Source organism: Paramormyrops kingsleyae, chromosome 22 (assembly GCF_048594095.1).
Source record: "Paramormyrops kingsleyae isolate MSU_618 chromosome 22, PKINGS_0.4, whole genome shotgun sequence".
Lineage (NCBI taxonomy): Eukaryota > Metazoa > Chordata > Actinopteri > Osteoglossiformes > Mormyridae > Paramormyrops > Paramormyrops kingsleyae.
The window spans coordinates 22,570,931-22,622,874 of record NC_132818.1 but is presented as its reverse complement, the minus strand read 5'-3'; the positions used below and the strand labels follow the sequence as shown (position 1 = coordinate 22,622,874).

The 51,944-nt window shown below is 44.6% G+C and overlaps 3 protein-coding genes across 12 annotated transcripts; all 3 read right to left on the bottom strand.

Annotated features, from left to right (window-relative positions):
• Positions 1 to 18,978: 18,978 nt before the first annotated feature.
• On the bottom strand, positions 18,979 to 25,640 carry LOC140581709 (ADAMTS-like protein 2). Its single transcript, XM_072705243.1, has 10 exons — positions 25,604 to 25,640; positions 22,593 to 22,775; positions 21,817 to 22,049; positions 21,267 to 21,418; positions 20,851 to 21,067; positions 20,628 to 20,717; positions 20,197 to 20,286; positions 19,726 to 19,870; positions 19,354 to 19,383; positions 18,979 to 19,281 (listed from the first exon to the last, which is right to left on the bottom strand). Exons 1-10 carry the CDS (start codon positions 25,638 to 25,640, stop codon positions 19,160 to 19,162), a joined length of 1,299 nt encoding a protein of 432 aa, XP_072561344.1. The 3' UTR covers positions 18,979 to 19,159.
• A 3,829-nt stretch (positions 25,641 to 29,469) lies between these two features.
• Positions 29,470 to 43,770, bottom strand: LOC140581661 (uncharacterized). 10 transcript variants are annotated; one of them, XM_072705093.1, is made up of 18 exons: positions 43,546 to 43,770; positions 39,076 to 39,148; positions 38,878 to 38,979; positions 34,623 to 34,786; positions 33,824 to 34,028; positions 33,589 to 33,714; positions 33,467 to 33,493; positions 33,272 to 33,346; positions 33,118 to 33,192; positions 32,275 to 32,316; positions 32,137 to 32,185; positions 31,654 to 31,973; positions 31,421 to 31,576; positions 31,166 to 31,213; positions 30,703 to 30,863; positions 30,294 to 30,358; positions 29,915 to 30,016; positions 29,470 to 29,666 (listed from the first exon to the last, which is right to left on the bottom strand). In XM_072705093.1, the coding sequence occupies exons 4-17, from the start codon at positions 34,731 to 34,733 to the stop codon at positions 29,983 to 29,985; spliced, it is 1,494 nt and encodes a 497-aa protein (XP_072561194.1). In that variant the 5' UTR covers positions 34,734 to 34,786; positions 38,878 to 38,979; positions 39,076 to 39,148; positions 43,546 to 43,770; the 3' UTR covers positions 29,470 to 29,666; positions 29,915 to 29,982. The 10 variants fall into 10 exon arrangements, with proteins under 10 accessions (XP_072561194.1, XP_072561198.1, XP_072561199.1 ...); XM_072705097.1 differs by lacking the exon at positions 43,546 to 43,770 and adding an exon at positions 43,512 to 43,530 and having other exon boundaries at positions 39,076 to 39,163; XM_072705098.1 differs by lacking the exon at positions 43,546 to 43,770 and adding an exon at positions 40,318 to 40,517.
• Positions 43,771 to 46,135: 2,365 nt separating this feature from the next.
• LOC140581708 (zinc finger protein basonuclin-2-like) lies at positions 46,136 to 51,442 on the bottom strand. Its single transcript, XM_072705242.1, is given in 6 exon segments — positions 46,136 to 46,165; positions 47,048 to 47,225; positions 49,378 to 49,568; positions 49,609 to 50,939; positions 50,942 to 50,996; positions 51,395 to 51,442. Coding segments are annotated over 6 exon segments (1,833 nt in total).
• Positions 51,443 to 51,944: the final 502 nt, after the last annotated feature.

The window sequence follows — 51,944 nt, the reverse complement described above, 5'->3', positions numbered from 1 at the left end:
CACCCACTCAGAAATGCGGGAGTAAAGAGCTAACCAAAATACTCGGCTCCCTCGCACACAAACTCCTAGCCAGGCTGAAGATGAATGAAGAGGGAATGTCCCGTCTCCAGCAAAGGGTGCAAGCACTCCAACAGCAGGAGGAAAACACCCAACGACTACTGGCAGAGGCACAGAGAGATACTGCCCAGGCCCAGCATCACATTGGGAATCTGGAGCAAGAACTCCAAAAGAGAAACTCTCCACCCCATGAGGAGGAGGAGACGGAAGAAGGTGAAATGCCTCACACCAGCAAAAAGCTTCAACACACCCTGGAAGAGCTCAGAGCTGAAGCTGACCAGCAAAAACAGCAAGCCAGAGCCACCAGAAAAAACCTTGAAGCCAGACTGGACCAGGCCGACACCCTGCTGGACAGAGCCCACACGGAGCTCAAGAACAAGGATGGTCGGATCCAGGCCCTGGAAAACCATCTGGCCGAGGCACAGAGACGTCTGCACAAGATGAATCACCAACTGATCAGCTCCCAGGAACAGCTCACCGATGCCAGAATGAAACATCGGGCTGACGCAGAAGAGATTGACCGGGTGAGACAGGAATTGAAGCAAGCATATGAGATGAAGTTGGAATTCAAGGCACCCTACGAATCAGCGATGGGACCGACGTCATCTCTAACAGTGCAGTCGCTCTCAAGGCACATAGGGATCTCTCATCGGGACAAGGTAATTCCCTGCCCATCACCAGACCTTGAGGAACCAAGAACCCAGAAGGTCTCTCTCAGAGAAGACACCACAGATGGAACAGGCCTACCAAAGCGAACGTTACACCAGCACCGGGTTACCACAAAGGAGCTTGATAAAGTAGCTCGGAATATCAACACGTTCACCCCGAATCCCAGAGGAGGCCACGACATTCATGCCTACCTCCAAGACATTGACTTCCACCTCCAAAGACTGGACAATGTGACCAATGAGGACAGAGTCTACCTCATCAGGATCACATCTAGCCTGGAGGTCCGCAGCTTCTTGGATCGACAACCTAGTGAAATCAAAGCCAACGCCATGCTGCTACACGAAGCACTGACTCGGGAGTTTGCTGATCCTGAGTCAGAACAAGGTATCGCCGTCGCCATTGATGTTAAACAGAGCAGAAGAAGATGCAAACTTCAAGGCTCTCTTCCTTCGGAACCTCCACCCAACCATTAATCACTACCTGGGGCTCATGGCTTGTCCCCGCACCATGACAAGTCAACAACTGCGAGACCTGGCGATCAAAGCGTACCACAAACAAAGAGCAGCAAGCCACAGTGAGCGTTACCCTGGTGTGCCCCCACAGCAGTCAAAGACTCAGCCAGACTGGTGGGAGACACGGCGCTATCCTAACAAGGGTAAGCTAAGACCAATGGAGCCATGGAACAAGTGGAGAGACCGACAGGGAAACCAGTTTCCTAAGCCAAGCTCTCCCCCAAGTTCCCGACGGAATCCACCACGGAACTGGCAAGACAGAAGTAGAGGTTACGATCCAGACTCGAGGCCTGGACGAACCAAGGAAGAAGAGGAGTCTAATCTACTACAGTTGCTGCGTGATTTCTTTACTCAGCATCCCCTCAAGAGTCAAGAGGACTTTCGGAAGAAAGATCCAAAATGACTAGGACGGAAGCACAAATCACGCAGGACCCCACAACCCTCACCTGAACCCACACCAGACAATGCCTACAAACTCCCTCAGAGGTCAGCCCCAAATGACACTCAACAGTCATCGGCCTTCCCTACCAGAGATATTGGAACAACTGAAGAAGTCCCACCTCAATTAGAAAGTGCTACTTACTCATGCCCAGTAAGAGCACCTGATGTTGCCGTCATCAACACAGAGCTTGATCAAGGGGATGAGCCCCCGCCGGTGCCCGGCAGCACTGTCCTGGTTGTGTGCCTTGACTGAGAGCACCAATCCGACTGTGGCGACGCCTCACCAATTCCTGGCCAGGCCCCTGTGCCACAGCTTCTGGGTGACCTGATGGAAAGGGGGGTAGCCAAGAAATTCTACCTCTCCATTACCCTGGAAGATGTTTTCACCCTCGAGGCCCTCATCGACACTGCAGCAGACATCACCCTCATGTCAGCCAGTCACTTCTACCAGGTGCAGCACCTAGCCGCCCAGAACAACAAAACCCTCCAGCCGAGGAAATGCTCTTTGGACATGCAGGCATATTCACCAGTGGGCACCAGGATGGATCACATGATCCCCCTCAATTTGTCCATCGGCCCCATGAATGTAATGCACCCTGTATACATTTCCCAACTTGAGTCCATTCCATTCCTCATTGGGAAAGATTTGCTGAACCGGTTCGAGCCATTGTTAGACTTCCAACGTCAGAAAATTTGGGCTCTAGTTAGAGAACCGCTGCCATTGTGGACACCTGACACAGCCACATGGGAATGTCAAACCCTGGCTGTCTCCTCAGACCTCACTCCACACCATGGAGAGAACGCAGCTGGAGATCAGTGTCTTGACGCAAGAGACCCATGCCAGCATCATGACTCCTTCCTGTGCAGGCTGGACCCTACCCCGGGATCCTTCTGCCCCAAGATCGGGAAATGTATGTGGCTCCAAGGCATGGAAGTCACAGATGTGGTCATGACCATGGAGGTAGAAGAGTCACCAGTGACAAAAGAGACTGTATGTCACATGGAGCTTGCTGATGACCAACACCTGATAATCCATGCCATAACTGCCCAGCCTGACACAGTACAGTCACCCAGCTGCCACAGCTATTCTCAGGAGGGACCAGCAGCACCCAACATTGTGGACACGCCCACACCAATGGAACCGTCGCAACACCACTACTTTGATGAAAATGTCTGTCAAGACATGATCACCATTTATGTAGATGGATGCTCATTCAAACATCAGGGGACCCAGAAAGCCGGAGCTGGCATTCTGTGGCTCAATGACGACCCTGTTCCACCACAACAGCTCAAGCTTGGTCCTCACACATCGCAGTACGCAGAGCTGGCAGCAATCTTAATCACCCTGGAGATGGCCTCCGAACGTGAAGTAAAGAACCTGCTGATCTGCAAAGACTTCAGCTATGCACATCTCAACTTCATGTGCCATCTCCCTCACTGGACACGGAATGGCTTCAAGACATCAGGGAACAAGCCAGTCAAACACCAAGACCTCCTGCACACGTGCGATGCTCTGATTACCGCACGAAACACGCAGATTTACTGGAAGAAGGTTTGTGGTCATTCCAGACTCCTAGGACTGGACAAGACATGCAATGACCACACGAATGCACTCGCCAAAGCAGGACCACTGGACGGTGACTCGTGGGAGGTTTGCTCCCTCCCACCCACCCATGCTGTCCAGGTCGTCACCCGCAGCCACAGCCGAGCACCTGCCTCGCCGCAAGCGGCCTCACTGCTGGAACTTTCCCTTCAGCTCTCCAACTCTGACATCATCTCTCTCCAGCCCACTGATGCTGTGCTCAACAAGGTCTGCGATCACCTCCGCGACCTCTCTGCTAACTCGATCTCCACAACTGATCAGGCATCCCTTCCCGACCTCCATCACCTGATGATGGCTTTACTCTTTCTTCATCTTGTCGAGGGCGTACCTCTTGATGTCCCTGATGCCCACACTTCACCACAGCTCGTGGTCCCTCAGGCACAAAGGGGGGTCATGCTACTGTACGCCCACGACGCACCCTGTGCAGGACACCGCAATGCCAAAACAACCTATGAGGCCAGTGGCGTGCACAGACATTTTGGGGGGCAAGTGCTCCAGGGGGAAAAAAGGGCACTTTTTGCATATGTGGAAAACCTTTTCTTTTTATAATAAAAAAAACGCACAGGTTAACTCTATGGAGGGCACCAGGGGCCCCTTGCATGGGGGGGCATTTCTTCCCTCTTTGGAATAATTACCTTATAACTTCAGATATAAAAGTCACAGACACATGCCTGATACCTAAAATCAGAGTTGACCCCTTTACAATTGATTGTAGGAAGTTCAATAACGAAATGAATAACCTGTGTATAATTTATGGACATGCGAATATAACAAAAACAGCTGGAAAAATACAAAAACCTGTCTTTGTGTCTTGGATTTTTGTAAATATTTCAAAAACTACATGATGGAATAGGTCCAATTTTAAAAATCTGGTTCCCAAACTTGTTTTCTACATGTGTGCCCAATTTCATATCATTTGATGCAGCCCAACAGGTTTTACGGAGGAAAGAGCAAATGGTGCAACTGGGAGCCTTTCCTATCCAAAACCTAACCTAAACTAATCTGAAACTTATCCAAAATGGCAATAGTGTAACTAGCAGTGTTTTTTGGGGTAGCAACTTTCTTTCTAAATGCATTACCACTTATAGGTCATAAGTAACAATTTGTCACACATCATCACCACACATTTGTAGGAAAATCTATATTTTATTCACACGACTTGTGCCAAACTTATCCAAAACCTATCCAAAACCTATCCAAACTGGCCACAGTGTAACTAGCAGTGTTTTTTGGGGTAGCGTCTTTCTTTCTAAATGCATTACCACTTATGGGTCATAAGTAACATTTTGTCACACAAAATCACCACACATTTGTAGGAAAATCTATATTTTATTCACACGACTTGTGCCAAACCTATCCAAAACCTATCCAAAATGGCCGCAGTGTAACTAGCAGTGTTTTGGGATAGCGTCTTTCTTTCTAAATGCATTACCACTTATGGGTCATAAGAAACATTTTGTTTCTAACCCTAACCCTGCATAACTGTGCCCAAACAAAGCCCGACAAGTGCCCCGCATAACTGTGCCCAAACAAAGCCCGACAAGTGCCCCGCCCGCATAACTGTGCCCAAACAAAGCCCGACAAGTGCCCCGCATAACTTTGCCCAAACAAAACCGACAAGTGCCCCGCATAACTTTGCCCAAACAAAGCCAACAAATACCGTACATAATGTTGCCCAAACAAAGCCGACAAGTACTGTACATAACTTTGCTCAAACAAGGCTGACAAGTGCCCCGCATAACTTTGCCCAAACAAAGCCCCGCGTAACTTTGCCCAAGTGAAAGCCAAAAGCGCTGCATTACTTTGCACACTTCAAAGCTTGACAAAGGCGATGCGGAACTTTTCCCAATGTACCACAATACAAGTGTTACCAAAGCAAATGTTAATTGTAATTTGCTGAATCACGGAATTATAAAAATCTATAGAATAAAAGAGTAAAATGTAAACTGTAAATAAATGTACTTATGTCGAGCGTTGCATCCTCTCCGCGCAAAAAAGCGTCCTCCTCCATCGAATCAATGGATAAAAGCGACACTTTCTTCCCCCGAACCACTCTTCAAAATCATCTTCTGTGCTTTCTCAACAGTGCAAGTCATCCGAGCCATTTTTCTTCAGTCAAAAAAGTTGTTGTCCGAAAATAACTGGGTAAACTCACGGAGACTACGTGCGCAATGCGTACTCGAGACACTCCCACAAAACTGCACCTGCAGAGAATAAGTTGCGCATTCATGTCCCTAGCGTGAAAAACAATGCCCAATCAGCACATCCCATACCATTTTGCAAACCTTAGACACACCTCTATTGGATGAAGCAAATGACACTGTAATTTGATGTTCATGTAAAAAGTTTATTATGGTGAAACATAACCATGGGCAAAAGTTCAGTGCGTAAAAAATAATGTGCTAGCAGGGAAGCAGAGCATATATCTGAAAAAATACTTGACAATGAAGGATTACAGTGATTGATTTATGTACATAAGAGATCAAGCTTTCAAACGAGGGTAACTTTGTCATTTTATTCATTGGTTTTCTTCTAAAACTCCGAAGATAAAAAACATTGCACGAATGTACAGAATGCCGACTGACATTTTTCCGCGATGAGTGAGCAAGCTATTTGAGAGCATTACAGTCATATTTATGGAAAAATGCGTGTTTTGTCTTAATACTGTGACGGTTTATGAAGTATTGGCCGTGAAAGAAATAGTTTGAAGTGCTTAGTTTTCATTTTATTAACACTTATATTTTACTTCCTGACACTCGACCCGTTTAAAGATGGCTACCATGGTCATTTTATTTTTACTTGTTACAAAAAAACCATGGCACAAAAATTGCGCAACTTTCTACAGATATTATCTGAAAGGTTTTTTGTAGTGTAACAAGCCGTTTTTGGTTGATTTGATACATTTGTTTCTTTTATTGAACGTCATTTTTTTTTGTTATTGAAAATTTGGACGTATGCGTCCGAACCACTAGGCGGCGACAGTGAAAGAGTTAAGTAATGTCTGTTAATTGCAATACTTACATTCGGCCAGGAGATGGCAGCAAGAAAATAGAAAAATAATTTTCCCACGGTTATTATGATAATTCACAAGGTAAATTTATTGTGTATGTGTGTGTTTTACTGCACTTTGGGGACAATTTTATCAAATGTGATCTATGCAAACCCACACACACACATAGTGCCCAGTTACAGCGTGCCCAGTGACACACACACACACACACACACACACACACAGCGCCTACTTAGAGCACGCACGCGCACACACACACACAGTGCCCAGTTACAGCGCAGACACACACAATGCCCACTTAGAGCACACACACCCACACACTGTGTGCCGATACAGCCCACACACACAGACACAGTGCCCTGTTACAGCACACACACACACAGCGCCCACTTAGAACACACACAGAGCCCCCTGTCAGAGCTCACACACATTCACACAGTTCCCTGTTACAGCACACACACGCACACACACACACACAGCTCCCGGCTAGAGCTCACACACACAGACACAGTGCCCTGTTACTGCACACACACATTTTATGCTGCCGTCTTGTGGCCAAAATTGAGTACTATCATTTAAAAACATTAAAATGATATTTTCTGGTAATTACAATACTTACATTCGGCCAGGAGATGGCAGCAAGAAAATAGAAAAATAATTTCCCCACGGTTATTATGATAATTCACAAGGTACATTTATTGTGTATGTGTGCATCTGTGTGTATGCGTGTGTGTTTTACTGCACGCACGCACACACACACACACACAGTGCAGTTACAGCGCAAACATACACAGTTCCCAGCTACAGCACACGCGCACACACACACACAGCGCCCCCGGTTAGAGCCCACACACACAGACACAGTGCCCTGTTACTGCACACACACACACATTTTATGCTGGTGTCTGGTGGCCAAAATTGAGTACTACCATTTAAAAACATTAAAATGATATTTTCTGGTAATTGCAATACTTACATTCAGCCAGGAGATGGCAGCAAGAAAATAGAAAAATAATTTTCCCACGGTTATTAGGATAATTCACAAGGTAAATTTATTGTGTATGTGTGTGTCTCTGTGTATGTGTGTGTTTTACTACACTTTGGGGACAATTTTATCAAATGTGCTCTATGCAAACTGAGGGAATAATTAATAAAATAAAGGGAATGATTCTATAATGCTGTAACTAATCAAAACGAGAACTGACTGGCGTGCCGGCAAGGCAAGGCTACCTAATCGGAACAGATAGGGAGGGCGACAGAGAATATCAGCGGCCCCTACTTATCTTTTAGCCTTCCAGAAGGCCAACTACTGTACGAGCCGGCTGGATTCACACGTGGTTGTCACGTACACGGAAGGTACTGAGAAGGGGGGCGGATGCCCAAAGGGCTTTAAAAGGGATACAGCTGATACATATGGTAGAGCCTCCTCCTGTACATGCTGAATGTATGTCAGACGGCCGCTCCCTGATTATAATCAGTCAAGAGAATAAACCGGTGATTTGCAACTTCTCCCCGTGTCAGCTGTGAATCTCTTCTCATCCACGGACCCGGTGGAGACGCCGTGCTCCAACAATTTGGTGGCTCGTCCGGGATCCCCAGGAGATTCGCAGGATTCGGCTAAGTGGTGACGCGGCCTACTTGGACACAGAGAACTGCGAGGTGCTGACTAGAAGAGGTAAGCAGAGCCTGTTATATCAAAATCTGCACATTGGATATATCAAATTGAGCAGTTTGAAGTGTCCAGTGGCCCGTCGGTAAAGTAAGACGGAGGAGAGGTTGCACGCACTGTGTTTATACAATATATTGTGTTGTCTATGTGTTGTGTATGCATTGTGTCCAGGTATCGTGCGCAGAGAGATAGAACCTTAAGGAGCAGAGGGTACGGGACCCACGCAGGGAAATAGAATTTTAAGGAGCGGAGGGTACGGGACCCCGCAGGGAAATAGAATTTTAAGGAGCGGAGGGTACGGGACCCCGCAGGGAAATAGAATTTTAAGGAGCGGAGGGTACGGGACCCCTGCATTGTCCTTGGTGGGGCAACCCCACTATTTGCTGACGAGCGGTAGAAAAGCTGGGTGGACCCGGGGAATTCAGGACCCCGAACTCTAGATTTGGAGGAGGGAATAAGGTCCCCCTCTATAAAAAAAAAAAAAAAGAAGGGGTGAATCAAAGCACCAGCTTGGGTGCAGTTGGACTGGTTTGTGTGTGAGCAGTGTTGTGGGTTCTTCCTGTTCTGGGTGCTTATCACTCACTCTCTGTTGGTTGAACTTGCCCGTGGCTCTGCTGTCACTGCTTGCGGTCTTACAGTTTGTCAGAACCGAAGGGGAGTTCTCACAGAACACCCCCTTCCAAGTTGACATTGCTAGGGATCGGGGGGGTTTCGGCTGGGAGCGGGCCTGTTTGACTGGGATTGAGCTTGTGGGACGTGCCCTGTTCAGGGGGGACACAACAGTGAGCTGCTCTGAATATAGTCTTATTATTTTAGAAGTTGTTGATTTACGTATTGGTGGTGTTTGTTGGTAGGACATTCGACTAAGATAAGGAGGTGTACTAAGTGTGGGTGGCTGAACCCACATCCGGAGGCAGAAGGGCTGTTAGACAAGGGATCAAAACAGTCAGGACTGATTAAAAATGGACCACGAGTTTGATCGGGAGCTAGATGACGGGGGATGGGCGCCCCCGGAAAAGGCAGTGTGGAAGCCACTAGGAAAGCAGATCCAGGTGGTGAAGGAAGCCATAGAAGGGGCAAGTGGTGAAGAAGATAAGGATAAGGAGGTAGCTGACGCCTGGGAGCGTATGTGTGCAGTGGTCCGGGGTGCTGGACAACAGATAGGAGACAGGCGCTCATTGGGAGAGCTATTGTGGAAAACGGAGAGAGAGCATGCTAGGCAGAGGGACGAAGCAGCACGCCAGAGAGCGAGCGCTAATTTAATGCAGAAGTGGGGAAAATAATTACGTACGCAGTTTTGGGCTAAATCGGGGGAAGCCCACGTATATGTTCAACAGATAAGTTGCAAGTAAAGATGTATAAAGCAGAAATAAGTACAAAATAGAAGAGATCAAGTTGGCAGGGGTCTGGATAGAGCATTTGTGCATTTCCATAAAACGTCATTGACAGTAGTGGAAGTGCGGGTTGGTAAATTTAGAACTTTGATAAATCTTAAAATAATGTAGTTGAATAAAATATTGTGATTAATAGATTTTATGGATTATAGAGACTAAGTTTAGAGATAAAGGGTATTAAAGCACATCTTTGTGAGAAAAATAACAGTTTACAGACAAGAGGTTTTAGTATATGTGTGCCCGTAGATAATTGGGTGCAGTGTTAGGGATTTTAGTTAGGAGAGGAAATAAGTAGAAAATAAATCATAATAATAATAATAATAATAATAATAATAATAATAATAAAAAATAATAAATAATTTAGAGCCACACATCAAGGTGAAGTAGCTACAGTCAGGGAGAGAATTAAAAATAATTAAAAAAAAAGAATAGAGCAAGGGTTGACTGTGAGGAACTCTGTTCATTTTTAGACAGGAAAACAGTTCAAGTGACAGTAGAGTGCAGAAAAGCATTAAAATGCAGGCCCCGGTAAAGGCAGCAGAAACACCAGTACAGCAGTTGGGGAGAGAGCACCCCCTGCTTAAAGCGAGGATAGAAAAGATGTCTAAAAAGTGGGGGAATAGAACAAAGGCCCTGGTAACTAAGTGGCCTAAAGGGGGCACATGGGATGTGGCGGCGTGTGAGGAGATGGAGACTCTGATAAAGTATCATAAGGCTAATAAGAACACAGAAAGGCGTAAAAAGAAAAGGAGTGAGGAACTGGAGGTACTGAGGTTATTTAAAGCAAAGGGAGAGGCCTGGAGAAGGGAGCAGAAAGCCATGAGAAAGGCACTAAATGAGAAGGGGGGTGAGAAAGAAGAGATGAGGCAGGAAGAAATATGGCCACTGTCATATCAAAGTCAGTGTCCGTTAGTGGAAGCCCCCCCTCCTTCATACAAGGGTCAGTTTCCAGTAATAGAGGGGAAGGTAGAATTCAGAGGTGAGGTGACACAGAAGGATGAAGGAAGTAGGGAGCAGAAAGGAACGGCAAGTTGTTTAGATGGATACAGGGAAGTGAGTGCATTGCTGCGGCAGGCAGTGCAGGAAGGACTGCGAGGGAGTGAGAGAAGAACAGAAGGCCAGGCATGTGGGCCTGAGAAACAAGGGAGTGAGATAAAGGTGGGGTACGGAGCAAGTGGTAGTAATGCAGAAGGGCTGGTGCATCTGCTGGACACCCCTAACCCTCTATCTAAAGGATGGAGTCAGTTTCAGGAGAAGGAGACAGAAACAGAGAGTGAGGAAGGAGTAGAGAAGGATAATGCAGATCATAGAATAGTGAGAAGCAGGAGGGCTGTGAAGCCCCCCACCGGGGACACTCCGATGCTTCCGCTGAGGGTGAACGGAGCACAGACACAGTATGTGCCGTGGGCAGGACAGGATCTGGAGGGCCTGATTCTCAGACTCCCACTTCTGGCAGAAGGGGCCGGAAAATGGATAAAAGCATTTGAGGAGGAAACTATGGGTCGGCTCCTGGTGGTAGGGGACATAAAGGTGGTTCTGGCTTGCGTTTTGGGGGTAGACGGAATGGAGAGACTGCTGCGAAGCAGTGGCCTGGCAGCGGCAACTGGGACTCCTGTGAATGAGGCATGTCACTTTGACGGTTACCGTGCTAACTGCTGGCATCAGCTGCGACTAATGTTTCCTCCACGGCTGAGTGTGGTTGAAATGAAGGTGGAGCCCATCAAGGAGGGGGAGAGCCCAGCTGCCTATCTGCAAGCTCAAGAAAAGCGGTGGCGCACTGAGAAGGAGCAGGACCTGCAGAATCCGGCATTCAGAGAGAGGAGGAGGACTTTGCTAAAGAGCGTGAGAGGGAACTGACAAAGAAATGGAATCAGATGCAGCTGGAGGAGCTGACCGCTAAAAAGAAAAAAGTCCAGGCACCAGTGGTCTCTCCAGACCCAAGCCCCGGGGGCAGCCTGTGGACAGCCGACAGTCTCCTGTCGCTGGGGCCCCCCATGATACTAATTGGCCTCAGGTCCCTAATTGGAACAGAGTGAGTAGATACAATGGATGGGGGTTTCCTCAAAGGGCACCCATTTACCCACAAATTTGATGATCCCAGACTCTGGAGAGATTGGGGAACAGGCTGGTTCAGCTGGTGTGCTGGAGCTGTGATCAGCCAGGACACACCTGTATGTTCCAAAATCTTGTTTAGTGGAAGTTCAGATAGGTTACAAACATGTAAATATGCCCATACTAATATTAGAGCATATCCCAGTGAATTTGTCAGGCAGAGATGCTTTGTGTCAGCTGCAGATAGACATAAAATGTACAGAGGGGGGCGTAGAGGTGCTCAGTAGACAGTACAGCCTTCTGCGACAAAATTTGTTGTTCAATAGGGGACAGAATAGTTCATACGGGATTGAAGATGTTACTGGTAAAGTTGGGGAAATTCTAGAACAGTGGGGCCCATTTATACAGCAACAATATAGCAATAGGCTGAATTGGACATAGAACAAACATACTTGTTTGTTGCGATGGAGAGATTTCAGTGTGAGGGAATGCAGGCTGCTACCGAAGGTGAGTTGGTGAGAGTCAGTGGAGTGAGCAGAGTATGTAGGAGACTTAAGAGGTTTGTGGCTGTGGAGCATGATAGGAGAGCAGTGTGAAGGGAAATAAAGTGTAGAGGAATGTTGGTAGGAGACAAAATGTGGAGGTTAGTTTATGATTTGTGTGCAGCGAAATAGTTAGTGGAGGATCAATCAGTGAAAGATCCCAGTCCTCACACCCTGCTAACAGATGTGCCACCCAGTGCAGAGTGGTTCACAGTTGTGGATTTGTAGATGGAATTTTTCAGGGTGTCCCTAACACAACAGTCACAGTTTTTGTTTGCGATCACCTATAGGGGTCAGCAGTTCATCCATGCGAGGATACTGTAAGGATGTGAACACATGCTTAGGGCAGATTTGGATGGATTGAATTTAAGAAGCATATTGCTACAGTATGTGGGTGATCTGCTCTGTGTTATATGCACAGGCACTGAAGCCGCCGTGCCTGAAGGTCTTAGCGAAAGGGGGGCTTGAGGTGCACAAAGCTAAGCTGCAATACTGATAAGAACAGGCTGCATGCTTGGGGTGTGAGTTCAGCCACGGGAGGGGGCCTTATGAGGCCTCTGTGTGGACACAAAGGGGATGCTAAGGACTCTGATGGTCTGTTTCACAACCGTGATGGATTTTTGATTGTGCCTTTGTCGTGTGGTTGACACCTTAATAATGCATGCGCATGGTCTTGACCATTGCACAAGGGGGGAGTGCTATGAAAGGAAAAAAACAAGGTTTATGAGTTGAAGCCCAGTCAGCCCAGAGAGCCGAGGTGATAGCGGTTATCGAGGCCCTGAAATTAGCAGAAGGGAAAGAAGTTACCATATACTCAGACTCAGCATATGCTGTAGGCGCAGTGCATGTGGAACTCAGCCAATGGCTGAGGGCAGGATTCTTGACCGCGGGAAACAAGCCAATAAAACACGAAGCAGAAATGAGGGAATTGGCAAAGGCCTTGATGCTTCCCAAAAGAGTGGCAGTGGTCAAGTGCAAGGGACATGAAGGGTCAGGAACAATGGTAGCGAAAGGAAATCAGACTGCAGATGAGGAAGCAAAGAGGGTCGCAGGGTACGTGGTGTCCAAACAGATGATCACGGTAGAGGAGGAAGTTCACCAGAATTACCGACTGACCCTAGAGAAAGTTAAGCACGAACAGGACAAGGCCTCCCCAGAGGAGAAAACGATGTGGAGAGAGAAAGGGGGGCACAAGAAGGAGGGGCTATGGCAGAGTAAAGAAGGGAAGCCAGCCCTTCCCCCAGGCCTTCGCCAGACAATCTTGGCAGAAGCCCACGGGGTGGGTCATGCAGGGTTGAGACAAATGTTAGAGAATCTGACAAGCTGGTGGCATCCATTTATGAAAGAGACGGTGGGGGGATATGTACGGAGTTGCGCTACCTGTACCCTGTATAACTCGCGACCCACAGTCAAGCCTGAGAAAGGACAGTTTCCAATGTGTACCAGGTCAGGGGAAGAAATCGTTATAGATTATACAGACATGGTGATTCCAGTGAGAGGGTTCAGATATGTGTTGATGTGTGTGGACGCATTCTCTGGGTGGCCAGAAGCATGGCCCACAAAGAAGGAGGATGGGGTACCCGTGATAAAGTTTCTGATTAATCAGTATATACCACAACTCGGGTTTCCCAACAGGATTCGGTCAGACAATGGGTCCCACTTTAAGAACGAGGACCTCCGGACGGTGGAGAAAGCGTTGGGATTGAGACATGCGTTCGGAACTGTGTATCATCCGCAGTCCCAGGGAAAAGTGGAGCGAATGAACCAAACAATAAAACAAAAATTGGCAAAAATCTGCGCGCAGACCAAAATGAATTGGGTTGACGCTTTAGCACTGGCAATGATGTCAGTGAGCTGTTCCATAAACAGGGGGACCGGGTTCACCCCCTTTGAGCTCCAGACAGGCAGGCAGTTCCCAGGACCCCAGAAAGGGTTAACCTGGACCCCCGACGAGAAGGGGGAGCAAAATCCGAGGGCATATTATGATTGTTTGCAAGGTCTCGTTGCAGATTTCTCTAAACAGATCCAGAAGGCGAGACCAGAGAACCAGCCAACCAAACCACACACGGCGGAGTGGGTCCTCCTGAAAGTCTTCAAACGGAAGTGGTCAGAGCCCAGGTGGACGGGCCCCTTCCAGGTCACTGAGAGGACGTCACACGCGGTTCGTCTAAAAGGCAAATGCGACACGTGGTTTCACTGGAGCCAGTGCGCGGCTGCGGAGGAGCCAGGGAGAACCACGGCAGAGATCCAGGAGGCCCTTAGGGAAGGAATCCAGAGCGTCAGTTCGGCCGAACTAGACGCAACTCAGGTCTCAACAGAAGGGGCAGAATAATCCCCTGACCTGAGCAACCAGAGCAGGGTAGTCCACCCCTGCTCCAACGACCAGAAAGAACAAAAGCACCTCATCCACCGCCAGACAACACTAGGACCAGGATGAAGATCAAGATAAAAAGGGGAATGTTGGAGGAAACAAGTGTGTTATGTGTGATGCTTAAAATGCTTAAAGTGTTAATGATTAGTGCTTTGTGAGCCATGCCAGCCATGGACCCCGAAGGGGGGCCGCGCCTGTGGCAGGCTGGGAGTGGAATTTCCCTGAAGCTCAGGGTTTTTGCCCTCCTTCCTAGGCTGGATGGACAGATTGTGTGTGGAACTCTTTGGAGTCCTAAAGGGGGGAGTGTGCGCTATGTTTGGGGAAGAATGCTGTACTTACATTCCTAATAACACAGCACCAGACGGCTCAGTGACCAGGGCACTCGAGGGTCTCCGGACCCTCTCCAAAACGATGCATACACACTCCGGGATCAATAACATCTGGGATGCTGCTCGGCGTTCGGACAGTGGAAAGGCTTAATGAGCTCGCTTTTATCATCCTTTGCTACTTTTGCTGCAATTTTAGTTACTTGCGGGAGTTGTTGTATTCCCTGCCTGCGCGCACTGTCAGTTCGTCTCATCACTACCGTGATAGAGAAGCGGGATGGCACCTATGCGCGGATGATGCCTCTCCTGCCTGTCGGGCCGGAGAGGGGCAAAGGTCATTTGGACAGCTTTGAACTACGACTCCCCCGCCAATAGGGTGATCTCCTTGGGAGACCAAAAGGGGGAATGCAAAATTTCAGAAATAAGGGAAAAAATTACTAATCAGCATAATCAGGGTGATCTCCTTGCGGAGATCAAAAGGGGGAATTGAGGGAATAATTAATAAAATAAAGGGAATGATTCTATAATGCTGTAACTAATCAAAACGAGAACTGACTGGCGTGCCGGCAAGGCAAGGCTACTGTTGGAAACTTTTTCCTTTGTCGAAGCAGAGACCAGGAGACGTTGGGATATCTTTCCGGCCGAAGTTCCTCTTTATTGAGAACTCGCCATGCGTTGCTGTAGTCATCCAAGTCTGACTAAAACTCAGCTCGGCAGAGTTTATACGTTTCAAGGGGGGAGGGATACACAGAGGTGGAGACAAACTAAACAAAGCATAGTATATTCCAGTTCCCCAGCCCTGATTTCATCAGCATAACAGTGCCTTTCAAATGCCTCTCCAGGTGCTAATCTAATTAGCCTGATAGTATCACCCAGACCTTCACATTATCATAGCGACAAAGGCACAGCCTGGCCTTGAGATTAGCATTCACCTTTACTTTGGGCCCCTACCCAGTGATCAGGAAGTTCATAAAGATGAAATGTTAATGTCTCAGACACCTGGGCCCCCAGACTTGATCTTATTAGAAGGTCACCATCTTTACCTCCAACTGCAAATCCAATGTGCCTATCTCTTTCAGTTCATATACTGTTATGTTGGAAGCTAGATTGAACAATTTATAAATTTGTAATCCTACACTACCTAATCGGAACAGATAGGGAGGGCGACAGAGAATATCAGCGGCCCCTACTTATCTTTTAGCCTTCCAGAAGGCCAACTACTGTACGAGCCGGCTGGAATCACACATGTGGTTGTCACGTACACGGAAGGTACCGAGAAGGGGGGGGGGATGCCCAAAGGGCTTTAAAAGGGATACAGCTGATACATATGGCAGAGCCTCCTCCTGTACATGCTGAATGTATGTCAGACGGCCGCTCCCTGATTATCATCAGTCAAGACAATAAACCGGTGATTTGCAACTTCTCCCCGTGTCAGCTGTGAATCTCTTCTCATCCACGGACCCGGTGGAGACGCCGTGCTCCAACAAAACCCACACACACACAGACAGTGCCCAGTTACAGCACGCACACAAACATATATAAACACACACTCACACAGTGCCCACTTAGAGCACACACACACACAGTGCCCTGTTACAGCACACACAAGAACACAGACACACAGTGCCGTTACAGCGCGCACACACACACCCACACAGTGCCCTGTTACAACACACACATGCACACACACACACACACAGTGCCCTGTTACAGCACACACAAGAACAGACACACAGTGCCGTTACAGCGCGCACACACACACCCACACAGTGCCCTGTTACAGCACACACAAGAACACAGACACACAGTGCCGTTACAGCGCGCACACACACACCCACACAGTGCCCTGTTACAACACACACATGCACACACACACACAGAGTGCCCACTTAGAGCACACACACAGTGCTCAGTTACAGCGCGCACACACACACACACACATACAGAGCCCCCAATTAGAGCACTAACACACAGAGCCCCCAGTTAGAGCTCACACACACTCACACAGTGCCCTGTTACAGCACACACACGTTTAATGTTGCCGTCTGGTGGCCAAAATTCAGTACTGCCATTTAAAAAAATTTAAATGATCTTTTCTGGTAATTGCAATACTTACAGGCCAGGAGATGGCAGCAAGAAAATAGAAAAATAATTTTCCCACGGTTATTAGTATAATTCACAATGTAAATTTATTGTGTATGTGTGTCTGTATGTGTTTTACTACACTTTGGGGACAAATCGAGTATGGAACACTGACATAAAGTAGTACACACAGTCGTGATTACTCCTAGGTTACCGTGATATTCAGCGAGCGACCGTCTCTTAATGACATTAATGTCACTGCAACGGACCTCAGCAGCTCCATTAGCAGTAACTGTAATGATAACTGATTGCTATTATTAGTTACCTTATTGTCATCCTCTGTTTCAGTGTAATCTAAATAGCCATGGTCAGGATCAGAATTGCTCTTGGTCTCTGATGGAAAATGGATGACATGTTACATGATGTTACTTAGTGCATGTTTGATTAGTTCCCTGTACATCATTGTCCTGAGCCTGGTAGCCTGGCGTTTAACTTTCCTTCTCTTTGATCTCTCTTCCTCTTCATTAACATTAACGGTTATGAGCGGTATACTGCAAAGTGAGTTTGCTGACTTTACTTATGAATTTTCCATGCTGTGGATCATAGCTCAGTTCTGAATAGAGTATATTACCACGGTCATTTACACTGCACACCTAGCCTGCTCAGAGTGGGTTTACTGGCTTTACTTATCAATAGAGATCAGACAGGACAATCCTGATCATAGCAGCTCCTATGACTGTGGGTGCTGCTTCCATGGTTTCAGTTAGTGGAAACAACCTTCTTACCCTCAGCATGAGCTCTTGGTTACCTGTCCATATTCTCAGTGGAGGGGGATTTTTGCCATCTGAGGAACTGTTGTAAGGGGAAAGGCCTAGGAAGCCCCTACAGCGGGTGAGACTTCTAGGATTTATGCTGCAAGTACCCAAAGAGGCACTGTAGTGGTGGTCTAATACATACAGTGGATGGTCATAAACAACCTCCTCAAAAGCCAGTTCGAGTTGGTATGGCCATAAATAACCTCCTCAAAAGCCAATTCGAGTTGGCATGATTCTGCAAACCCTCCTTTGCCAGCATTAGAACAGAGCAAGTCGGTCAGAGAGGATGAAATGTACTCCAGTGTCATGTAGGAGTCTAACTAGCCCACAATCAGGACTGTCCTGGTTAGGCACAATGACTGGATAACTGGAAAACAGGCTGTCCAAGGCAGGAACATTAAAGAAGTCCTCAGCCCGTAAGATGTAGGGTATTCCCGTTAACTTGTCAAAGTTTGTGACATATTTCAGACGTGAATACAGCTGCCCCACCAACTTCAGGCAGACATCTTTAATATGCTCTATATATTCATTTGCAGCATTTAACATTGCCAATTTTGGTCTCATGCTGTAAATCGCACACCACAATGACTCCACTCACTGGGTGCACAAACTTCAGGTTAAAATGGCAATGTGGAGAGCTGATGTATATTTGCACAAACCTCAATGGAATCTTGGCAAAGATGTCAAGAATTTGATGCTGAAGGTCAAAAAGGCGTCTGCATGTTTACAGTTTCATGCATCCCAAAACCACTGTACAAATTGCAAGAAAGGCCTACTAAGTTTGAAGTCCAAATCGGGACCACAGGAGGTGCATACTTTTATCCTTTGCATTAATGTCACAAGCAAAGCGCACAGACATTGAAGACACTTGGACTCTGTGAACAAAGTACAGATACAAGCAATGATCTTGTTTCTGTCCAAATCTTGATGTGCTCATCATGGGTATTGGCATGCGTAAAAGCACGCTGGACAAGGGCTAATATAAATTCAAGATCTTGCAATAAAACCTCGAATTTGGAAGTTTTGGCAGCCACTCACGGTCCTCAAGGTCCGAGAACCGCTGGTCTTCCAGCCTTCCTTTACCTGTGAGCCAGGTGTAAAGCCTCTGACCAATCAGAATCAGTAATTATTAAACTAACTACCTGGGAGAACTGAAAACAAGGCCTGGATTTGGAATAGTATGTATGTGATCACAAACAAGCCTCTGCTGATAACTGTCCAATGACGTTAAAAAACCAAAAAGAAAAAAGGCATAGTGGCCAAGGATGCAAGTTTCGCTTTGCAGAACACAAGGTTTCGTCGAGCATCGCGAAAATGACATGACCTTATTGCTTTTCACGAAAATTTCAAGTAAAAATATTAGTATGCAAAATAAACTGTACAGTAAATAAAATGGTTACAATGAGACAGTTATACTCTCCGCACCTGACTCTGCAAAGAGGAACGTTCCTTCACAGTAACTGCAGCAGTACTGTCCCGGCACAGCGCCATCCCACCCTTCTGGGTATCAACTCAGGAGCTGCTTATCAGACTGGGTTCACCCCCGGGTCCAGTGCAGTCCCTTCACCAGTGCGGACGTGCCGACACACAGAACAGCCCTCTCGTTCTCCAGTTCCCTACTGGGCCTTGCTCTTACATGACAGACAGCAGGCCTTCCTGTAATACCAGTGCGTGCAGAGCTTCACCTTCAGCACCAGGGCGCAGTTCGCCGTCGCCTTGTCCTGGCACTCCTCGTCCACTGCAGAGACAGGACAGTTAGTCTCAATATAAAGGAGGTACAATGGAGACCTCGGCAATAACGAGGCAGCACAGGAACTGGAGAACATGGATGCAGCCAAAGCTGAGGCAAGGAGCTTCAGCTGGACCCTTGAACAATTACCTCCAGCAGACGTACTGTTAACTGCTTCAAGACAAAATTTAGGGAACAAGAACTGATCATCAAAAGACACTTGTCTTCTTTATGGAAATATTTTGCATTCCAATGAGACGATACTGCGCAAAAGCAGATGATTTGACAAAACTGTAAATCTAGTTGATCAGCTCTGTTTGGCTACACTTTATTTCGGGTAAATTTCATAAATATCACACACACACACACACACACACACACACACACACACACACTACACCCTACTTCTCTCCCACTTAGGTGCCCAATTATCCAGCTCTGTGGGAAACATACCTGGTGCCTCCGTTGGGCAGGCCTGCACCTCACACGCCTGCCTGGCCTCGGGTTTGAGTGCCATGTCACAGCTGTGTCCCAGCTCCTCCCCCTGGTAACACTTCACCTCACACACCTTCACCCCGCTACCGCATGTCTTACTGCACTGGTGGGGTTGGGGGAACCAAAAAAAGTGAGCAGACCTTGCAGGACTATGCCAGCCTGGCCAAAACTCGCCCCACAGAGCAGAATACAAAAGCTAGGCAGGTAGTCTCACAGGTTATTCGTCCATGTAACTCAACACCTATAGCCCTGAATGCAAAAGAGATTCTATAATTAATATAACCCTGCATTAATTTCCCATTTCAAGTTTTGCATACAATGGACTATGTTTGGGATATTTCCGTAACTGGAGTACACCTCGCAAGGAACACTGCATGGTGTACTCTTTACAGCTAGACACACACACACACAAACACACACAGCGGTTACCTGGGACCACGACGTGGTGAACCATTTGGAACAGGGCCTCTCGAAGCAGGCCGAGCTCACCAGTGGTTTGCGCTGAGTGCTGCAAGCATGCTTAGGGAACTCAATTCAATTCAATTCAATTTTATTTATATAGCGCATTATCACAACATTACATTGTCTCAATGCGCTTTACATTTCTGCCTCGTAAGGACCCCCCATTGAGTAAGCCAAAGGCAACGGTGGCAAGGAAAAACTCCCTAAGAGGAAGAAACCTTGGGAGGAACCAGACCCAAAGGGGGAGCCCATCCTCCAGGGGCCGGCAGATGAGTCAAACAAACAAGATGAAATGACTAAGCTAATACAGATAAGATGAAATGACTAAGCTAATACAGGGGTTGAAATATATGTCTCAATGCAGCCATATGACCGAATATGGACAGGTAACCAAGAGCCAACTCCGGCAACTCCTTGAACACGCCGTTTTCCAAACCCGAGCAGACTACCTGCCACGTTTTTACACCCCGCCCACAGGTGGCGTTGCACTGAAGAGGACAAAAACGAAAAACAGTTACCACTCTCCGTCCTGCCACTAACGCTAAACTACAAACCACAAATGCTAACTCCACCAAAACCAGTCACCAGCCCTACATCCTGCTGGCGCCTGTATGCCCGCACCTGTTCCCACTCTTGTTCCACCCAGTGGGCGGGGCAGTTCTGTTCCCCACATGGGTACACCACCAGGGGCTTGAGGTCCAAGTCGCACTGCGCATCTGAAATGACGCTGCCACTGCTGTTCTTGCACACCACGGAGCGGGTCATCCTGCCCTCTCCACAGGGCCCCGAGCACTGGAAGCACAGGGGAAGGTACAGGCCGGGTTTACCGGCCCGGATCCTTGATCAGAGTCGGGTTTATGCGGCCAAGTATATTCACACACACAGGGAATGTATTGTCAGTGCTTGTAACAACACATTGTGTAATAACATCACATTATATAATATAATAACATGACTAAATGTAACAAAATTTCATCACATGATGCATAAATAAAGCATTGTCACACATTGTATAGCATTGCATTATATAGCAAAACCCCCAGTCTGACACGTTCCACCTGCGGTCACACGGCGGGCCCTCGTACTCCCTCTCTGCCTCCGGGTGGGCGGAGTCATTGCACAGCCACGCCTCCATGGAGCATCGCACCTCACGGATCTGCACCCCTCTCCCGCCGCAGCGAGCAGAGCACTGGAATGTTCCGGAGAGTGGCAAAGTGTTGGTCATCATCAGATAGACGAATAATATAACCAGAACACAGAATTCTTGTCCCACTTAAGCACTCCCCATATCTGACACGCAGACTAAGTGTGAATATCAAAAACTCTAAATTATGCGAACACTAAGCATCTAGAACTAAAACAGAAAAACATCTCTTACTAATCTTAAACCCTAATCCTCAAGATCACTGCTGCACTTTTACTACATTCCAGCTGTTAATTGCTTTAAAATTGTTAAGTATTAAGTCACTTTTCAAAAAGGGGTTATTTAATAAAACATTCTACCCAGTCCTATAGGACAAAATTGGGGGCACCAGGGTCAGCTGACCAAACATTAGCATCAGCTTTTAACAGCCATTGGTCTCTCACCTCAGACCAGGCGGAGACCTCCCACTGGGGACCGCAGGCCCGGTTCTGACACACCTTACGGCCCATGGGCTTGGGCAGCTCAGCGGCCCGGCACAAGTCGTCATAGACGGAGCTGTCGAAGCCGGGCGCCATCATCCGCCAGCAGCGCACCGAGCGGAACTGGTGGCCCTCACCGCAGGTGCGAGAGCACTCACTCCATTGGCTGGTCTCCCATCTGCAGGGCAGGGCAGGGCGGGGCAGGACAGGGGTACACGTCAATCGATGCTTTAAGAATTGCTGCACTATAGCCTGCCAGTCAGGAATGAATCTTTTCTTGATTTGTGGGGGGGGGGAATGTCACATTTCAATCAGGGTATCAACATAAGACAAGCTGAGACGTGACGGGAAGATGGTGGCCCAGGAGGTAGTGCTATCGTTCGGCAACTGGAAGGTTGCAGGTTCGAGCCCTGATTCTTCCTGACCCTATCAAAGTGTCCTTGAGCAAGACACTGAACCCCAAATTGCTCCCGGTGTGCAGGTTGGCGCCTTGCATGGCAGCCTCTGCCTCCGGTGTATGAATGTGAGTGTGGATGGTGAATGTGAGGCATAAATTGTAAAGCGCTTTGAGTACTCGTAAGAGTAGAAAAGCGCTATATAAATAAAAGCGCTATATAAAGTCCATTTACCTCAAGAGTACCCCCCCCCCTGCACGCACACCCCCCCACCGCCACATTACTAGCTAGCATTAACCCACGTAATGACCAGCACAAAAAAAGGTTTCACCTTGGTGGAATTCTCGGTGCAGAATTCATGCATTGGCTCCGGTCGTGTCATGGAATCGCAGTAGCTGTCATCGACTTCCTGTCCATCGTAGCGGACACACAGCGCATACGATGTGCTTATTCCTGCAGGGAACCACACCAACCCCCAGGTCAATGATATGCACCTCCATACCAACACCAGTATGTTGTACAACACTCCTGTTTATTGTCAAGAAAATGGTGCCAGTTTTAATTCTCTGCTTTCAATTTCCTAATTGAAATGCAGAGGCTGCTGGGATTGCTGCACTGTGAGGGAGTGGTGTAGATGCTGTGTGCACTTGTGTTGTATTGTGTGCCTGTTGAAGCAGTTGATTGGAATTATTTGGAAGTATATTTGAGTGTTTGTGTGGCAGTACGGTTATGTGGGTGGTTGTTACATTTTTTTTTTTCCGGTCCGTGTGAGTGCTTGTCTGTATTTGTTAATAAACAGCGTGAGTGTGAGTGGCGCTTCTGTCCGTGTACCTTCGCCACAAACACCCACAGGGTAATATCTAATATCAGTAACGTTAACTCGGAAAGGGCAGTTGCTCCTGAGCTTTGCTCGGTCGCCAGTTGGGGCTGGAAGGACATTTTTCACTTTTTTTTTCCCACTTAACCTGCTTTGAGATGTTTTTTTGTGGTTTTTCAGCCTCCCTAGAGCAACTTTGCTTTAGTTTAGCTAAACGTGGTTCAGCAGGAAGTTCTTACCAGGTAATTGTTCATTTGGATTTTTTAAAAGTTTAATTTCTAAGGTTGTTATCTCTGACCCTATCAGATTATTTAAAAAGATCAGTTTAAATGCAAGTCTTAATTTAGTGTTTTAGTGTACTCGGCACTTTGTTTTAACTATACGTTAATTAGATCAACTAAAAGTTTAAATAGGCTATATTAATATACTGGGCTGGGAGTAAAGGACAGGGTCATAGTGAGTTAGGTAATTATGGGGCCAGCTCAGTGTTGTGTTTGCAAGATGTTTGCCCTTCCGGATGTGTGCGTCCAGTCGGACTTTGTCTGCGAGTGATTCAAGTTCGTGGACTCACTCAAGGTCCAGGTTCGTGACCTCAAGGAGCATCTGGCTCTCATCCAACACAACAATGAGTTAAAGGAGAGAGCTATGTGTACTGTATGTGTAGAGTAGTTGAGGAATGTTTAAACTAGGGACTGGGGGGGCAGGGAGGTTAGTTATGAATATAGGTGGGGGGAGATGGAAAGGCCCTATTAATATTAAAAGTGGGCACTGTAAAAGGCCTACCCTTTGCAGTCTGTATTTAAACGCTAGGAGTATTAAAAACAAAATTCATGATTTAGAGGCTTTCATTACGACATTATACGAATAACTGAAACATGGATGAGTGACAATGATGGAGAAGAATATAATATTGATGGTTACACGTTGTTCCGTAGAGACCGGATTGGCAAGAAGGGAGGTGGTGTTGCAGTATACATAAAAGAAAACTTGCAGGCAAGAGAGCTCACTGATAAAAATAAAAGTACAGAACCTGTATGGGTAAAACTAGATGCTAAAAACTCAAATAGCCTAATTGTCGGTGTTTGTTATAGAGCAGGTAATGTAGCTGCGGAGGAAAGCAGAATGTTATATGACGATATCAAGATTATGAGCAATAAAAATGATGTTGTGGTTATGGGTGATTTTAATTTACCTGGGATACAGTGGGACATTGTCGCTGGCTCTTCTGCAAATGAACTTGAGATGGTGGAATTAGTACAGGATTGTTTTTTACTCAGTTTGTTAATTCCCCTACCAGGGGAGATGCCCTTCTAGATCTAGTTTTGTCTAACAACCAAAATAGGATTGGAAAATTAAAGGTTTTAGAACCACTGGATGGTAGTGATCACAACATGATTAAATGAGGTTTATTTTAGTGTCCGAAGAGCAAAGTCCAAATCAAAAGTATACAATGTGAGGAAGGCTAACTTTAATGGTACGAGACTGAAACTAGAAACTGTAAACTGGACGGAGTTAAACAGCAAAACTGTTGAAGAGGCTTTGTTGTTGTTGCAAGGTGCTTCATATCTGTTTCCAGCAAAACTAAATCTAGGAAACTGCAGCCAAGGTGGTTTACTACGGAAATTAAGAATAAAGTCAGGAGGAAAAGGGCTCTGTTCCACAAATGAAAATTAACTAACGATTTCAAAACAAAGCAGGAGTCTACAGGTTGAGCTAAAAAAAATAACATTAGACTCGCTAAGAGGAATGTAGAAAAGAAGATTGCATTGGAGGCTAAGGATGACGTTAAAAGTTTCTTCCAATATTTTAACTCCAAAAGAGCTCTAAAAGCTGAAATCACTAATCTGCAGAATAGTAAGGGTCGTATAATTGAAAATGAAATTGATATAGTAAATGAGTTTAATGATTATTTTACATGGGTGTTCACAGTAGAGAACACAAAGAACCTGCCACCATTTATGACCAATATATGTATAACTGAAGCTGATGAGGTACAAAGTCTAGCTAAGCTCAAAATAAATAAATCGCAGGGCCCTGATGGCATCTTACCTATAGTTTTAAAAGAGATGAGGGATATTATTAGCCAACCTTTAACATTACTGTTTCAAAAATCCTTATCTGAAGGTGTGGTACCTTCTGATTGGAAGCATGCCAACATAACGCCCATTTTCAAAAAAGGGGATAGAAGTAATTTGTCAAACTATAGGCCAATCAGTCTAATCTGTTGGAGTTTTTTGAGGAAGCTACTCAGGAAGTTGATGATAAGATGGCCTATGATGTCATCTACTTAGATTTCCAAAAGGCTTTTGATGTTGTCCCCCACAAGAGGCTCTTACTTAAACTCGAAGCGACAGGTATTTTAGGAACTGTAGCGACCTGGATTGATAACTGGTCAACGGATAGGAAGCAGCGAGTAGTTATAAGAGGCTCAATGTCACAGTGGGCCTGCGTTCATAGTGAGGTACCGCAGGGTTCAATTTTAGGACCACTATTGTTGTCTGCATCGCTGCTCCTCCATCTGCTCCTCTGGTCCACTTACCTGATGTCTTGAACTGTCCTGCATCCTTCTTCCCCATCACCCCTGGGAAAACAAAAATAAAAGGACCACAGTTAATATTTTACGCCCCAGTTGGGGAATACTGAGCCCTATACAAAATAAAAATAAAATCCTCTTCTTACCGGCTGCCTCTCCAGTCTCTGATGTTCTTCTGCGCAATCTCCCAGAACGGCAAAACAATCAAACATACAAGCCGGCTTCTTATACGCGTCTCCAAACTAAATAGTCTCACCTACTTCCTGCTACGTCGCATGCGTGACGTCACAAGCGATATCACACCCATTAGATCGTAACAGCCTATGTTGTTTGACTGAACAGTGCTGCTGCTGACCGTGTCCATCACCTTCATGACCGCAGCCTACCTGAGTGCTGCCGCTGACCATGTCCATCCCTTCATGACCGCAGCCTCCTTGAGTGCTGCCGCTGACCGTGTCCATCCCTTCATGACCGCAGCCTACCTGAGTGCTGCCGCTGACCGTGTCCATCACCTTCATGACCGCAGTCTACCTGAGTGCTGCCGCTGTCTGTGTCCATCCCTTTATGACCGCAGTCTACCTGAGTGCTGCCGCTGTCTGTGTCCACACCTTCATGACCGCAGCCTACCCGAGTGCTGCCGCTGTCCGTGTCCATCCCTTTATGACCACAGCCTACTTGAGTGCTGCCGCTGACCGTGTCCATCCCTTTATGACCGCAGCCTACTTGAGTGCTGCCGCTGACCGTGTCCATCACCTTCATGACCGCAGTCTACCCGAGTGCTGCCGCTGTCCGTGTCCATCCCTTTATGACCACAGCCTACTTGAGTGCTGCCGCTGTCCGTGTCCACCCCTTTATGACCGCAGCCTACTTGAGTGCTGCCGCTGACTGTGTCCAAAACTATCGTTCCCAGAACGTTCTGGGAACCATAAATTGTTAGCTGGGTTATAAGCTACCTTAAAATTACAATGTCAGCTTGCTTATCCCTTTACCTGCACTTTATAAATTCTTTCCACCAAGCTACATCAAACCATTTTCAATCATCAGTTGCTGCCTGCCTACTAAAACCTACTATTTAGCGATCTAAATCCATTATGAGACTCGTTAATGCTGCGGCTGAATGACAGTCTGCAACGCACACTTGATGTCATTGGATTTCACACACATGTAAAAGAAAAGCTAACTTTTATGCACAAGCTACGTTTGATACTTTTTCTCTATGTCTAAATGTTCACTCCTCGCAAATATCTAACTAACATTTTACAATGCAGGGACTGTAACTAGAGATATGCTAGTTATAAATACAGTAGTCATTACTTTATTTAGGTAGAATAAGTTCGTTGTGGTTTCCAAGCTCATTGATGTTAACGTTAGCGGTCTTCCACTGATAGTGGCATTAGCTAGCTTTGTGGTTAGGTAGTCTATGATGAGCCATAATTTAGCAATAGATAACGTCATACTGCAAATTGTAAAACATACATTTTCAATACAACAGGCCAAGGAGAGATGATACGTCTCACTGCTATAACTGTCACGCTATTAAAGAAATACTTCAGTCTCATTGTCAAAAGTTAAAAGGACAGTCAGTCAACTACACTGTAAAACGTAACGTAATTACTAGCTAATTCCGCTTCACTCTCGGCTTATTTAACAGCAGCAAAACTGGACATGGCAGTCACGAATTTTGTCATGCTTATTTGAGTTAAGAGAACTGATGAGGATGTTCTTTTAATTGTTATTCAAGCAATGTATGTCTCGTGACCAACTCACCATGAACACACTTCACCAATGATCTCTCGCAGATAACTGGTTCTCTCTGCCCGACTCTGGCTGGATCAGCAGGTTGCAGGATGTGTGGCGCGTTACGAGTGTTGCCAACAGGGACTGTGTAGAGTGCCCTCTGGTGGACAAACTATAAAACGCCAACACTCATGACATGGTTGAAGGGTGTTTCGTCCGTTTTTATTTTATTTTTGAAATATTCATTTATCGGCCATTATAAATGCCGATACCGAAAGTTTGGAAAATGCCTAATATCGGCCGATAATGTTGATAAATCAGTCGGGGTCTATTGTCGTTGCACCTTTTTACACTTGTTCCTCCTATTTTACACTTATTTTGCGCGTATAGCGCAAATTTTTATTGGATGAGCGCCAATGTCTGAATGTCATTGATTGGTTGCATTTGAAGGGCGCCAAAGGCGAAATAATAATAATGTTGCATTATCGAATCTTACGTTGTGTGTCATGGATACTATTCGCTCCAAATCTCCCGACCAATATGTCGATCTGAGACAGCAAGATCAAGACAGCATAAAAGACCGGTCTCGAGACATCAAACTCTAGCAAATGCACATACAAATATTCACATTACATATTAAATAAATTATTTCATTTTAATAGTTAAACACCTTCTAAAACAACATCCCGGTAGGAAGATAGTGATACACATTATATTCATATTACACAATAAATACCTTCCACCCGACACATGAGACACCTTCAACTCATCTTAAATTTCTGTATGCATCTCGCCGTTAACAACATACCTGCTTTTTTATACTACCAGTGTCCTTTCATATTTAAACCGGAGCAAAAATTGCCAACAATTACACCAAACCAAACTCATAATGCTGTCGCTCAACAACTTATACCTTAAGAGAACCGCTACAACCACCATAGTTAATCTGCAGTTATCAGCCACAACTGCAGATTTCACCGGTGCGGTGCGGAAAAATAGTGATTCCGCTGCTGAGTTATAAGTGAATTGCCTTCCTATTTCATGGTCCGAGATTGTTTCAGAAAGGTCCTATCATCAATAGAACCAGCGAGCTCCTTTTAAACACTAGTTGCAATATTCTTCAGCGTATCATACCTTTGGTTTTTGTTAATAAGCATTAGCATTAGTATACCGCTAACTCATCAAAACAACGAGACAGTCAGTAATTTTCACAGCAGCGGAGTCGGTGACCTCCAAAAAAGCCATGAAACCCACAATACAGTCGTGTTTATGTAATATGTTTTTTGTGCTTATTAAATTTAAGTGTTTCCAACACAACAGTAATAAAATAAAAGTCTTGCTTTAACATAAGTACTAAAATAGATCGCTTTAATCGCTATTACAGTTGGGTATGGGCACGTGGTCTTATTTAGAAAACATACAAAAAGAGACGCATATAATGTTTAATCAATAATTTGTCCGAGTAACAAAGCAAAGGAATGATAACCCACTGCGCAAAGTGACGTCGGAAATACGTCTTTTATATGTCGTTTTTGGACGTCCAATTTTGGTCCACTGAAGGGGTTGTTTTGTAACGCCAGGCGACGTCTTTTTTTTGACGTCTAATGAACGTCTAGTGTTGACGTCCATGGGACCTCCGTGTATGGACTATTTATAGTCCAAATGTGGTCACTGTGGCCGTTTTTTCAACGTCAAACTTAGACTCATTTTAGACATCGTTTTTATTCTGCTTCTATAGGCTCTGTTGTCCCATGTTTCCAGAGGGTGGAGGACATATTTTCTATAGGCCACCAGTTAATTGTTAGCTTTGTTTACACCTTTGTATGCGTCTCCAGTTCTGTGGCTGAGACAATCAAATGAACTTATTGGAAAATGATCTGGAACAGTCTGCCACCTTCTGAAATGGGACTAGATCATATTCCAATAACTTAATTTGACTGTCTCAGATAACTGGAGACGCATAGTTGTAGTGCATTTCCAGTTCAAACTACAGTAAAATTAACTGGTTCTGAAAACATGTCCTCCACCCTCTTGAAACATGGGTAAGTTATACACGTGATTTATTTGTAAACCTAACTCAATTCCCCATTTAAACCTCGATTAAAAAATACTAATAATAATAAAACAAACAGGGCTGCTGGTTATATATGTATATTTATTTCAGAAAGAACATGAGGAAAAACAATTCTTGTTCAAAGTCCTGTTTGTTGGGCTTATCAGTCCTGACTGAATCCTCCACCTCCATGTCTTTGAGGAGCATGTTTGAGGTGTTCTGAAACATTCATCTTAATGAATTCTTCAGTGGCGGCCTCATCAAATGTCATGACTCCTTCTGCACAAGCAGAAAAAGACAAATGATTTAGATATATGCAAAGGCGATCTGCATTCACACACACCCAACATTTGCGAAAATGTTTCCTGTTCATCAACTACCATTACTGAATTAATACAAAACCATCTCAGCAACTGATGATAGCCATGGTAGACAGTTGGCATAGTTTTTTTAAATATCAGCAGGGAAGGCAATATTTTGTGTAAAGTCATTATTTACAGATTGGTCAACATGAAACTTGGGCTGACCTTGTATAGCTCGATAAACTTTTGTTCCTTCCAAAGGCTTTTTGCCCCTTTTTCCCTTGCCCTTCATATTAAAACTTTGCCATCAGGCTGTTAGTGAAGAGCCTATAGAAAAACAAATTTCAATTAATGTGAAGGATATATGTAGGAATAAAATTACACATGTAATAAACCCTTTATAATAGTTAATCAGTGGGTGGTCCTCCTTTTATCCCTCTACTAATCCCCTTGTCAATCACAGCTGGTCTATAATCTCACAATGCATTTGGTTGTGAACTTGTCAGAATAGGTAAAAACTAAGTGAAAACACATGCTCAGAAAGAAGGCAAATGAAAACATGCAATCTAGTCCACACCCAGGAAAAAAAAATTGTTGTAGATACCTGTCCAACACTTTGTGGACACAGTCCTTGGTGTTCCGCCCACCGATTTTTGAAATTTGCCGCACCTGTTGGAATAAGTTCATAATAAAGTTGACTGACAATTCCCAGAGGAATGTCTTGATGCATGCTCAATCATTCAGGTAAGGAAATCCCAAAAAGTTGATTCTGTTCATCTGGATATGGCGTTCAGTGGGAGAAACGTGTCCTCACTCATTCAAGTGACTTCTTCAGTATCAGACTTCTTCAGTCTTCAGTCTCAGACTGGACGTAGCATTTCAGTGGGAGAAACCTTTTGTCAGATGAAGTGAATCAACTTTTTGGGATTCCCAGAGGAATTTAACAGTGTGCGAGTGCACTGCATTGTTTTATACTAGGCTATCCATTACTTTTAGACTTGTAAAATCTATACCAGGGTATTGAAGGCCTGTGCATCAGAGAGTTGTTGCTCCTGTAATTCAAAATCCTCCATGGTGTCAATCCTCCGAATATGGACAGCTGAAGAGGCAGGCTGTGTTTCCTTCAGGCGATGGCGAATGTCTACCAGTAAATTCAGGACCTTTTTTTGGTACACTGAAATAAACACATTTGTTGATGATTACAATGGTTACCTCTAATTAGAATAGCAAGGTTAGCTAGGTCACAAGTGTTTTTGTAATCAGATTCAGTGTTTGTTATTAGTACAGTAGTGTTGCAGGAAGAAACATAAAAGTCCAAACAAATGTCAGAAATGATGAAAAACAAGCCACAGCTATAATTAAAAAGCAGTTTCTGTGGACAGAGAGAACAGTGCAGTAAAAGAGAAGGTGGTACTATTAAGTCTCTCTCTTGCTCAGTGTCCGGTCATCTCACACTGCTAATAGATCAATACTTACCATCCCAAGGTAATGGGAAAGTCCATCTCCCACTCTCAGTCACTGCATCTGCACCACAGAAAATCTGTTTTAGAAGTTACCAAATGATAAAACTTTCAACAGATTTATTAGAAGAGAAATAATAAATCTGCAATACTGTAACGATTAGAGATACATCTGTAAAACTCACTGAATTGAAAAGTGCAAGTTAATATTATCACCTGAATAGCAAAATAATCCTGTTTGACTGTAGTGTGAACGCAGCCGACAACTCACCATGCGAAGGTCTGGCATATGGGGGGCTGCTAAGATCACTGTACCGTGATCTTTCACCATGTCTGGATCTGGCCAGGGGCCCGGAGACATCATTACTGAATTGGTCATCACATCTAGAGGCATCACTGTGGTATGACCTGTCATGTCCAGCCCTGACTGTACAAGATACAAGATATTTGTCACATACGGTTATACAAAGTAATACTGCAGTGATATGACTGTGTGCCTCAAACCTTCTCTGTGCCGTGACCCGTCATGTCTGGACCTGATGGTGTGGCTGGAACCATCACTGTGCCAGGACTTGGATTTGGACCTGGATCTGTTTCTGGAGATATTGGTGTGGCTGGAACCATCACTGTGGCAGGACTTGGACCTGGATCTGTTTCTGGAGATATTGGTGTGGCTGGAACCATCACTGTGGCAGGACTTGGACCTGGATCTGTTTCTGGAGATATTGGTGTGGCTGGAACCATCACTGTGGCAGGACTTGGACCTGGATCTGTTTCTGGAGATATCACTGTGTCTGGACCTGATGTTGGATCCCCTGCTGGACCTAGTATCATTTAAATTTAATCACTTGGCCATACCTTTATGACAGACAACATGCCATTTTAACACTGGAACAGTCTAACCCCTACTGGTTGGCCAAAAATAAGGGCTAGAGACCAACCAGTAGAATCCAGCCACGAATGATGCTGTGCCTTGTCCTTCTTTACCTGGAGCGATAGTCATCCCTCACACGACCTCTTGCTGCATGTTGAGATCCTGAAAAACAAAAAGAATGTTCTCACATTTCATAAGGCCTGATAAAATACAAAAGTGACTGTTTAAAGTGTGATGCGATGAATACTCACTGGGTGTTGATAGGTCTCTGCGCTGAGGTGATGTGCTTGCATCTGGAGATAAGAAAAAACAAAGAATATTCAGATGTACAACTGTTGAAATTAAACAAAACGGTAAGCACTGGCACACTGCTACTCTAAAGGCCCTTTCACATAGGACGGCATGCGCTGCGCTGACCGCTAGCTAGCGAAGGACCCAAAATTTGTGTTGCGCTGGCCGCTGCACTCTGCTTGTACATCTTTTTTTTTGCAGCCGCTCTACGTGTACTAGATGCTCCTGCTCCTTGTCATTTCAAAACATGCATCTCTCTGACTTTGTATTCTCTACGAGTGTGTTGTATTATGTTCAAATGTTTAATAAAAAAATGTATCACTCATTCATAAAGAAGAACGCTTTGCAACTATCCCGACTAATGAAGGGTGTGTCATTTCCACAACACTTTGCTTGGCGCAGCCGGAAACTGTTATTGGGCGGTGCAAGTAATAGAAATGAATGGGTTTCAGAGGGCAGCGATGTGCGTACTGCGTCCTATGTGGAAGGGCCTTAAGACAGACAAGTCTGAAACATTTGATTGAGCCTGTAACTATTGTCTTGTGTGTAAAAGAGATCATTACCAAACTTGATTCAAAAGCAGTGACTAACACTTTGTCTAGAATAGACTTTTGACCTTGTTGGTGCAATGGATAGAGTGAATACTCACTGGACATTTCCTGTCATGTGGCATATACTAAAATAATTAAACACTTGAGTCATTACTATGCTTATTTCACAACCAGTGAGAAACTACCTGTCTTGAACAAACTATGACTTTGTGTAGTGGGATGGTTGGTGCAAGGGGAGAATTAAATACTCACGAGGAGTGGACATTTCACCACCTTGGAGATTGTCCACATGCTCAGCTTGGACAGACATGGCTTCATTTTCAGAGGCTGAAACACATCAATCAGCCTGTGACTCATGTAGTACACAACACATTGCCATACTTCTTAAGTTGTCACCAGTACTCACAAGTATTGTGTAACATGTTGCTGTCAATGTGCTGCAGCTTCTTTGGTGCAGTAGGGAAGGTGGGTAGCTTGACGCCTATACAGAGGTAATACAGTAAAAATAAGTATATCCAGCTTCAAAAAAATTATCATAATCTTAAAGAATTTGATTTATTTTGAGACTGGAATTATAAACTTAGTAGAAAAAACCCATTACCCCTGACACCCTCCTCATCCGTTAATTCTGCAAAAAAACATTTATACATTTGAAATATAAAATCGGTTCACGATAATTTTAGACATTGATGTTTATAAAATATTTGACGATGAGAAACATACCATTTGTAACAAAACCCTCCGGAATTCCTTTTTTAGTGCGTTTCCTCGTCGATCTAATCACCTCCTCATTGTCCTCCTCCTCTGCCTGACTGGTCAGGTTGTAGGTGTCACATTCACGACGTTTATCTAGAAGTTAGACAATTCAGCTTAAAACAAAAACAAAGAAAAAAAAAAAATCAGTAATATTTTGACTTTGAAATACAGTGAATTTGTTGTTCATCCAAGCAAAACTTGCCTGAAGAAATTTTTATTTTGATTAAAGAGAATGTCATCCAGTCATCCTGGGGGTTCTCTTTGTCCCTTATAGCTTTTTCTGTTTTTGTGGTGCTCATTTTACGTGGCCATCTGACGGTTTTCTTTTTCCGGTTGATCCAATTGTCAGGAACTACACCCTCCTCCTCTCGGTCACCCTCCCTCCAAACAGCCCTCGTGTACATGACCTGGAAAGGACAGAATATGCATGTTACTTTAGGTTTTTAACATTTTAGTTTAGCTTGCGCATTGATTAGACCAGTGGTTCTCAAACTTTTTAAGTTCAAAGACTCTCATAACTCCGAATGTACAACTGGAACCAAGTGGACCACTTATGGTACCATTAGTACATTGTCAAAGTTACAAACCTGTAAGTATCCAATTTAGAACCCAATGCATTATGAGAGGACCTGGAACCCATTTTGAGTACCACTGTAGAGACAACACGGAGCTGGAGGTGACAGAAATGAATAAGCAAATGAATAAGTGAGTGACTAATGACTACATTAGAGAGGCAGCCCAGGTTAAGTTAATGGATAAAGCAAGAGAGGAGCGGTTAAGAGGGTTTGGACACGCAGAGAAGAGCAATGAGGGTTACACATTGGGAGAAGGATATTGTGGCAAGAGGAAAGAGAGAGAGGGGCCCGGGGAGGTTTACGAATGTAGTGAGAAAGGACATGCAGGAGTCACCACAAAAGATACAGAAAACAAACAGATGTAAACAAGTGATCTACTTTGATGATCCCTGGTGGAATCTAGCTAAAAGAATAAGATAATTCAACCTTAATATGCGTGTTCCAGACCATGGCGAAGAGGTATGAGGACAAAACCACCAGCTTCTTGTGGGAGGCAGGCGACCTTCCGGAAGAGATCCCTTTCTCGCAGTAGTGCATTTTTCATCCTGACATGACCATTTCCTATGCACACTATATTCAGAAGTCCAGAGCTACATGGTTGATAAAATAATGGTGAAGTGTGACACTGGCGCAGAATTTCACAAGCAAAAGTCCCATCTGCATTTTTCTGTCGAACAAAAGCAAAGCTGTTGTCTCTCAAAAGAAAACAACTGTCCCTTTCTTTAACAGAAACAAACACTTTCGGGTGTATTTGGCTGTTGTCCACTTCTGAATGTTCGATTTCAGTTAAACGCCTGGTTACTTGCTCCAGGGGACTTCTCCCACTCCTCACATATTTCTTTATTTGTTGCAGATAGTTTTCAAATGGGAAACAGGAAATGTCATTTAAGGAACAGTTGAAGTGGCTGGCATCCTCATGGAGATGAATTAGTCCATGTACATTGTATACAGGAAAGGTCTTGCCATACAGGTCTGCACAGCACATGACAAAATGTTTGATTAGTTCGTGAGCATATTGGAGATAGGCATTTCGAATCCGCTCATCTGACTCCAGCATTATCGATATGGATACAGTCAAGGACAAGAAATGTTTGTATCTTTCAGGGGACAACACAGTTTTCAATACCACAGGCCCTGTGTATAGCAAAAACTGCCGTAGTTCAGTGGCTTTCCACCTATCAATTTCATGTAAACCCCGCGGTTGTCGAGCAAATTCACTTGGCATTTTCCCTCTTAGTGCAATTAGTTCTTGAGAAATTGCATCCTTTTGCCTCACAGATAAACGACAGACTTTTGGGCCACGAGTCAAGTAAATTAACAAGCGCCTAACTACTCCCAAGCAGACGATATGCATATAATCTAAGACAAATGAGCTAACACAAGGAATTCCTGCAGCAATGAAGGGGCTGATACCAGTTTGGTGCTTACTGTACTCCACTCTGAAGAAACCCTCATCTGTTCGAGAAGTGCATTCCTGTTCACTGAAAACTATTCTTCCCTCAACACAATCACCTCTGATTGAACATCTTTCACAACTGTCATATGCAGTATGACCTTTAATACATTTCAGATATGCCCTTGCTGGTGCGTCACAGATCAGAGCATCAATATTGACAGTGTAAGTCTGGCCTTTATAAACTATACCATTGTCTTTGATATGTTTGTATTCAGTCACAAAGTCTTTTAAGTACTCCTCAAGAGGAATGGGCTTACTTTGTCCACTAAAAATGGCTACAATGAATGGATCAAAATGGCCACACTTCACCAGTATTGGCCAGAATTGGACACCACTACTTTTGAAAAGTGGGATGCCGTCAATGTTTACACTGAGGTAGGGCTGGACAATAATTCGATATCAATATATATCGCGATATAATTTTTTTCGATAACGGTGATACGATTTTTAAACACATTTCCGATATTTCGATATACATTTGAATATTATATATATTCACCGGCTTTTAAAAATGTATCACAAGTGCTAAACAGCGCGTATTCAAATCGCATTCGCATGGTAATTTGCTGAACAACGCAGCTGTGAAACGTGATCCAGGTAAAACTTTTTTAGACAGCATAAATAATATTGAAGCATTTGTTTTCAAGCAGACTGTTAAAAGCAAAAGCAACAAAGCATTTTAGACTTTGTAAAGAAACCATAGTAACCACGTGTATGATACTTTTCAGAGCTGCGTCAGAGTGAAATGACTCGTGAATTTAATTTTGACACTGGTTAGCTTTTTGTGAAAACGAACTACAGTACACCCCGCAGGTTTTTTGTGATTTTGTGAGCGATCTTTGTGTTTTCAATGTTGGAGAATATAATTAAAGGTTTGTATCAAGAAACGACGGTGGTTTTTATTGTATACTGGTAAATCTCTGCTGTTAGTTGGTGGTATGCCTTTTGTTAGCCAACATGTATGTCGGGGCCGGCTCTACGCTGGGGCAACGCCCCCTTAAGCAAACGTCCTGCCCCCTTAAATCAAACTTTTAGAAGTTGAGGAAGAAAATAATAATTACCCACAAACTGAATATGTACAAGATTTACTACAGTAGCTGAAAAAAGGCACAAACGAGATGATAAGTTTCACTTCTTGTTCGCTCTTTCCCTCCGCGTTCTGTTTGTGCGCGGGCTCACGCAGCACTCGGCAGATCCCCCACTCACCCTCTCCCCAGCTAAACATCCAATCACTGTTAGTATGCAAATGAGCCAGTTTCTCAGTAGGCAGGGCAAAGCGAAATGAGCTGCGTGATTGCGGAAGGTTTGGAGGAAACAGCAATCTCTCTCGTCAAAATCATAGTGACTAGTGAGATCATGGTTCGAATTATTTTTGTCTATTTGGGGGGGTCTTGATCGGGGGGTACTGTACCCCCCAGTACCCCCCGATCAAGACCCCCCCCAAATAGACAAAAATAGCAGTTTGGGGGGGGGGGGTATTAACATTTTTCTTGTTGTTTTTTTTTTTTTTAAGAAAGAACCTCACCTTGTAGGAAAATTTTATGTAAAACGATTTTAGACACCCCTAGTGTGGATCGTACCATTTGAACCACCTTGGCGCTAGAAGCAGCTTAGCCAGTCGGTTACGTCATTCATTCTCATTGAGCGACTTGTTCGTTGTGATTTCAAGATTCTTTATTCGTCACATACATAGTTATAACAAGTACAACACGTAGTGAAATGAACCCTGACCGATCCTATTTTTCAGTTTTATATTTCAAGACTCGGTGAATTGATTTTTTCTTTTTCATAACTTAGCCTACCCTTTTTAGTTTTGGTAATATTGGCAATAGTGAAAAGTGTTTTGTTGGGTTCAAATATGTTTGATATAGGCCATCCAATTAAGGTAAATGTCTTGTTTTTAATCTGATGAGGAATATTTTATTTTATTTTTTGTTTTACTTTTCAGTTTTCCCCCTGAGGGATTGCCACCTTACTGTGGTCAGGGGCTTTGCGTGCCTCAGTGACCCTAAGAGCTACACCAGCAGAAGCTTAGCCTTCAGGTGGGACACCCAAGTTGGACAGGTCTTAGGGCAGAGGCCTGACAAAGTGCAATCCAATTACATGACAAAAACAGTTATCCAGAGCACCACCCCACCCCTTTCCCGCCTTTGTCGCCACCATGTGCCCCCTTCACATTTCTGTCTGCCCCCTCATATATGCATGTCTAGAACCGGCCCCGATGTATGTACATATTTATAGCATGCCGATCGCGTCAAACAAATCGCGGCAATGCCAAAAACCCGTGCATGTACATTCTCAGTTATTAACGCACATAAATACATTTCAAGCACATGCTAATATATTGCTGCCATATTGGTTTTCGGTTATCTCGATCATCGGTTATCTCGACGCTTTTTGGCAACCCCCTAGGCCGGCGACATAACCGGGTTCGACTGTATATGAATAATCAGCCTGTTCTAGTTTAAATGGAAATATATTATTGTTAATAAGCTGAGTCTGAGAGTTTTATTTATTTGATATAGTTTATTTCACATTTCTTGTTTGTAAAGGCTAAATACAAAAAAAAGTGAACCTTTTTTTTTTGTACTGTTTTTATTAAAAAAAAAAATTATATAATTTTAATAGGAGGAGCCTGGAGGTATTATAGACTTTGCAAATTCAGTTTGCAGACAACCATTGTGCGTGTCCTCGGCAGTTTTTTCCTGAGGCTTTTTAATATTGTCCATATCGATATCGGAATTATATCGTATCGACCAAAATTAAGAAATATATCGTGATATAAATTTTTGCCATATCGTCCAGGCCTACACTGAGGTGCACATCATTACTCTCCATCTGACTTAAATAACGACAGATACCCTTTTCTAATCCGTAGTACTTGTAGTGCCCACCACATTTAGCCTCCATTGTGTTATGCTGTGGTGTAGCAAGGAGTGTCCGGCAATCCACAGGCAATAAGTGTCCTTGCTTTCTTAATATGGACAATAAACCATTAAGCGCTCTGTGTGTCAATTTGTGCTCTAAAGCCCACTGTCTCAGTTCGTCCTCAAAGCTGGTCACTTCAGCTTCATTTGGTTCCTGTTCTGAGTCAGTAGACCAATATTCAACATCAGTGCCAAAGTTAAAACCATCTGTCCCAACAGCACTGTCATTCACTAAATTATCTGGGGTCCCAGGCACATTGTCACTGCTATAACTACTCAGAGACCGAGGCGCACTGACATTATTTTCAGTGCCCTCTTGTTCATCATCACTGTCAGAAAGACGTAGCAGTTGATCCAGTTCTCTTTGGCGTTTTCGCCACTGTCTTACTCTCAAAGTCATCTGTAAACACAGGCGTTAATCCAAATTAGTTTAGCTTTACTGTTTATTTGACTTGGGCTTGTAAAAGGGGAAAGAGGATGAGATCACAACATGTACCTTGTTTAGGTGGTTTAGCTCCTAAATGGGAAGGACACCTCACTCAACGTCCAAAATGTAGAGTACACACCGCCTGACAAAGACAAAACTGGTTTAGAAAAACCCAGCTTTACAATACCCAAAACTCCATCACACAACGGTGTTTGCCATAAAGAGCAGATATGTTCTCTTGAACAAGCGACATTGAACTATGGATTATAGTTGTAAGACATACAAAATAATGTACATCATGTATGTGGCCCGCCAAAAAGAGTAACCTCTGGCCTAGAGCCTACAAGCACATTACCCACTATGAGTTTGTAGATGCTGTCATATGCTCGTATGTATTGTTCAACAAAAACATATCCTCTGCCATGTGGGATAGGCTTGCACCACCTAGAACAGGGTTTATGCAGGAATCCTAGAGTTGAATTTACTACCTTTTTTTCTACCTCCACAATATTTTTTACTACCACCAATCGGGCAGCGGCCTGATTGTCATCAAATATTATTTGTTTTATTGTAGTGTCAAGTTGAGTTTTGTTTGTCCTTTCCTTAACTCTAGTCCTTGGGTTATCCTAACCATAACCCTTAACCCCACCTAATAAAGTCAACTTGACACTTCTTAAAACAAATGACACTTGACAACAGCCATAAACATTAATACAATTTTATAAGTGTGTCATGTGACACACACACTAAGACAGACACACATTCTCATACACAAAGACTAAAGTAGTGAATTATTTCATCACGAGGTAACTTGTAACAATAACTTACACTGTGGATTGAAAAACTCCAAAGAGTCCATGGAATGGTAATAGTGGTAACCATTGGTATTTATTGGTTGATGCAACGTGAGATAAAAGTTTGAACATGTCCCAAAATAAATCTTAAGAGAAAAGTTTAACAATTTTACCTGTATATACAATACCTGTATTGTTTATAAGTAATTTCTTTAAAATGTGGCGCAATGCCGAACCGAATCATGTATGCAGTCTTATCCTTGCCACACGCGAAACTTTTAGCTGTATCAGAGTCGGTGAACATGCTTCCGAATAGTTCCCCAATACCCTCATTCGAATTGTATGAATGATGGCTAGCTTCGGTGTTCAGGCACCAGAGAACTTTGATCAGCTCTGAGAGCCGACGTTGGTGACAGTAATATAGGTCTGCTGTCTGTCTGCTGCAGCCGCTGTGGTGCTAGTCGCACTAGTTTGCTGCTGAGGTGGTGTGATGGCAATGTTTGTGCTCATAGCTGACCTTATGTTTGCATTTGCCCCGGTCTGTGTAGCATCACCGAACAACGAAATAGGGAACTGCTCCCCCGCACGCGAATCCGCTGCTGATGACTGGCGGATTCTCAATGAGATTTGATCGCAGTAACGCCGTTCCAGGTTTGATTTAGAGTTTATTTGCATATACTGCAGAATGCTTTCCGGTCATTCCCCATGACCGGCTTAAGCTAGTCTTTAAATGACGGGTTATCAAATCAACTTTTAGAAAACTTACATTTCCTCATTTCACCGGCAAGTGGCTACTAGCTAACTTAAGAGGCTTTCCTAATATCAACACGTTAGATCACCCTGGCACAACTGAGGTAAAAGGCGGAGAAATTGCTTCAGAGTCACTCTGATAGGCTATTAATTCCGACTCAGGTCCTGTTAGCACGTATATTATATTTTTTTTTAATTAGATGAAGTTAAAACATGTAGATAAATGGAAAACTCATTAAGGTGGAAGATGAAAAATTTACTACTAAGTCAAATTCCATTTACTACCTTTTAATACCTTTCAAGGGTCTTAATTTTGTCTGATTTCATTTACTACCCTTTACTCCTGCGCGGATACCCTGTAGAATTAATGTCAATGTAACCTGACCTTCAGTGGCACAGTAAAAAATCGACAAGAATAAACTAAGAGTTTCTGCCTTTGGGAAAAGCTTGTGCCCTGAGTCCTGACATAATGTACACTTTTTTCATATTTTCTGACAGTATTCATAGTGAATGCGTTGGAAAAAGCTCCTAGAACATCCAAAATGAGCTAACAACGTGCAACCTTCATGTGTTCGCTTGTTGTATCAGTGGGGTGTGATTAGAGACAAAACACCTCTCATGGTTTACAATAAAACTTATGTTCATTTAATGAATGATACGTCACTTAGGGTAACATCAATCAACCTTGCATCCTCCGTGAACATAGTCTACGGACGCTAGCTGGTTAACCACGAGCCAGAACTCCTTGTCATGCTGCTAGCTAGCTTTCGACCTATCCTGTTGTGAACCCTAAGGCCATGGGAATGAAAGTTATAGATTTGTGTCCAGGCAATCCGAAAAAGTGATGCGGCTTTTTTTCCATTATTCATTATTTTAGAGTTTTCATTATTATACTTAGAATTTAGATTTTACCTCAAGTTTTGCCCCCTTGTGTACTGGTATCATAAAATCCTATGTAAAATAGAAAAAAAATAAAGAACTATGAACCACAGATATTCAATTAAAGTATTATTTATTTGGTCTCTTGAATAAACATTGGCACTTAAGCCCTCTTCCTAACGTAAGGTAGGCCTAGGGCACTGCATCCATCGCAATTAAGCTAATTAATTAATCCATCCACTGCATTAAGCCTAAATCAGTGACAAGAGTAGACATGTCGTGAAAAGCCTCATACAGCATCATTTTTAATGGGAAAGACATTTTGTGTAACAGTTTGATTTTTTTTGTGGAAATAATGAACATTTTTGCCAATAATGAAATTTTTTAGCGGCGGCTGTCAAGACATGCGGGTGGTGGACGCAAATCTATAACTTTCATTCCCATGGCCTAATAGTCAAATGAATTCACAATTTGCAAGCTACAAACAGTTTACATTTATATGGAGGGAAATCCCAGACATTTTTCAAAAGGAATTGCAAATTGCATTATCTTGCTAACGTAAGATGCCTGCGGGCAACTACAAGGTTTACACACCAAAAGTTTATATCAGCGTGATAAATTTATGATAACGACAGTCCGTTATGAAAGCTGCTGGCAACAGGTATAATGGTAAGGGCACCAGCAACTGACTCATACCTTGATGTAATTTGTATAAATAGTGCATTATAACTATTAATTATGTAAGAAAACAAATGTTTAGCACGATATTATATACTGATGACGATATGAATGTTCATAAACAGGACGCGGTTTCATCTTAATTCACAGTCTTTTCCTTAATTAATTAGGCATATCATACTTTCAAAGTGCATTAAGGTCCCTTCTGGTATCATCGCCGACATCACGGACCTATCAGTCCCCAAGTCGACTACTATCCCCCTGCCCCCCTTAATTGGAAGCTAGCAAAGTGCTATTAAGGTCCCTTCTGGTTTCATCGCCGACCTGTTAGTCCCCAAATCGACTACTATCCCATCCCAACTACCTAGCTGGCCAGCTTGCAGCTTGTAGTTGCCCGCAGGCATCTTACGTTAGCAAGATAAGTTTGGTGATAATTAATACAGCTAGCGAATTACTTACATAAAAACCTATTAGTTGGGGGGCGCAATAAGTTATCGTAGATAACTATATCGAAGAGAACTCTATCGGCAGTCTATCGCTCATTCTGCTAGTCCCCGATCTAGAGGATTGAATTTCGGACCGTATTTTAAACCACTGAAATTGTGGCAGCGTATTTGAAACAGCGAAAATAACAGGACTGAATATTGTAAAGCAGAAATAAGAGGACTGAATGCTACTGCTTGAATAATAAAGATGCTAATAAAACACATGGAATATTTTCAACTGAATTTGTTCTTTTGAAATTTATTTTGAGGCGAAATTAAATTAACTGAATTCATGTGGTTGAATTATAAACATGCACTTTAAAATACGTATATTTTGGAACTTAATTTTGGATTATTCGATAAGTGTAATTCAACGTGTTTTTTTCATCAACGACTTTTGTCATTAATTTACTTCCACACCCCTCTTGGTCGTCGACTGCGAGTGACGTCACCCCCCATACAATCACGCCCCACAGTATAGACCCATCCCTGACCCCTGTAAGATATGGGTAATGCAATTGCAAATGAACTTTGCCTTTTCATTTGAAATGTGGCAGTGTTCGTTCGCGAAAGCGAAAAAGCAAACGGTAATGCAAAATTTGCAATTGCATTTGAATTATGTCACACTTTATGCGTCCACATATGGAAAACACAATTGCAAATGCAATTTGCAATTCCTTTTGAAAAATGTACGGGATTTCACTATACATTTACATTAAACGACATGCTCTCTCGTGGACAATCAAAATACCATTGAAACTGAAGCAAAAGTGTACATAGCAGCAAGCTAAAGCAAAACAAAAAAATCTGTGCCGTTAAGACATGTTAACTTTGGGAATTTAAGATAATAACGCTAAACTAACTAACACTATACGTACAAATGGACATAGAATTTACTATATAGGCTCACCAAACTTACCTTCAGTTTACAATAAAACGATGTGTGGACTCACCTTAGGGATTGATTTACAGTAGGTAGTGTGCGGCCGTTAGCATTGCCTTGAATCGCGCCAAAATGTCTGGCTTGTTGTTTCAGCCAATCAGAGTGGCGTTGACTGCTTGAATCCTTTGGTTGGTCCTTGACTGTCATGGCGTCACTTTTTAGGGTGGATATCGGCTATCATGAAATTATTTTCGGAACTCTATAATTTCCCACAAATTGCATTTCCTAATAAATAATCAAGTATATGGATAAATACATATATGCATAAACAAATAAGTTGATTCATTTAAATAAATAAACCAGTTAAAAAAAAACAGGAACAAAAAAATCCCGTACTGAATAAATCAATAGGCTAAAACATAATAAATCATGTTTGTTTATAAATAATCTGTATTCACATTTATTATGTTGATAACAACAACGTTGATATTTGTAAATAAAACTATATTTCCTGCACCTGTCATAGTCGTCCACATGACGTCCAAAAGAATTACGTTCAAATGTTGAATGTCATATTGACGTACAAGTTGGGTCATGGATGGACGTTCAAATTGTGGACCTATTTTGGACGTTGTATAGATATCCAGAATTAGTCATGGACTGACGGACCCAATATAGACATGATCTGCACGTCTATCCGACATCCAATGTTTAGTGGGAAGCTGCTTCAGTCGAAAACTGAATTTTACCTCTCATTTAAAATAAAATGCAGGGTCGGCAACTTTGGTCAGCTGCATGGAGTGAGATTTTCTGTTCTCTGTTCTGCACACACATTTACATGTATGTAAGTTGTATTACCTTGTAAATAGTCTGTAGGGATTGCAAACTGCCATAACGTTTTTGATGCAGCTAATTTTAAGTTCAGAATGGAATATACATTTGCCGTAAGATTTCTTGCGTGAGAGTCTGAAAGAGTTTGCAACCATGAACACGTACATTTTCTGTTTCACCTGAATTGATTTGTATAGAAAATAACCGTATACAGTTGTCAAAAAGCGGAAACTTCGACCAACATGAAATCACCAATAAACGACTTCTATTTATTCAACATTTTATAAAATGCATACTACGTTTTAAAATTTCCAGCTTTACGGTTTCAGGACAGAACAGCCACTCTGTTGTGAACATTACGGGTTTTTCAGTGTTATTAGTGTTATTACAAAAGGGCTGCATACACCGAAGTAGTTCTTGCTTGTTCATTGGCGTGGGAAAAGGCGGTTCTAGTGTTATTAGGAGGGTAATAAGCGTTACCTGCAAGATCGCTATTTTTTTTTTTAAATTGCCAACAATTACACCAAACCAAACTCATAATGCTGTCGCTCAACTTATGCCTTAAGAGAACCGCTACAACCACCAGTTATCAGCCACAACTGCAGATTTCACCGGCAGCAACAGTAAACCTCACAATATAAAAATAAAATCCTCTTCTTACCGTCTGCCTTTCCAGTCTCTGATGTTGTTCTTCTGCACAATCTCCCAGAACGGCGAAACAGTCAAACATACAAGCCGGCTTCTTATACGGGTCTCCAAACTCCAATTAGGTGAGAACCTACTTCCTGCTACGTCGCATGCGTGACGTCACAAGCGATACCACACCCATTAGATCGTAACAGCTTACGTTGTTTGACTGAACAGTGCTGCTGCTGACCATGTCCATCCCTTTATGACCACAGCCTACCTGAGTGCTGCTGCTGACCATGTCCATCACATTATGACCGCAGTCTACCTGAGTGCTGCTGCTGACCATGTCCATCACTTTATGACCACAGCCTACCTCAGTGCTGCTGCTGACCGTGTCCATCCCTTTATGACCACGGTCTACCTCAGTGCTGCTGCTGACCGTGTCCATCCCTTTATGACCTCGGTCTACCTCAGTGCTGCTGCTGACCGTGTCCATCCCTTTATGACCACGGTCTACCTCAGTGCTGCTGCTGACCGTGTCCATCCCTTTATGACCTCGGACTACCTCAGTGCTGCTGCTGACCGTGTCCATCCCTTTATGACCACGGTCTACCTCAGTGCTGCTGCTGACCGTGTCCATCCCTTTATGACCACAGCCTACCTCAGTGCTGCTGCTGACCGTGTCCATCCCTTTATGACCACGGTCTACCTGAGTGCTGCTGCTGATCGTGTCCATCCCTTTATGACCACAGTCTACCTGAGTGCTTGTCAAGTTGTCCCTTTTTCTTTTGTGCAATTTCCCAAACTTGAAAGGAATAACAGCACCACTTGGAGGTATAACTGGATTCCACTCGACAGACTTGGCAAACCCGCTATTTCTTTTATCCTTATTTTCCTTTTATTTGGATCTCAGCAAGGTAACCAATGTTGCCACCAGATAAAATTGTCAGGTAGAAAACCTTTAAGCAAAGAAGAAAAGAAATAGACCCCAAACTATTACATACATGTTAAGTCGCGGGCAGTGGAGGAGGCCCTTTAGGCCACACATGACCGATTACAACAAGAGTTTGCTGGGAACAATCCAGTCCTCTATCTGACTCTGGCTGATGAGTCCAATCACTGAGGTTTCACTACAGTTCATTTGCTAGTAGGCGTGAAGAGTACAGGTGAGGGATGGGTTTGTTTGGCCCAGGTAATTATCACATGGGCTGCTGATAGAGCATGGGAGGCTGAGGACCCATCGGACACACATGTGAGGGCGAAGGGGAAGACCCTGCCTGAGGATGGCTTGGCTGTCATCCCTGTGAATGAAACTGTGTGTTTCCGTCTGTTTAATTCGGCCCAGTCGCTAACCCCTTCCTCCCCACCTCTGCACTGTAGGGCTTATGTCAACTTCTCTGTCCTTGGTGATGTCTTGCTAGTGGCACCACCACGTTCTGCGTTTATCTGTGGCCACACAGACTCTCTTAAGGGTTACATTGTGTTGTCTCTTTTGGCGGCGGAGGTTGATTGGTATTATCTGGCTTATCTTGTTCCTCCTATTCGCGTGGTGCCCAAGGAGCAGATGTCTTTGGCTATGCGTGCATATTCACGCAGCAGACGGTCGCTTAGTCGGACTGAACAATGGTTTGGGGTGTTTATTCCATCCCTTGGAGTGTCAGACCTTCAGACTGAGGTGGCTGCCCTGCAGACTGCCGTGGAGAAACTGGCCAATCAGACACTTGATACTATAAAGGCCGTTCAGGGTGAATTATCCGTGGTTAAGCAGGTGGCTCTGCAAAACCGTATGGCATTGGATATTCTATTGGCTGAGAAAGGCGGTGTTTGTGCTATAGTGGGGAGAGAATGTTGCACGTACATCCCTGATTCCTCTCAGGCTGTGCAGAATCTGGAGGACGTGGTGTACAAACGGATGTCTGCGATACATAAGGAGCATGGCCTGTTTGAGTACAGCTGGAACAATTGGTTCTCCTCACTGATTCCGGGTTTATCCGGGGTGTTTAAACCTTTAGTTTTTAGTATATTGATTTTGCTTGTAGTGTTGCTACTAATCATATTGCTGTTTAGGTGTTGTTCTAGTGTTCTGTCTTCCCAGGCGGGCTTCCCCTTACCCATATGGGGATGATCCTCTCCTTCCTGCCTGGCTCTATGAACCACAGCCCCAGGTTGTCATCAATATGACCAGCAACGTCCAACTCTGCTGGTGACTCGTGGCCAACCAACCGCCGCCAGCGCCCATCGCCCCGCTGCGCTTTTGTCTGGAGTATTACTACGCTGTGGACTCTGATTCTGTGAGAACAGTGCGGATTTCGCGTGTTCAAAAGGGGGGAGTGTGGAAGTAAAATTGGACATTAGTAGGCCTGGGAGGGGAGGCATATTGGGTCTGTTATGTTTTAGGCCTTAGGCAAGAAGAGATTGTTTTGAATACTGTGTGACCTCGCTTTGTGATAGCTGCCTGCAGTTGGCTCTGCAGAAGCTCGGACCTTGGAGAGGCAGACAGTGGAGCAAAGGGGGGGAGAAACCACTTGCAGGAAGAGACTCGAAGCCGCCCCAACTGGTGCACAAAAAGTTATAGCTTAATAAAGTAGTTGTTGTTACGCAATTGATCGCATAAGTAATCATGTTAACCATACTAATCATATGTTAACCATGTATTTGCAGTGATTCAGGGACAATATGTCAATGTGTTATCAGAGAGGTTGATTTATAATTTTTCTACCACACTTAAACTTTAATTCGCTTACTTTAATTAAAGTAGAATCACTGTTGGTGTCCTCAATCCTTTAAATAAATATTTGACAGGGAGTCTAAGACAAGAGTATTACGTATGTGAGGTGGGCTGGGCTTCATTTCCACTTTGCACAGCTGCACTCATAACAACAGCGGGGACGTCACTACAGCAGTCTCATGCGGCACCTACACCTTCATACGCAGCAAGCAGGTGGCCATGATAATGACTGGCATTAAGTTACTGCTGCAGTCCTACACCAAAATTCATACAGATACAACGTACATCCAAACGCTGGTGATCTGGTGAAGTTTGTCTCCAGTGGCTACCCATACTTATGCACCACTAGTGATGGTACAGCACATCAGAACACTAAGTGAGGACCCAAAGTGACTTGTGGCCAGATTTTCTGGAGAGCAAACTTAAAACTCGTGCCTTATGCTTGTGTCCCCAGCCTGAAATATGAAAACACTTCATTTGTTTTTCGTCACAGTTAAGTTCAAATACATGCTTGATTTATGCAGTCTTCAGAAAGCACCTGGACCACCTTAAATGAAGCATTAAAATGTAAATAATATAGAGATACAGAAATCTCGTCAACTTCTGGAGGGAACATTAATGAAGTAACAACTAAGCTTGGATATCACACTCTGGATGATACCTCAGAGATCACTCCCTGGGAACACCTCAGATCTCTCTCTGAACAATTCCTTGAACAGCACTTGGGCTGCTCTTACGAGAGCTAAAAGCAGAGATTAATATTACTCTGCTTATCTGCTATTGCGCTAAGACTCAATGGTTGTTTCAAATGGAAAGCAGAAAATCATGTCATCAGCATTTTCTTAAAATGCCTTAGAGGCAGGTGACCTCAAGACACACAAAATATTACACATCCCCTTGTAGACTTGAAAAGTGCAAGACTGGGTCAACATACAAATGTGGCAACACAAAGAACAAATCATATGTTCAGAAGCCAAAAGCATGCAGGCCTTCTCTGCATTGGTACATTTATAAAATAATTTGAGCTGTTTTTTTTAGTCTGAAGTGTGCATCAAAGTGAAAATAAAGAAATCAAATGAGCTAGAGGCTACATTTTCCTTCAGTCTGAGAGCTGGAGGTGCCATGAAATGAAACAAGCATGGGCACTGACACCCTCAGTACATTTTTTACATGAAGAACCCTCTGGGATGTTATTTACAGATGAGGCTGTCATGCTCTGTTAATGGGTCATTTAAAAGCTATTATTACACTAATAATACACTGAGAAGGCTCTCTTCTTATTACTACCATTTCTGCGAGCAACAGTCACAAAAGAAGTGTCCGAACTGTTTCTTTGGAGATGGACGAGGGTTTCCATGGAAGTGACAGGACGTGTTGGGGCCACAGGGATGCAGCAGCAGCAGAGCTACCCATCCAAGCATCTCTAGAGACTTCCACAAGTACAGAGTGAAAGTAAGAGGCCTGGGGGTGGGGGGCAGTCATTCGGCCACGTGCCGGCGCAGGCTGGGGTTCTGGCTGGTTGCAGCTCCACGTCGAGGAGAATGTGAGGCTGCAGCCCGGAACCTTGCGGCGCTGCATCTGGTGCAGATGTACCATCTTGAAGCGAGTGCCCTTGCAGCTGTATGGTTTGTGGCACAGCATGCACAGGACAGCACTCGGGTCGACCCCCTGGCCCGGCAGCTCTGGGAACCCCTCCATGGCACCACCCCTCACCCAGTCTGCCCTGTTTGAGCCACCCTCCCCTTCGCTGGCCCCCTCCACCTCTCGCTGGTAGTCCGAGCTTCATCCTGCTCCAGCTGGAGAATGCTCCTCAGTGCCAGCCCAGGGCTCACCTCATCCCGGCTGGGAGATGCTTGGCTGCTGCCCCCACTGTGGTTGCTGTTGTTGTAAAGGTGGGAAATGTGGATGGTGACATCCCTGGGTGCTAGTCATTCCATTCAGGACCCTGCCCCCTTCCTCATCCTCCTCTTTGTCTTCGAACACATCAGCCACGCTGATGACCTCCTTCTCAATTTTCACTGGCATGCTGGATTTGCGGGGTGTGGGGTCAACAAGATGTTCCTGGATGCCAGTACCAGGCAGCTTTTGGCTGACAAGCCCTGCCTCGGCCACTAGAGGATTGTGGGAGCCAGGGGCCGAGGCCTGCTGCTCGATGAGAGACGTGTTGTTAGAGGCCGGAGGGAGTATGGAGCTGGTGGGCAGGGAGACCGGTGAACTGACAAGATCCCCAGGGGACAACAGCGCACGATAGAATGGGGGTATCGGTTGTACTGGCTGGACTGATTTCAAGGATAGGAAGATCAGAGAACTTTGCAGGGGAGACTGCAGCATGGGCTCGAGCAGTGGGGTAGTGAAGCCAAGAGGTGGCCGTCCCAGGCTGGTCAGAGTCAAACTGCTTTTGGTGCTGGAGATGACAGATGTGCCAGAGCCAACGCTGGAGCAGATGAGGTCCTTGTCACGGTTGTTCCTCAGCATGGGCATGTGTAGTCGGGGGTTAGGGTTGGCGCTGTGCCGGTTGCGGCTGCACAGGGAGCTGAACACCATGTTGCAGCCCTCGATAGTGCAGCGGTGCTTGATCTTCAGGTGCACAGCATTGTAGTGGATCCTCTGGGTGCCCTTGTCATAGAAGGTCTTGCCACATGCATTACGGCACACTCTGCCCTTGCGGGAGATAGGACCCATGCGCCGCATGCGGTGCATCTTGGAGGAGAAGGACGAGGTAACAATGCTCTTGGCTTGCTCACCCTTAACAAATGCATGTTGCTCACTCAGTCCAGCCGGCTGCTGCTGCTGCATTGGTGCTTGCTGCTGTTGAGGCTGCTGGGAGGTGGGGGTCGGGGAGATGGTTGTTTCGCTAGCAGGCTCAGGCTTAGGCTCGATCGCCACGGTGACACCGGTGCCCCCCAAGCTTGGGCTTTGCCCATTGCAGAATGGTGAGAGAGACACCTCCGACTCACTGCTCTCGTTGGGGTCACTCAGGTTTGGCAGACTGGACTCCCGTGGCCTGTGACCTGGCTGCTCCAGCATGAGTCCATTTGGGGGCAGACCCAGCATGGGGGCAGACACTGGGTTGATGTACTGGAAAGGAAGCAGGAAGGCCAGGCTGTTGGGGATGTTCTCAAAGTGGTGTATAGTAGAGAGACTGCTGTTCTCGAGGTGCGTCAGCAGGCTGGGGCTACGAGAGCGGTTGTTGCTCTCGATGAAAGTCCTGATGTCAGAGTCAGTTTTGGATGAGGGCACTGCGATGGCCTGGCCTTCTTTCTCCTAGGTGGCCAGATCTCCTCCTCCCGGGACATGATAGTCCAGCAGTCCAGAACCTTGCCTGCAGCATCCTGAAGGCCATATCAAGGGGAACAAAGGACACCACAAGAAGTCATTGATTCTGCATAACTGGCACAGCTGATTAAAGGTACACAGCTACCTGCCTGCAATGTCCAGGCCTCCTGGAGCAAAGACCTCGTAGATCTACCTGCCTGCAATGTCCAGGCCTCCTGGAGCAAAGACCTCGTAGATCTACCTGCCTGCAATGTCCAGGCCTCCTGGAGCAAAGACCTCGTAGATCTACCTGCCTGCAATGTCCAGGCCTCCTGGAGCAAAGACCTCGTAGATCTACCTGCCTGCAATGTCCAGGCCTCCTGGAGCAAAGACCTCGTAGATCTACCTGCCTGCAATGTCCAGGCCTCCTGGAGCAAAGACCTCGTAGATCTTAACAGAGCGACACCCCACACACTCTCCTTCTCCTAGCTTCCCTTTCAGTCTTCTTCTCCTGTGTCACCATGCTGGAAGTCATTACATTCATGGATAGAGAACAGGAACGTTTTCAATCATGTGAACCGTAAAAACAACCTAGGGCTTTGAGGCACTGCTATTAGTCAGTCTCTGCGATGAATGTCATTATAGAGAAGATGACCCACAGAAACACCTCAAAGTCTATTGTTTCTCAGCTGATCCATAGAAATGCCTCACAGAAATACAAATACAATGACTCCCACAACAGAGGAGGAAGACTGACCTTTGGAAGGGGTCACTGCTGTGATTTGTCAAATTCCTGCCATCCACAGAATATATTCATATAAACAATAGCATAAGAAAAGCTTAATGAAACTTTAAAAATATGATTAACTTATATACTAAAATGACACAGTGTTAAAAGAATAGGTGATAAAATCTTTGTGTAGCTTGACAGTCCACCCTGTGAATTGGCATTTTTTAAATAGGCGCTGTAGTCTTGTGGTCTATCTGTATAAATATTTAAAAATCTACTTTTAAATGTTTACCAA

Bases quoted from the DNA above. Each gene is read 5' to 3' on its own strand.
- LOC140581661 (XM_072705093.1), bottom strand. From the start codon at position 34,733: ATGCACTACTGCGAGAAAGGGATCTCTTCCGGAAGGTCGCCTGCCTCC. The intron at 33,347-33,466 runs GTAATGGGTTTT...ACCTCTGTATAG, and splicing joins GGATGAGGAGGGTGTCAGGG to GCGTCAAGCTACCCACCTTC. The intron at 30,017-30,293 runs GTATCTACAACA...GTTTTTCTATAG, and splicing joins GTCCACAAAGTGTTGGACAG to GCTCTTCACTAACAGCCTGA.
- LOC140581709 (XM_072705243.1), bottom strand. From the start codon at position 25,640: ATGGGGAAGAAGGATGCAGGACAGTTCAAGACATCAG. The intron at 22,776-25,603 runs GTAAGTGGACCA...GACAATAAACAG, and splicing joins AGGACAGTTCAAGACATCAG to GAGTGTTGTACAACATACTG. The intron at 19,282-19,353 runs GTGCTGCCTCGT...CTGTCTCTGCAG, and splicing joins ATCCATGTTCTCCAGTTCCT to TGGACGAGGAGTGCCAGGAC.